The sequence below is a fragment of the Diadema antillarum genome, unplaced genomic scaffold, assembly GCF_040938485.1.
Source record: "Diadema antillarum isolate AM-2024a unplaced genomic scaffold, OU_Dant_1.0 scf00000167, whole genome shotgun sequence".
Taxonomy (NCBI): domain Eukaryota; kingdom Metazoa; phylum Echinodermata; class Echinoidea; order Diadematoida; family Diadematidae; genus Diadema; species Diadema antillarum.
In genome coordinates, this window is record NW_027271056.1 from 438,054 (window position 1) to 492,500 (window position 54,447).

At 39.3% G+C, this 54,447-nt stretch overlaps 1 protein-coding gene across 1 annotated transcript; it reads left to right on the top strand.

Annotated features, from left to right (window-relative positions):
• The first annotated feature begins 7,787 nt into the window (after positions 1-7,787).
• LOC139722515 (uncharacterized) lies at positions 7,788-41,207 on the top strand. Its single transcript, XM_071633803.1, has 29 exons — positions 7,788-8,312; positions 9,056-9,235; positions 9,709-9,788; positions 10,047-10,147; positions 10,819-10,934; positions 11,362-11,465; positions 11,993-12,118; positions 13,101-13,242; positions 13,882-14,010; positions 17,103-17,317; positions 19,945-20,035; positions 21,005-21,159; positions 21,637-21,777; positions 22,241-22,363; positions 22,897-23,083; positions 24,043-24,261; positions 24,798-25,050; positions 25,582-25,635; positions 30,940-31,048; positions 31,638-31,787; positions 32,743-32,863; positions 33,376-33,532; positions 35,331-35,351; positions 37,383-37,435; positions 37,842-37,996; positions 38,517-38,573; positions 39,075-39,179; positions 40,107-40,302; positions 40,965-41,207. Exons 1-29 carry the CDS (start codon positions 7,788-7,790, stop codon positions 41,205-41,207), a joined length of 4,308 nt encoding a protein of 1,435 aa, XP_071489904.1.
• The last annotated feature ends 13,240 nt before the right edge of the window (positions 41,208-54,447 follow it).

Genomic DNA, 54,447 nt, shown 5'->3' on the forward strand with positions numbered 1-54,447 from the left:
CAAGTATCAAGTATCAAGTATCAAGTGTGTGTACATCTGCCACATTGAGAACATAGTTTTTTTGTGTGTTTTTTTTTGGGGGGAGGGGGGTGGTTGGTTGTTGTCGTATGAATGGAGTGCAGTCGTGTTGATGTTTTGCAATACATTTCACTACAACTGGTAAGAGGCTTTCTGTAACAAATAATGTTGAACATCTCTTTTGATTAAGTGAGACAAAAATGATATTATTAGCAGATATTATATTGTTAAATAGCAGTGTGCATATAGAAGTTATCAACATAGACCGTATCCTTGCAGTGGTAAGATAATTTATTTATGTTGCCATTATTTCAAATTCAACCAGACCTGGCAGCAAACAGGATATGAATTAAAGTTGATGAAGACTTGTCTATATTGCAATCGAAGTATCTTTTTTGTATGAGACAAAAGAAAGTATAAGTATTGTGTAGTGTAAATATATGCTTGTGATGACATGCTGCATCACTTGTTTCAGATTGGATTGCTGCCTTATGAAGTCAGAGGACATGCATTTTATGGCCTAGTTAAGCGATGTTCATACATAATGCAGTGTAGGTACTAGGAGTAAGACATGTACGATTGAAATGTTATTTTAGGTTCAACCAGTTTCTGAAGAAGTCAGCATAGCAGGTTCTTTATAATGTATGCTAGATTTTCCTTTTGTGCAGATATGCTTCCTTACAATGAATCAAGTCATTCCTATGTTTGTCAATCCAAGTTGTGAGTATTCAGCTGCACAAAATATCTTTCAAAGGTGAATCGGTGCCATAGATATGATCTAAGTTTAAATCAGTCAATGTACTATCAAATCTTTTGGGATTATATAAAAAAAAAAAAGATCTATTTTGAACTATAACTGCTCTGCCCCTGAGTTATTCTGTCATCTCTTCACCCTCCCCTCTTTCCCCTTGGACAGCGAATGTACTTGTATGTGTGTGTGTTTGTGTGCGTGTGTGTGTGTGTACGTGTGTGTGTGTTTGTGCATGTGCTTGTGTGTGTGTGTGATTTCAGTATAAATCATTACATGGAGTTGTTTATACAAAGGAAAATCTTTGTGAGTTTGGTTTCGTTGCAAATAACCGGTGTTCTTTTTGTGAGCAATCGGTAGATACATATAAACATTTATTTTGGGATTGTGTGTATGTTAAGAATTTGTGGCAGGAAGTGATAGATAGGTTTGAGATGGCAGATCTTCGAAATATAGAGTGGAGAGACGTTCATTTTGGTGTTACGGGAAGGGATCCAAAAGTAAAATTTTATAATACAATAATTTTTATTTTGAAATATATCATTTTTAGATCTAGGTCGGAGGGAAAAATTCCTACTTTGGAGGAAATTTGTAAAAGAATAATAAGTTTTCGGGATGAAGAAAAAGAAATTGCTATAAAAAGAAATAAGTTGGGATTACATTTGCTGAAATGGAAAAATGTTTCTGAAACGAGAGTTTAAGTATTGCTTTGTTTTCTTTTTCTTTTTATTAGTACAGTGTAGTTATCAGTGGTGAAGGCAATATAATGTGTCATTGGCCGCGCGCGGGGAGGGATAAGTTTTTGGTGGTGTAAAAGTTATAGGATTTTGTCCGCAGCTAGGAGTTTGATGAGTTTTGTTTGGTGAATTTGAATGGGTATTTGGAGCGGTATTTGGGTGCGGGCGGACGATGCTTTTCTGCATACGGCCATTACACGCTTGTATGTTGTATGTATCAATCAACATTTGGAAGTCGTTTTCATTAGGAAGGAAGGTGGTATCGCTTCGGGTGTGTTTTGTGTGTGGGGTGTACGTGTGTATGTGCGTTTTTGGTGTTGGTGTGTATGTGTGTTGGTGTTTGGGTTGTATGTGTGTGGTGGTTGTGGATGTATGTGTTTGGGGTTGTGGTGGGGGTGTGGGATAGGTTTGAGTGCATCGGGGTAGGTGGGGATGGGGATTTGATTTTCAATGAAATGATTTCATTCTAGTTTTGTATAACATACTTTTGTTGCTTTTTTATGTATATGTTCATGTTACACCCAGAATGGGTTGATTTATGATTGATTTGAATGAAATCAATAAAATATCATTGAAAAACAAAAGTGTGTGTGTGTGTGTGCATGCGTGTGTGTCTTGTGTATGTTTGTCTCTCTGTTCATCTTGCAAAGAAAGGTACAATGTACTGGAGCAAAGTCATATAGGCGATGAACTGATTTATGATTTTAAGCCCTTTGCATTGACTTTTTTGGTTAGCTCAGCACAAACTTTATCCACTACACTGCACATGTCATACAGGCACAATCATGTGTGTACGTATACATAACACACATGCACACTATTATGTTTGTATTTGATGTTTATATACAGGGCTTTATATATTAGTGTTTGCCCAGACCAAACTCTAAAAAGGGCTATCTTTTGGTGGCCTAATGGAGCAACCAAGATTTAAAATGAATTGATGTGATTCCTTTTATTTTGGCTGCTACATATCTACTCAGGCCACCAAATTTCAGATTCACTGGATCAAAATTTTAGTGTAGTGGGGACAAAATTTAGTGTTGAGAGAACACACACACACACACACATACATAAATTAATATGTAATTTATGTAAACATAAAATAATGATATGTAACATTTATAGAGTGATTAATATTATATATATATATATATATATATATATATATATATACACACATAAATTTGCTCTACATTTGGTGACTGCTCAGAATCCAATAAAATAATCATTGGTTCACAACAGTAGTAATTAATGTGTGTATAATATATGTATATATATATTTTTTTTTAAATGTAAATATATATGTATATAAAAACATAATTCGCTCTGGCTAGATCTGCATCTTTGATTTTGTATTAGGTGGATGGTACACACATGCTATTTCATTTTTATTATCATCATTATCATTATCACTGAAGAGATTGCAATGATTTAATGGGAGTAAAAAATCTTGATATTAACTCTCCTATAAAGTCTTCACTATTCTCTTTTTACACTTACTGCTCATATGGGGACAGAGAGAAAACAGTACTTTTGCCATAAGAAGTAATGGGTTTGAATAATGATAGATGTGTTTTTGAATAATACATCATGTAAAAGGCTCATTTTCAATGAATGATGCAGACTAAAATTAAGTACTAAATCTATTCCTTGATATCAATCAAAATAAAAGTTAATAACAACTCAGGGCCGGCGGAGCATTTTCAAAAGTGTGGGGGGAAGGGCCACTTCCGGGTTTCATGAGCTAAACAAGCAAAAAAAAAAGGGTCCTCAGCTCATCTCTCCCCTACCATTTCCGGGTTTCTTCAGCTGACAAGAAAAAAAAAGGTCTTCAGCGAAAAACATTACCGCATTCACACTTCAAGATCTCTATCTATATCTATTTAGTGCCACTTAAGTACTTCCGCCAAGCCCCCCCCCCCCCCCCCCCCGCCAGCCATGCAACTGAAAGGATTTTGTGAAAACCTCTTGAAATTACTATAGGAAATAGAAAGTTTGTTTTTGTTTTGTTTTGTTTTTAATGTGGAGAGAACAGCTTACAGATTTAGTGATTAAACTTACCATATTATTTGAAGGTGTTGGTGCACATTATACTTGTCTTTGATGCATGACACAAATATCATTGATCGCAAGCTCCTCTTTTTTAAATATATATATGACATGACCCGGAGTATCAATCTGTCACAGTTAAAAAAAAAAAAGAGAAATATTCAGCCTCTGCAATTTGTCTTATGCAATGGCATGATTTAAGATATTCTTGAGTAAGAAGGACTAGTTTTGAAAACCAAGTCTTTTTGTCCAGTCATCAAAGATATCATATATTCCACCTTCCTCTTAAAAACATGAGCAAAAACAAAGGCAAAAGCAAAAGTAAAAGTAAGAAGAAGTTGATGTAATCCAGAAGCATGCATAAATAAACAACCTATTTATATGAGAGATAGGGTGGAAGCACAGGTGTTTAGTTATCACTAGACCGTTAATCGCCCGCTTGGAACGTACCTTTTGACGTAGTGACACGCGCATGTCAGACCAGTATTGTCACTTCAATGAAGCATATTTACTGCGCTAATTCATCGTGAGAGTAAGAAGAATCCGGAGGCGAAAGGTGAGGTTAACTGCATGTTGCAATACATTTTTCTTGAAATTTTCTTTTAATTTTGTCTTTTGAAATACCAGTGGAGTAATTACTGGAAGCACAGAGGGGAATCATCGTTCCTATTATGATGAATTCAGGCCGTTGTAAGTGACTTAGATACGCCTGGCAACGCGACTCTTCGTGATATTATGATCACGGCTATTGTCATTGAACTCTGCTTTTGCAGTGAATACGTGTTCATGATGTCACTGTCTTTATTCTTGGGAGCTCGGAATTAACGTTAGAGTCTAAATTTCCTAATCTTGGCTGTGACAAACAACACTGTCTCAAAACTCATACTTGTAGCTACTTGCTGCTGTTGTTGATGAGAAAGAAAGTAGACATCTAAGTTAGAATATCCTAACACTTTATTAACAGCATCAACAATTGTTGATTGTTAACATTTACTCAAAATAAAAATGTTAGACCTGGGGACCGTTTCATAAAAGTCACAATTACGGTAACTTTGCCATCCAATGGTAACTTCCATGGAATTCTTGATTTTGATTGGCTGTTGAGTATTGTTACCATGGTAGTTACCATTGGATATGGCAAAGTTACCATAATTGTAACTGCGACCAGCCCCAACACGCAGTGTTGGGGCTGCGCATTGTAGCAGACATGATCATGACAGGCGAAGTGTAGCGCCTAAAAATCAATATGAAATCGCAAAAATTCTGCAATATGAAGACTTACAGGTGAAGATGTAATGTTGAAGACTGACTGCGTTCAACTTTTGGTTCTGGCAATAGTCCCTTTCTGCTCGGTTTGATGAGTTAAATGCGACTCGGTCGAGAGGAACTCGGGAGAACTACATCTTATACGGTCAATGGATTTGAGATTTGTGCGCATGCGCTGGCCGTCAAGTCGTGTAGCTTTGTGGCAAGGCTTTATCATACTGTTGGCAAACCCTCTCGCTGTATATTGCGTTGCTTTGTGGGTGGGTGCGCGCGCGCAGGCCTTGTCAGAAGGCTAAACGCATTGCGACTCCGCCAGCACATGAATATTTACGTGCGCAGTGTACTGCATACTGATTTCGAAAATGGTGAATGGGATGGGGAGCTAGGACTACGGACCCGTATATGGCCGTGAAAAAAACGTTTTTTCAAGATCATTGGACCAGTGTGAACAAGAACAAGGTGAACGAAGGGTATTAATTAGATAAGAATCTTATGTATACTATAAAAGTACGTTTTTTCCTCGTGATATTCGAAACTTACGGAGGTGCGAAAATCTGTGACAGACTGTGTATGTTTTTCAAGCTTACCGATATAGCACTCTATTGACTCAGGACGCTCCCACAGTGTGTAACTGTGTATACGGAGCGTCCCGGGGTTACCATAATTGTAACTTTTATGCAACGGGCCCCAGTTGCTCTAACGTTAGACAATCGATTTAGCTAACACTAACACTTTGTAACAGTAACATTAACACTTGTTAGACCTGACCATCTGAGTTAGAATTTCACTAACACTAACAGTTACACTACAGTTTATAGAGTCTAATATTAGATATCGATAGAATTTAGAAAGCTAGATCTAAGACTAACTGTTAGAGTAAAACCCCCAATTTTCGGACACTTTATTACTAGGCTTTTTTGCAATATTTTTGTTCAACTCAATTTAATGACAATACAATGTATAACGTTAGATACTCTAATTGTTAACGTTACAAAATTATAAACTATATAGATTCTATAATAATGTATGTTAAATATATCAACCTACTTTTTCCCAATATTGATTTTGTTAATAAAATACGTCATAAAATTTCATAGAATCCCCAAATATTATCACCTTGCCTTGTCAATTCCCCAAAATTTGGACAGCCTCTCCAAAATTCGGACATGCACGCAATGTCAATACGCAAACAAGGCCGCTGAAAAATGAGCGGGCGCCATACCTTGATGGCGCAAGGTTGCATCGGGGACGTTGTCTGAACTTTGGTGACTGTGCACTTGCATTCAGCCCCTGTAATTTAATTCACTGCATCGGCACGTACGGAGATTTTTTTTTGTGTGTGTGTTTTTGAGGATACCATCACACTCTGAGCTTGCGATAAGTGAAAAATCTCGCAACAGAATGGCGCAATTTTTCAATTTTTAGCACTTTTTCGGCAACCCATATTCTTTACATGGGACATAATTGGCATGCGCTTTGGAAAAGTTGCGGCGATTCTGCATTTTTGACGGCAAAATTGGGGATTTTAGATGGATTTTTGGAGGTGACTCGGGCACTTTCCTGAGGTGAATGAGTGTGCGTGCCAGTATGTGAAACGATGTGATATGCGTGTGTTGTGACAGTAGAATTTGCTGGCTTGTGATAAGTGACAAGTGTCCGGATTTTGGAGACCGGCCGAAAATTGGGGGCTTTACTCTAGATTTATTTTTTCAAATCAATCCTGTGGTCAGGCTGTAATGTTAGGGCGGCTAAGTTAGGCCTAACGTTAGTGTGATGATTAACATTTAACTATTAACGTTTAACATTACTTCATTAAAAAAGAAAACAAGAAAAAAAGAGGTCTGCTAGTAGTACAAGCAACTAGGTCTGTCTTTTTCCCGTAACCTATTCACTAGATTCTATACACAGCCTTCTCGCTGTACACAAGTGTCGTGCACGGGGACGCAACTGGTCTGGCTACCTGTAACCAAGACTTGAGCTATGTACATGACAAGGACTAACAGAGCAATATTGCCATTGCACACCCCCTTCCTCCTCGTTTGGTTCCAGATTGAACGTTGAGGAGTATTTAGAAGAAGAAAAGAGGAATAATATCTGACTGAGTAGGCTGTAATTAGAGGGACCTAAATACATAGTGAATGTACTTTCAAGGGTTTAAAGGCGCATAGACCCGTTGGGTGAGGGGGGGGGGGCTGTTGGATGATAGTGCCGATCACTGTTAGCATTGATACGAAGATTGCCAAAGTTGAGCTGCTGTCATCAAGAGTAAAGTGTGTAGGTGTTGCTAGTTAACGCTGCCTTCCTTGTCTTCTCTGCGCATCACGCAATCTGTAGTGATGCCAGGGTGCGTGCTTATGTGCTTCTTAATATGACGTCACAAAAGAAGTTTGCTAAAACTGTCATCCCCCTCAGCCGAATCATTAGCCGAACTGCGATTGGACCACTGACTACAGTGGATCGGTCTTCTTCGGACTCATGGAAATGGGTCATAGCGTAAGCGCTAAAGAGGAGTCGATAGCATACAGATTGTAGGTCTCTGTAGGAAACCGCGTACGCATTCGACTAAACCACCAGGTCCATGTGCCTCTACATGGTACTTTTGCAGGTCTACATTGTAGATCTAGGGGTTGAGTGGGGATTGAATTGGGGGTCAGTATTTACATTTTGCTTCTTTTTTCTTTTCTTTTCTTTTTTTTTAATAACTGTGTCATAGTCAAATTTTCTAAAAAATAGACCTGTGGGCTACTGTGTATCTGGTTGGTAATTGTAATAGAGTAAATGGACACCATGCCCCCTAGAAGCCCTCGAAGCTGCCTCCCCCCCCCCCCCCCCCCCCCCCCCCCCCCCCCCCGTAGTGTTCTCAGTCCTTGGGCACTTTTTAATATATAAACATAATGATGGCTGTGTTTCATTTCTCCTCAAATTGCAGGATTTGAATCAATGGATGGACAAAGTGCAAAAATGTCATAATGTCAGTTCGAGCCAAGAGAGACTCGTCAGCAAGTCGATCATCAACAAAGGGTGCTACAAACACAGTGGCCAAAGGCGAGAAACCGTCCACACAGAAAGCTGGCTCCCTCACAGAATCTGAGAAGAATCAGTTCGACCCAGGAGGGGCAAAGGTCAATAGTAAGGAGGAAAAGACCACCAAGAAAGACTTGCCAAATGGAAAGAACAGCAGTGGGGCAGAATCACTCGAAGACCGAAATGCAAATGCCACTGGCTCTGCCTCTGCTGGAGCAGGATCAGAGGAAAGCTCCACACCAGTTAGGTTGCTGCTGCTCTCTAACAAAATCAAGAACCATGGGCCAGTTGTGAGTGCCATACTCCCCAACGTCAAGCTAGTGCAATATAAGTATGAAACAGGGAAACTGGAGACGGTTCAAAATGACATTTCAACAATACTTGGCGGAAAGAAAGCATCAAGTGTTGCTTGTATTCTTCACACCAAGCCAGGGACCATCCTCTTGTGTTCAAGTGGAGACTGCAGAGAGGTAAAGTGCATTGTGCAGACGTACAATTGTCTTGGAGAAGAAATGAAATCAGTTATGAATTCCATTGTACGGAATGATTTAATCCTTGCAGAGTTTCTAATTGTAGATTAATTACCAATGGGCACTATTGAGTGTGTTGAGCAGAAAAAGCACAAGTTTTAATACATTGATGCCTAGTTTCAGTAAAAGAGATATCTACTGTAGCTGTGACTGCAAGTGCTTGCACGCACAGGACATGGTGCTCAGCAAGCAAGCAGGCAAGTGAGCAAGCTATTTTCTGTTCATCTCCATATTGGCTTAATTCTTACATTTACAGGTTGCAGAATAATTATAATAATATAATTATATTATAATGGCAAATCCAATTCTTTGTAACACCTACACTGTACACTGTACTTTTGCAATGACTTCAAGTAATATTTTGAATTATAAAGAGCTTCTTTGGTTTCTGATCTGATATTGACATTTAATGCTTTTAGTCACAGAATTCTGAGGTCTGTGCAGGGCAGTAACTTCCATCGCATGCAGATATTTGTAGGTGATACACAAACGAAAAACCAACTCTGTCAAAACAGGCAAATGTAATTGTGTATGGTTTTGAAAAGTTAAGACTCATAGTGTGAATATATTTAGATTCATTTTGTTTCCATTCTGTTATGTTTCTTTGTTGATATTGAGAAATCATTGTTCATTCAGTGCATTTGCGTGTACTTGTTTTGTGTATGCATTAATAATGGATACAGGTGATGACAACGGGCAGTAGCTCAGACAACTGTAGAAATGTGAAGGATTTCTTCAAGTGGCTGGTAGCCCATCACCTGGACATGTCTTGTCCAGGTGCCAGGATTGACTTCCTTGCCTGTAGCGCCTTACGCCCAGCTGACATAGGACTTTTGACTCCCATATTTGAAGGTTTCATAGAGGTAGGCCATTTAGAATTATTTCCTGCAGATTGCCATGTTTACAAATGTTTTCTTGCTCGGTTTTTGGCTGAATAGAATGTGAGCTATACTGACATGTTGTATTTGTGAAACATTGTTTTTATAGAACATACATGATTTACATGACGCACATGTAGGACAGTTTGTTCTTTAAGAGTAAACCCTGTTTACATGAAGACAAAAGAAAAATATGCTTTTCAGTAAGGCCATGCTAAGAATTGACAAAACAGGAGCCACAGTAGAGTACAACACAATGCTTGATGAATAATGTTTAGATTTACAATGATGATATTTCTTTATATTCTTTGAATAGGACTGATGTGTTTATGTTCCAGGGATGCACACTTTTTCTGCAATTATTTAGGACAAAATTTATTCTGTGTGTTTGCCAATTTGTATATGACACAAAAAGAAATTGCCAGCAGAATTTTTCACATTTTTTCTTTCCTTTGCAGGTTCCTGTTGGCATCTCCAAAGAAATTCTTGGAACAGACATACCGATGAAAAACACAGGAAACACAGACAACTCATTCCGGTAATCTGATTTATTCAAAGAATCTATATTCCAGCCGATTATATGTTATGGATAATTGCAAAGACAATAGTAGTAGATTACATGTTGAAATTGTACCAAGTCTTTATGTGTTGTGAGGAGAACCTGCAATACAATATCTGTGGTCGCATATTTCTGTATACATTGATCTTTATATGGACAACACAATATCAATTGATTTGCAGGATTGTTATTTCAGTTTTGTTTTTTTTTGTTGTCATTTTGTTTTTTGTCTAACAGATGTGTAGGTGAGATGTACTTCAAGGTAGAGAAGTTGAAGAACTGGAGCCCACAGCCCCAGAAATTAGCAGGTTTTGAGAGGATAAGAACCGTGGGAAAAGGTAAGCCAGAGATGACTGGTATGTAATCAAAATCCATTTATGTTGCTTTGTCGTCTTTTCAGTTTGTATGTGACCCTGCATCACAGGACTCACAAAAGTTTTGACGTAAGATTTAATGTGCAGGTCAAGTTCTGAAGGAGGAGATTCCCGCTGTCAAATGATATGACTCACCAAGACTGGATATTTCCAACCCATCAAAACTAATGATGGACAAGAGTGGGTGGTTTACTTTGATAGAACTTTATAATAAGGAAAATCATCATTTTGAGGTTTCCAATTTCCACGCTTCAAAACTTCCAAATTTAGATTGATGAAGGTTATCGTCAGAATATGACTAAAAACTAAAATCACCAAGTTACCTCAAAACGCATTTATTCAGGCCTACTAGAAAATTACTTCTTGCAAATATTGGTGGGTTTTGGGTTGCTGGGCCACATACACTTAAGGAATTATTATGAAGAGATTGTAAGTGTTATTCAGTATCCACAAGGAAGTGTTCATTGTTTGCATAAACGGTGTACATGAATGAATCTTGGTTTTTGCGTGTGATATTATGGGAACTGTGATTATGTTGTGTTCATTTGCACGTGTGGTTTTGCACCTGCTGGTTGATGTACTGTAAATCTTAATGTTTGAGGATGTGACAAGTTTTTCCTCTGTCTGTCTCACAGGTGCCTATGGTGCTGCTGTGCTGTATCGCAAAAAGGATGACGACTCTCTCGTCATTTTAAAGGAAATTAACATGCACGAGTTAAATGCCAACGAGCGGCAGATGGCACTCAATGAGGTGTGTTGAAATATTTGGGTTTGTGTTTTCAGATAAGGCTACTTAATTGCTTTGTATTCTCTTTTTGTCTGTTTTTTGACCAAAAGAAAAAAATGAGATAAGATGTGCTTGAAACACCCAGTGTGGTCGAACCAAGTGGGACAAGTTTGTGAGGTGAAAGAAATGAAATACACATCAAACAACATAAAAAAAGTTATTACTGTGTCTGTCTTTCAAAATATGCTGTTTAAACACATAAATTGTGAAGATGGTTTATTTGATGCTTTATGCTAGCCATCTGTACTTTATTTCTTAGCTTTTCTTACATACCTCATCTTGTCATACTTTACCTCTACTCTCCATATATTCAAGTTGAGTTTTGAGTATCTACTGCCTAAATGTGTAGAATGTACTTGCTTTATCCCCTTAATTTCATATATGTTTTCAGATTCGAGTGCTCAGCATGCTTGACCATTCCAACATCATCAGTTACTATGACAGCTTTGAGGAGGATGGGACTCTCATGATTGAAATGGAGTATGCCGATGGCGGGTAAGTCACCAGCATCCTAGGGACACTGTCTTAGCAATGCTTCCAAATTCAAAAAATCTGAGCTGCATGGTCCTAATTGCTTGAAAAGTGTGTGTGCTCTTTGTGTAGAAATGTAGCTTTGAAAAAATATTTGCATTGCAAAATGAATTCTCAATGCTTATAAAGAATGAAAATGAATGAGCATCCAAATTTACCATACTGTGTGTACTTGATAGAGACAAAATGAATGGATGATTTATGAGCAGGGTGATATTTGCCCATAGATATGTTGGTTGATAGTGACAAAATTATTTTCAAAACTAATATACGCTTGTGATGAGTTTATTTTTTTCATCCATTTGACCATCAATATACAGCTTTACCACCAAAGTTTAAAACTTTTGTTAAATGTAACAACCTCATAGTCATACAGCACCTTGAAGGTAAGAGCCCCTCCCACCCTCCCCTGTCTGAGTTAGTTAATTCTTTACTGTTTTTTATTTCAATATGAATTTTGATTTCAATATCCTCCCACTCCACCTCTGCAGGACGCTAGCCCAGTACCTAAACAGCATCCAGGGGAAAGCAGCCATGGAGGAGAGAGAAATCCTGGCCATGTTTCATCAGATGGTCGCTGGCATCAAGCATGTTCATGACCACAAGATTCTGCACAGGTCTGAACCCACTCTGAAGTCTGGCTTTCTCCCAGTCTGTCTGTCTGTCTGTCTTTCTGTCTTTCTGTCTGTATTTCTTTTCTTTTTTTTTACAACTCTTGATGTCTACTTCCTTATGATTACTCCCCTCATTACAGTTTACAACTACCTAAAGTAGTTTAGACAAGCATCATGAGTGGATCCTAGTTTTGATTTGCAACGATCCGTCTTTCCTTCTCTTTATTGACAATGCCTTCTCTTTCACATGTGAGTGAGTTAATTATACATTTCAGTCATGGCCTATGTGATATAGGTAGTTGTAACAGTGAAAATAGTACCATACAATAATAGTGTAATGTGATATTACAAATACAGTCAAACCTGTCTGAGCAGCCACCAATAAAACAAGGCCAGCAGTCACAAAAATTTGTATATCATGGTCATTATCTTATTGCATGTATACAAAGCGGCAACTGACGCCTTTTCAGGGCCACCCAGAAAAATCAACAACAGAAACAGAAATTGCTTAATATCAAAATCACTTGCTTTTATGTACATAAAAGCTTAGTAAACATTAACAGTAACTGTTTATTACTATTCATTTTTACATAAATACATGCATTCGTGCACATAAACATTGATTCATGTGTACATGTGTACATTATGCTGCAAAATCAAAATGGTCACCAACCTGTCTATAAAGGCCCATTTTCTGCTTCCCTACAAGCAGGTTTTACTGTATTTGGTACTGTGTTATCAAATCTTTGTTCTATGTTTAGAAATGCTTCAGTCAAATGCTTTACAGTAGAGTGTTATCTAGTTCAAAGTATTAGAAAGCTGATAATGTGGAGAGATAGTGTATAGGATTCAGTAAATTTTTGACATTCACATTGGAAAGTTGTCCACTGCAAGCAGCATATCATTTTTTCTCTCTTGCATAGTGACAAGATAAGGCTACTAGAAAGTGGGTTTTGCAATGCTGCCTTTGTCTTCTGTCCCGCAGAGATCTCAAAACAGCCAACATCTTTCTAACAAAAGAGGGCGTAATCAAAATAGGAGACTTTGGCATCTCAAAGGTATTGACGTCCAACAATCCTGGGGCAAACACAGTTCTTGGCACACCCTACTACATCTCACCAGAAATAGTAAGTGCCTCAACATTTCCTTGCCTGGAGCCACTAGAAACAAAGCAATACCTATGATCATATATTCATTTAAAAAAAAAAATTGTCATGAACCTGGCACATACAATTAATATAGAAATTAATTCAACCCATAAATCGTATCATTATCTGATGATGGACTTGGATATTGAAATAGGTCATATCATGTTGTCAGCCAACTTGGTGTTAGAGGAAAGTTACAAGACTTACAAATGTAGTAAGAAAAGGAATGGATGTGACTTTGCAACACTTTTGTGCCCCAATTTGTCACAAAGTTCATGCCATAGAAAATTGTTTGCTGAAAGTGACAAGTACCGTAGACCCTATGATTGGAATCTGATGAAATTTTGACCAGTAAGTGTCGACACATGATGACAGTCCTCTCTCATGGGAAGATTGTGGCTGAAAATAAGCTTGACTTATGTTTGCACAAACTGTTTGACCTACCTATGTTTTATTCTTAGGATGATTCATAATAAACAACAAGAAAACATGTACCTTCACTATGAACAAAGTATGGAAGATGAACTTCTTTGTCATGTGCATCTGATTTGATTGTGAAACAAAAAATCTATTAAAAAATAAAGAAATATAGAAAGTTTTTTGTGCTCCATTTGACAGTGTGAAGGCAAACCATACAATGAGAAGTCTGACATTTGGGCACTTGGCTGCATATTGTATGAGATGGCCTGCAGACAGAGGACGTTTGAAGGAACGAACTTGCCAGCCCTCGTCAACAAGATCATGAAGGTAAGAGTGTCTTTCCTTGTCCTACAATCCTTGACCTGTCCAGTTTCTGTGCTGTTTCATCCAGTTCTGTCGTAAATTATTTGCTTGTACTGCTCCTCAAAACAGCGTACCCAGACACACAGAGCCAACCTACTGCTGTCCATCCACTTAAATCAACTTTATCAACACAAAGGTTTATAGGGTCTATGGTGTTTGGCATGATGTTATATTCTGTTGCCCTCAGGTGTCTAGTTCTTGTTTGTTTGTTTTTGTTTGGACAATTAACCAATGGCATCAGATTAAAGCCAGTGTTACTTGCCTACGGTGTAGTGCTAGAGAGTCTGTACAGTGTATATCAACACTTGTTCCTGGCATCTTAAGTCTGTTCAATTCAATTATTCTTTATTTCCATCAAACAATAAGCTATACATAATACAAAATATGCATTTGTCAATTTATATTGTGGGACAATTTACATGTACAACGTACATACAGGGGAAGGGTAAGAATCAAGGCAACATGTGTCAATTGGTGTAGGGGGAAATGTGTTACGGACACTTTTATGTATCGTAGATATATTACATTGTATCTGCACAAATATTCCTCTCACTGTACAACTGTACATACAGGATAGCTGTTTATGTGGTACCCTGTATTTCTACATTTGCAGTAGTGTCTTTGATACAATTGTGTGTTCATGGATCCAGCACAGCCCCAAAACGCTCATCAAAACTGATATTGCTCATTTTGGCCTGTGTAAGCTGGTGTGACAGTGTTCATTTCCAGTATGACTGAGGGGTCCTCGTAATTTGAGTTGGTGGTGAGCTTTTGCTCAGTAGCACCAAAGCTATGCATTGTGAAGAGGGGAATGGTAAATATGGTAGCTTAGAATAGCCCAGTTAAGCGGATTATCTGTTCTCTTTGATTGATTGCTTGTTCTGACTGCTCAAAGTTCACTAGCAATTTTCAGCGCAAACAACACAAAGTGCAGGAATCCTATTAAATACAAATGCATTAACTAATGTCCATAAGAGTCAGGATTAGCTTAAACTTTGTAAGCTTCCATTCTAAAGATATTTCTTTGCATAACTGAAGAACACCACATTATCTTATATATATATATATATATATATATATATATATATATATATATATATATATATATATGTCACGTATTCCTGCTATCTCTGAAAGTAGATTTTTTTTTTCATTGAAATTTAGAGTGAGTGTGGAGTCGGTTTTGTATTACTAGTCCTCACCCAGAAACTCTATGCTTACCTGATATTATAGCTTTAAATGCAGATTACTTTTTTTTTATAATCATGGTCTGCTGAGTCATGTGCTAACATTTGAACAGTATTTTTTAATCTATTATCAGCATTAACTGAGATTTGTTTGATTTCTCACGTTTGAATCTATGAGCATTGTTCAAATGTTGGACATTGAACTTTTCAAGTACATCCAGAGTAAACATGAAGTAGCAAGTAATCACATTAAGCAAAACACAAAGTTTATTTGCACAACCCCAACATTGTAACAGAAATTAAAGGTAGTATGCAATGCAATTGCATACTACCTTGTATTGATTCATAATACTCTGATCATCTTTAATGTGGCTGAATGAATATCTCAAGATATGCCTTATATTTCATAATGATAATTTTTCCACTATTTTTCATCAGAATACTTGGATATTCCCATGAAAAAACAAAACAAAATAAAATAACCAAGATTTTGCAAGTGACATTATCTGTCAATCATTGCTAAAGTACTTGTGTAATTAACAAAAGTCAGTGGAATGCACCTTTCCCTAGACCAAGCATATTTAGCATGTTTCCCTGCATTGTCTATTGTCAATCATTAGTAATATGAAAAGATGCAAGTTATTCTCAGTCTTGGGAAAGGTGCATTATAATGTCTTTTTGATAATCATATCATTACTTTAACATTGACTGACAGATGATGTCAGGGGCAGAATCTTGGTTTAGAAGATCTTTTTTAGAAAAATTATTATAAGATATGGCACATATTTAGAGATTCATTTGGCCACATCAGTGATATTGAGGGGATCATAAACAAGTCAACATACATTTCCATTATATTATAGTTCCTTTAAGCAAGAACCAACCTATTTGGAGTTTGATCTGTATTTTACCGATAATTTATTTTTGAGGGAGATTATAGTAGAACACCGGTTTTGCATTTGTATGCAAGCTGTGCTTGGACTACCGGTATTAATGTGACTACTGTTGACAAGGTCTGAGGTAGACATACACTTTATACATGTATGTGTTTCTTTCTTCAGTTGATAGGAATGGAATATCAGGAATGTAAGATTCCTCAAAAATATTTGATTAAATACAGGTCAGATTTTGAACAGGTAGGTTCTGGTTTGATCTTTCTGTTTTATTTCACTATATTTAAGACACTGTATGTTAAATCTCAATGAACAACAGCTGCATTTCCCATGTAAGTTAGACTGTGTTTTACTTCCTCACCAAAGGTGCCCCTCTGTCCACTAGCTAGCAGCGTTGACTGTCTTTAATAGCAACCTGACTACCACAATTAGACAAGTTTCACTTTATAGTTCACCTGCTCTGGTCTTTTCAATTCATTTTACTGTTTTGAAACATAGCAGAGATTCTCATGACAGAGAGTCTTGAATTGGAATAGAAGTAGGGATTACTCAAATTGAAATGGGTTTATGCAGCAGCTGTGAAAGTTACCTCCTGACCCATGTGGAGAAACAAATGTGACAGTGCAAATGAAAAGCATGTGTTTAACTTGTCAATAGTGAAATCAGATAAATACATAGTACCTGCCTTTGTAGTTCTTATATGCAAATAAACTGTAAGTTATTCCTGAATGGACAATCAGAATTGTTGTCATCTTTCAATTTTTTAATATCATCCGATGAGACCACTCTATTGATGAATCTACCTTCTTTTTTCTTTTTTTGAAAGCTCTAGATCTAATTTCTGTCAGCTCTATGAAGTACATTCTTCAGCCATAGTGAGGAGTCATAATCTGTGCTCTTTTTGTGTATGTAATATGTATGTTGAAATAGTCCATTGCTATGGCAACTGATTCGTTACATCATGTCCATATTTTAGGGCCAGTTCACCCCGGTCACCGGTAATTACAGCCAGGAGTTCAAGGCCCTGGTACAGGACATGCTTCAGAGAGAGCCGGAGTATCGACCCTCAGCCAATGTCCTCTTCTTCAACCAGGTCCCTCTCCTCTTGGAGAAGTTCTTGGATCCTACCACAGATGTGGAGGATGAGCTGGCTACTTCCACAGACAGCAACACCCACAAGAAGAGAACAAGGTAGGGATTCTATCCTCGTGTCACCTCAAGAGTGACAAATGAATATTGTTACTTCATGAAGTCTGTGAAAGTTAGATTGCATTTTCTAGAAGGCTCTGTTTTGAATACACGGACGTAGCTGCTGACGAAAGATGTATAACGTAATTTCATACTCTGTTAGTCACATGAGACAAAGTTTGAGATAGTTCCAGGCCTCGAAATAGGATTTTGGAGGGACAAGGCCATTTAGAAAAGGGCACTTTTTCCAAGAGGCCAAGGCACTTAGGTCACTCAGAGGGGCACCAAGGCCACATTTGAAAGGGCATGTAGGGTGTTTATACGTGATGTGAATGCCCCATAGAGCTGTATGCTATCGACCGTGCTGCTACACTCCAGCAGCGCACGCACGCATAAGATCTCTCCGCAGCAGACAACGTTAGGCAGTAGGCCATACGCAATATGATGTAGGTTCTGTAATAGAGTACGTTCTCAACACGTACGCCGCGCTCGTTTTGGACCACTTCCGGTGCCATTTTGCTTTCAGCATGCAGGCATGAATGCAGAGCGCGCGAGAGAGATGGCAATGCTAGCAGCCGTCCGACAGGCCTGGCATTTTTTAGCATGGCTTGCGACCACTTGCTCCGGCCCGCCGCTGCCTAGCTAGTAACTCTATGACCGCTGCGCTGCGGAGGCAGTCGGGACGGTAAAAGCCGGTCGGGCGTACATGTACGTAGACTTCTACAAGTTGTACACGTCATCTCGTATCTTGGAAAGATACTTTGAGTTTGAATCAGATATATTGGGATGCGAGTGAACTGAAGGTATGATATTTGAGATCGGGAAAGTTGTTCAAGCTTATTAAAGTGTAGACTTTGAGAAAGGGCATATTATACGTCATAAATCATAACTTTCATTCTAAAAGGGCACCACGGCCACAAGAAAAAGGGCACATTTTTTTTGGCCGTAACTTTGATCAAGGAAAAAAAGGCATTGCGGCCAGCGAGAGGGGCACCGACGGCCATGGCCGTCGATGGCCGTCGGTTAATTCGAGGCCTGTAGTTCATGTGGTCATTTTGTTGTCCCCGCCGAACGAGTTCGAGCAGGGGACTATGAAACGGGCTCCGTACGTGTGTGTGTCCGTGTGTCCGTCCGTCCGTCCGTGTGTCCGTATGTCCGTCCGTGTGTGCGTCCGTGTGTGATCAAAATCTTCAATTTGCTACTTCTCTGTCATTTATGAGCCAATTTTGATTCTGTTTGCTTTATATGATAGCACTACATGGGAGCATTGAAACTTCTACACAGAATTTCAGTCGTGACCTTTGACCTTGACCTTTGACCTATATTGTACATTTTGCTACAAAATGCTACTCCTTCGCCATTTCTAACCCGATTTCGATTCCGTTTGCTTTATGTGATGGCACTAGGTGAGGGCTTCAAAACTTCTACACAGAATTTTGACCTTTGACTTCTTTGACCTTTGACCTTGATTTTTGACCTGTATTGTACATTTTGCTACAAAATGCTACTCCTTCGCCATTTCTAACCCGATTTCGATTCCGTTTGCTTTATGTGATGGCACTAGGTGTGGGCTTCAAAACTTCTACACAGAATTTTGACCTTTGACTTCTTTGACCTTTGACCTTGATTTTTTTACCTATATTGTACATTTTGCTACAAAATGCTACTCCTTCGCCATTTCTAACCCGATTTCGATTCCGTTTGCTCTATGTGATGGCACTAGGTGAGGGCTTCAAAACTTCTACACAGAATTTTGACCTTTGTCTTCTTTGACCTTTGACCTTGATTTTTGACCTATATTGTACATTTTGCTACAAAATGCTACTCCTTCGCCATTTTTAACCCGATTTCGATTCCGTTTGCTTTATATGATGGCACTAGTTGAGGGCTTCAAAACTTCTACACAGAATTTTGACCTTTGACTTCTTTGACCTTTGACCTATATTGTGCATTTTGCTACAAAATGCTACTCCTTCGCCATTTCTAACCCGATTTTGATTCCGTTTGCTTTATGTGATAGCACTAGGTGAGGGCTTCAAAACTTCTACACAGAATTTTGACCTTTGTATTCTTTGACCTTTGACCTTGATTTTTGACCTATATTGTACATTGGCTACAAAATGCTACTCCTTCGCCATTTCTAACCCAATTTCGATTCCATTTATGATTTGCTTTATGTGATGGCACTAGGTGAGGGCTTCAAAACTTCTACACAGAATTTTGACCTTTGACTTCTTTGACCTTTGACCTTGATTTTTTACCTATATTGCACATTTTGTTACAAAATGCTACTTCCGGCGGGGACATATATTACGCACCGCGTAATTTCTACTTTTCCTTGTTTTTCCTGGTGTGCAAATGTTTAGTTCTGTGCTAGAGTGATGACTGAGATGGCTCTTTCAAAAATCCAAGGGTGCCATGCTAGATAATATGCTGGCTTTTCTTGTGGTCTTAACTGTCATCAGGTCCTCCTCATGCTTTTAGGTGCATACTTGTGCAACATTGAATGAATGAGTAAAACATTTCATGTTGACATCAATAATACATGTATCCTTGAATGTATTAGACCTTGATTAACTGCAGTTTTTTATGGGAAACTTGACATGGTGTTGTTGCCCTCTCTGACCCAGGTCTGTGCTGTACCAGATTGACACATCACTGCCAGGAATACCACCCATTCCTGTCAAGGTGGAGCTCCCATCAATTCTCAAGATACGTCAGGTCAGAGTCAAATCATGGCAGAATGCTGCCCTCGTTGTTTGAAAGACCTTCAGAGTACAGTGTCATAGCACAGTGATTTAATCCATCCACTAAGACCTCGGAATGGTTTGGAGTGTCGTACATAAGTGTGTGCTGCTAACCTGACTCAGAGCATTCACATCCTTCACTTCAGAATGAATTACTATGATTGAAGACCCGGCAGTGTGGGAATATCATGGAGTGGGAAGACTGGCCCGGCTCGGATATAGACCGATTCGAGTTCGTTGAGGGCAGCAGACAATTTGTAGCACTGGATGCAGCCATGAGCTCATTTGAGGTGTCTTAGCCGACCCCCCCTTCTCTCCCCCACCCCCCAGGCAACATGTTTATCGCGCACTTGTAACAAAGGTTCGCGCACTAAGCAAGTGTTCGTGCACTCAGTACGAGACGCCTATTGGCTAAAACAACCATGCATCAGTTTTTCATTCCGCACGCGGAAGGGGGTGGGGGGAGAGGGGGGGGGGGGTCAGCTAAGACACCGCGTTAATGGCGCTCCTCATGCCAAAAATACACATAGCGCATCACAGAATCGGTCTATATTCGAGAATGCCCGTAACAAATTGGGCAAACTGTGTACAGCTTTTTCACTGATCTCTGTGTAAGTACACACACACAGCTGAAGAATCTTGACTGGAGTCGACTGTTACCTATGAGTGTGCACTTCAATGCATATATTCACTGTTTGGTGCTATTTGTATTTTTCAAATGTATCCCAGAGGGCAGCGTATGTATCAGGGCCACCCATGAATCCCCATGCTATTGGGTCTTTAAAGCACAGCTTCAGATGGGACAGTTACACTGTAGCAGTTTTTGAGTGCAATTGAATTTGCCAGGGCAAGATAATTCATGAGGAGGGTTTCTCACACCTACTGAAATGGGACAAAGTCGTATGGTAGACTCATTAGCATTGCATCTCTCTTTGACCTCCAGGTTGCTGTGAGCAGTACCCACGTAGCCCTGGTGACCTATGAGAGGGTCGTGTATAGCTGGGGTGAAGGGACAAAAGGTCAACTGGGTCATGGAGACCTAGAACCAAGGAAGAATCCCACGTCCGTAGAGGCCCTCAAGGGGAAGTCGATAACAAGGTCAGTTTTAATGGTTTAATCTGTGACACATTGAGATCTATTAGTCTTTCATCTCCCCTCTTTCTCTCACTGTGACAGGTGTCATTTTTGGGGTTGTGTTTTTGTATTTATGCTTCCTCTTGCTCATGCACTTAAATATCTATGAGTGTTCCATTCAAATTGGTGGAATGTTTGAATAACCAAGATTATTGCCCAGTTATTTTGGTAAGGGAGGTTGACCCGTTTGGGTGTGTCACTCTCATGATGCTGATTTTCTTGTGTTGGTGAAATGTCAATATAGACGTTGAAGAATACCCAAACAATATTGTAGATGAGTGATCTACTTGGAAGTTGATGTGCTAGTTTGAAAATACCAGCTCTTGTCAGTTTGATTTTTGCACGAATCTATGCTCTACCAAGTGTTGGTCAAAAAACAACAACAAACTATTCTATCAAGTGCTGTCTGTCATCCTCTGTCTCTGTTCTGACTCATGTCAGGGTTGCATGTGGCCAAGGATTCAGTGTGTTTGGCAGCGACAACGGCATCGTCATGACGTGTGGAGATGGCTCCTCAGGATGCCTGGGCCACGGAGACTACCACAGTGCCTCCAGACCACGTCTCATTGAATCATTACTCAGGTCAGACCTCCTCATATCCCCTACACTATACCATTTTACATTCTGATATGAATATATGAAATATCACTGAAATTGCCTTTTGTGACATTCTGACACTTAATAATCACTTGCAAAAGTAATGATTCTCCAAGGGAAATTTTTATGGAGAAATGTGTGTAGTCTTCAATGAGATGACAATTGCAGATGACAATTGCAGGTGTCATAAATATTCATATGAAAATTTCTTTCACTGGGGAGGGAGATAAAATTTTGAACATAAGCAGCTCAAAATGTTATAGTTTTTCTCACAATTTTCAATGTGATGTTGATGTCATCAGTGTGCATTTACATAATCATACAAACATATTCAGTTACCATGCTCATCTGGATCCATTTAAGCAAGTAATTGTATCACCTAAGGGAGCATTACAAATAATGTGTACTTAAAGGCCACCTTTTGGTTTTCCTGATTTGTTTGATACAGTGTTGATGTGACTAGCATTGCCTGTGGCCCAGAGCATGTGGTGGTGGCTGGATCTGATGGAGAAATCTTTGCCTGGGGCAAAGGAAAGGACGGCAGGCTTGGTCTTGGTGACGAGGAAGACTAGTGAGTGTAACCCTGACCTCTCCTTGAAAAAAGACCGCTTGCTGTTTTGGAAGAATATGGATTATTGCGCATTTCCAGTCGTAATGGCTATTGATAAGCCCAAGGATATTGTAGCACTATGATAGCTTACTTTTCTTGGTAGTGAGGTTATTTTATGTTATGCATTTGCCTATTTTACGTAGTTATGATGTAAATTAGTGTTGATGAGCACTAGAATGGTCAGAGATATCATGAATTATCAGAATGAATGCAAGCCTGATGCAAGTATGAATGCAAAGTTACTACAGTTTGCAAAGCTCATCTTCTGCTTACTCTGCAGGTATCTTATAGGAAACCTCTTTGAACCATAATCATCAAAGAATGATCCATGTGATTAGAGAGTATTGTGCCTGCTTGAGAAGTTGCAGGGTATGTGTGCTCAGTAAGCCATGACTTCAAATCATAACAGACTTATTTCAACACAGGCAATCTGCATTGCCTTTCTGCATAGTGGTTAGTGTCTTAACAGGTTACTTTCCCCCTTCTATTCCAAGTTCTGAACCCATGGAGGTGACTCTTCGCGAGCCCGTCTTCATCCAAGAAGTCAAGTGTGGTGTTGACGGGACCATGCTTCTGACGGACATGGGTTGCCTGCTGGCGTGTGGCTGCAACATGTACAACAAGCTTGGACTCAACAACAGACAGGGCTTTCTGGCCTCCATGAAAAACATGTTTACAAAGGTGGGTCAACAGTCTTAGCATGATTTAGAGGATTATGCAATCACTCTCCATCAACAATAAGAGCAAGACATCCATGTGTTTCAAAAAACAAAGCACAGTAATAGCTGTAGACTGTTACAATAATACTGGTCTGTAAAGAGATCATGTGACTGGTTCTATGACCTTCTCTCCTGCAACAATTCCTTCCATGAAATATCTGCACTCTAAAACCAAACATAAAACCTACCAACAAGCACAACCCTAACCCTAATCCCAATCTTTATGTCAAACTATACCTAAATCCTATCACATCCCTAAACCTAAGTCCTTGGAGAAAATAAGATCAGAGCAACTGTCGCAGCAGCAAATGTCATGTCACCGACTAGACTTGCCATATAATTTGAAATGATAGTAGTAGCAGTAATAATAATGATAATGATAACGATGATAATGATGATAACAACAACAACAACAACAACAATAGTGATAATAGTAATAATGATAATGATAATAATAACAATAATAATGATAATAATGATGATGGTAATAATAATGACAATAATAATAATAATAATAATAATAATAATAATAATAATAATAATGATAATAAAAATGATAATAATAATAATAATGATAATAATAATAATAATAATAATGATAATGATAATAATAATAATAATAATAATAATAATAATAATAATAATAATAATAATAATAATAATAATAATAATAATAATAATAATAATAATAATAATAATAATAATAATAATGATGATAATAATAATAATAATAATGATAATGATAATAATAATAACAATAATGGTAGTAATAATGACAATTATAATAATAGTAATAATGATATTGATAACAACAATGATAACAATACATTTATATAGCACATTTTCCATAAATGTACATGATGGTGCAACATCTATGATGGTTGAAGACAAAGTAAACCTCATCTTTTCTGCTCCACCCAGACGGAGGTGGAAGGGAGGAAGGTCCCCACTGTGGTGAAGGCCCTTAGCAAGTTCCGAGTCCTGGACATGATGGTGGGACCCCACCACAGTGCTGTACTGATGGACGGAGGCCTGGTCTACATGTTTGGCAAGAACCATCATGGCCAACTGGGCTTTGGGAACACCAAGCCTAGAGAAGCCCCAGCCCAGGTCCAAACCATGGGAGACAAGATCGTGACAGTCAGTATTTCAGTCGACTCGTAGACTGTGATTCAATGGGAAATATTGTCATGATTACTGTCCCTTTTGTAAAAAAAAAAAAAATCCTTTTGTGAGGTCTTAAAGTTGCTTGTAAAACCTGGATACAGTTGGCTCACAGATTGTATGAAAGAAGTATAGGCTGATTTAAAATGTCTTTGATGAAAGAAATGGAGGGTTCTTATCAGTAGAAGTGTATGATACCTTGAAGAGACATTATACAATCCAGAGAGCTCATTTGTTATGAACACAATAATTCACGTATGAGCTTGATGTAAGGTTCTAGAGAAGGATAGATCTGATCATATACCTAAAATGTCCAACGCTTGTTCAAAAATTGGTCTAATATCTATTTCATAGCAAGAAAAAACATAAAACCTGCAGATTAAGAAGAACAGTTCATTAGAATTTTTACAAGTATAGTAAAACTTATGCGTTGCTTGAATGTGTTGTAAAAAAGGAAGTTAGTACATTTGTAGATATTGTGTGGTCATATTGTGATGTTTGTACTCCAACAGACCGTAGCTTGTGGGGAGGATTACACGGTAGCGGGAGCCACCGATAACCACCTCTACCTGTGGGGCAAGGGATGGCTGACCTCTGACCCCGGTAATGACAGCACCAAGAGCAGCCTGGAACTGAACCAGGGCAAAGGTCAGGAGGGCAGCAATGGCAAAGGGTCGCTGGGGTCGACGGGCAGCCTGAAAATCCCCATGGAGAAGATTATAGAGGCGACACAGAGTGACGGGGAGGAGAAACCAGATACAGCCTGTGAGCATCTGTGACACATGATCACCCCTTGGGGTTACTGGTGATATCTATTAGTTATGAATGTGTGTTCTGGGTCGAGGGCAATTACCCCAGACCCTTCCCCTGGCCTTAGCCGGGGGGTAATTGCCCTCTGGGGGTAATTGCCCGGATACAGTATGTTCCACATGCATGTATTCATGAATATTCACAATCGTGAAGCATAAATATTTATGAATACATGCATTTGGGTTACCTGTGATATCTATTAGATATATGTATGTTCTGCATGCCTGTATACATGAATATTCATTATTGTGAAGCATGAGAATTTAGAGGACCATGTGAGACAGAGATTGGGAACATTGGTTGGTAGAGAGATACCTCCAGGCTGTTACTCTGTCAGCTCAATGGAGCTTTTATTCATCCTTCTTTACATTTTCACTTGCTTTAATCATGCTAAATTAGTTAAGGCAGGTTTCATTTGTGTTTTTGCAACTGGGTCAGCAGTTATGAATTGTATTTCAGTGACTGTTTGTTTTCCCACATTCACAGCTCCGACTGATGGTTCTGCAAATCTCAGTGCCCCATCCACCCCCAGGGCTGAAGGTAAGACTATGACTGCTTTCTCATGATTTTGACAGAGGACTGTGACACATTTGACTGTTTTGGTTTGACCATAAAATGATTTGTTTTGATCATTTCATTGTTCTAGAATCAATGCATTCATTGAAATAACCTCTAGATCTCAGAAGATACTTTTCATTCCTGCAGTCAGAGGATATCTTGGGCAGTTGTTAGCTTTATTCTCTATGAATGGTACTGTAGAGGGACTCCGTCATTGGCTATTGCTTAGATTGTGGCATTGTTGAATTGTTTAGCTATCCTGATTTACATGTTCTTGAAAGCCACTGTCAAATTATATACAACTGATCCCTTATAAACAAATCACCACAGTTTTCAAGCAGTGCAAAATGTATGGTGTTTTTTTTTTTTTTTTCCTGTGATAAATTCAATGTAACAGTCTTTTCAAAGTATACAATGACCTGATCAGGGGAATGAAGGCATATTCATATCAATCACACTACAACCGCGGATATTTCGATTGCATTACTATATTATCTATTGATCAAACACTTTTGACACTGTTATATGGCAGTGGAATAATAGATCTATCAATAGGAAATGAGCTGTGCTTGGATTTATCAGGTTATGATTGCAATAGAGGTAAAGGTATTCATAATAACATATATTTTGTTTCCTATTCATTGGATGCTTATGGTTTGGTACCTCCTGTCATTAAATTTTTCAGTTGTGCATATTCTGAGCTAAACAAAATAACTTTCTCTAACTATTACCAATTCGTTAAGAAGCAACAGAAATTTACAACAATCCTCCCCCCTCCCCCCAAGAAAAGAGAACATAGTAGGATACCTGACACCCGTTTTTTATTTCTCACATGCCTTAACTCATGAAGCGGCCAAAAGTGCACCACCAGGCGGCAGGCGGAAGCGATTCGACAGCACTGACAGCGTGTTCCTGCCCAACGGAGACAAGGGTAGCTACAGCTCCTCCCCAGATAATAGGATCACAGGTTTGTGCAGGACGAATGCAACATTCGATTACAGCCTACATGTATGGAAACTACTAACCATAACTTGACACGTCTATCTAGTTTGATCACTGTGTGAATCTATTTCACTCAATATTAATTAATTGACAGGAAGTTTGTATTCCTTTCTAACAAGTCACGCTGTGTAGAAACCCCTTTTCCTCATGTTAGAGTGTGTATTTGAAGCTATCTATATTTATGTGTGTATAGTGTGTATCTATGTGTGTGTGTGTGTGTGTGTGTGTGTGGTGTGATGCTTGCCCACATTAAGCATGTTAACAACTATTACTGAGGTGTGTGTTATATCATAGAGAATGTTCTAGGATCAATCATGCGATACATATGATGTAGCTGTGCTACTGAAATGCACTGACGAAAGATAGTATATCGATATTTGCAGCAGGAAGAATGCATAGAGCGGAAATCATACTTGTATGGAAGCAAGTTCTTGAAAATATCACAGGCATGGTCCCGGTCACAACCTTACATGACAGATACGTTTAGGCCGCAGTTTTCAACACTTTACACCCTCCCCAGTTCTGTCATAAAAGAGAAAATAAGAAAAGTGTATAATGCCATATGGTAACAGAATTGGAATTACATGCTCATGTTGAAGTGCTTTTGTGTTTGCCATGAACAAGTGAAAGTTATCCTTGAATTTATTTTCATTTGCATTTTTTTGTTTTCCCGTTGGTGAGTGTGCCGTTCTGTGAGATTGCAATATTTTTCTGTTTGACGACCGTTACAGCCGCTTCACCACTTGATGTAAAAAACAGTACTAGATGAGTTGTTGTTCTAGGCTGTATTTAGGTCCGTATGATTTAGATATCTCACTTGGCTGAAAAAATGGTCATTATCAGGTCATAATAGATTAAAATTAAGATTTTAAAACAAATGTCATCAATGTTGCAGTATTACTGCTTGTTGTAATGAAATGTCAGAAAGTATGATAAATTGTTTGTTCTTTCTTTTCTTCTCATTATCATCATCTTCTTCCACTTCTTCATCTTTGACCACCTTACAAGATCACATTGATGACTTAGAGATTATGAGACTTGGCATTCTAAAAACTGATCAGACTTAATTAATTAATATCAGATATCGCACAAACTTAATGAGTGATGAAGGCAAAAAAAAAATTATGCCCGTCAGATATTAAATTAATGAATTTTAATCTTGAATAAGTCACAGGTTCTCTTGTTAGAATGTATTATAACCCACATAGACTAATTTTATAGTGGAGGTACATTTTATTTTTTAAGTTTATTCACCAATTATTGACATGTTACAAGTAGATTCTGCATTCTCACTTGTGACGTACACAAGCTCTTCAGAAATTGTATATTACTGTAGAAAGTGTAGAGATCTGACTAATGTTGAATGTTTCATGTCATCAGCTGAGAACAGGAGAGGAAAAAATGGTGTGAATCATTATTCTTGTGTCTGTTGAAATATTGCACATGCACAACAACTTGCCAAACATAGACAAATAGCCTGGAAGTGCTCGGCGCTTAAAGTGAACAATGATCAACACACTCATTAATGAGTCGAATTTGCTCATGAAGCAAACGTGAAGTTTGTTTTGCTTCAATGTCAAAGCAACCCCATCCATCCCAAATGTTCGCTTGAATGGCTTTTGACTTCACAATACAATATACCTCATGCATGCACGCTGTCCTTGCAGTAATTTGCGCTGACTCGGTCATTGCATGCATGCAAACAGCGGTGCCGCTGGTCTGGCCACTGGAGGAGCTAATGGCTGACCAGCCAGTCCAGGGTCTTGCTTTGAAGTCCGGTAAGCCTCCTTCCCACCAGTCAGACACTACCTTCCTGTTCCATGCCCCCTTCATGCGCCCCGCCCCCTCCACCACAAGCTCCATTGAGTTTGCCTATCATCATCAGCACTGCGTTATGTTTTCATCGGGTTCAGTCGGCATGCAATTATTTTACCATTGTGCCCCTTGCTTTTTCTTGTGTCCTTTGGCAACGGAGTATGTATTGGTGTGATATTGGTGTGCTTATTTGGTTCTAATGGCGGACGTTGTGCATGTTTTGCATATCAGTTGCAAACGATGTTAGCTAAGTGTCAATGGAAATCTTGCTTGTCTGTAAACCTTTAAATGTCCAGCTAGTTGTCTTAAGCCCCGACACAGTTTTCACACAGTGTCTTGGCATGTCATCTCCTCTTACGTCTTTTCCAGCAGAGGTATTTCAATCAGTCAAAATGTTATCCCATCTTCTATTCAAGGGATTGATTAGAAGTAATTCATAGACTCCAAAACTCTACACAAATCTTGATGGTTATTTTTGTTTCCCATGAACAATATCCGGCAAGTGACAACTTTGTGAAGTTGGGTGGTAGAAGGCTTCACGGTGCAACACGTATTCTTTCTGGAGTATGTGAGTGGCCCTGAAAAGGGCCTACCCAATCCCGACGTTTCGGCAAGCTACGTCGGGATTGGGTAGGCCCTTATCAGGGCCACTCACATACTCCAGAAAGAATACGTGTTGCACCGTGAAGCCTTCTACCACCCAATGTTCTACCACCATGGAAGCCTTCAAAGATTTCAACTTTGTGAAGTGCAGAATAGTTGTTTGAACTTTTTTAGTGATTATTTTCCTATAGCATTGATTCACAATCATTGGTCATTTACAATCACAATAACACCAGAAAATCACATAGTTTGTCCAAAGAACCTCATCTTCAAAATCAGGTCATCCCTTGCTACCAATATCACAAACATTATACTAATTTGAAGGCATACGATTCAAACAAAGTTATATTTCATATCAAATTCCTTGCTACACTCTGTTTACTTATGCTCATTCTTCATTTGCATCAAGAGTGCTGTTTTATCGAATATACACAGCAGCTTAGCTACAGATCTGCCGGCATAAAGATTTAAACAGCCAGATATTTTCGATCCTGTATCATTCCCCCCCCCCCATAAGTTTAAGATGATTTCGACTGTGTTACATTTGGTTGTAGTAATGTTGTAGTTTGTTGTTAGTATTTTGAAACATTGGGAGAGCTGTCTTCATGACAGTGATATTAACTATAGACCCTACTTCATCACCCATATGTTCCTTACAGTAGATCGAAATCCTCAGTCATGTACAATGTATTCTACTAATAGACAATTATCATGATAATCGAAGGGTTTAGCAGAAAATCTGCCAGACTTGGCAGAGTTACTGCTACAGCTTTTGCCAGCCATCAGTCAGCAGGCTAGTGACAATTTTGATCTGTGCTGTATGAAAATCATTGTTACATGAAATACACCATCTGTATATTCTAATTTGGCCAAATGGCAAACTCGATCGGAACATGTCTGCAGTGTGCACCAAACTAATCTAATATTTGACATTAACACTAAACTACAGTGTGACAAGTATCTCTGTACACGACACGTACTAATCATTTCACTTTCGAGAAGAAATTGATACCGTTCGTCGGTATGTGACATTGATGATGTTCTTTATTTTGGTGTTACCGTGGACTGGAGGAAACCATGTTTTCTGTATTGGATATAGGATGGTTGCATTTGATTTCTACAGAAAGTCCATTTACTGACTATCTAGTCTACCCTGAATGTGGTGAAGCAGTCTTACTTTCCCCACAAAACAGTCCTCCACCAAACTGATTGTAAGTTGTATAATATGTATTTGTTTGAATTGAGTAGCCCTTTCATGGCATGAACTATGTTTTCTTGCTGTGTGTAGTACTGTGTTGTTCATATTCTGTGTGCATCATTGTGGACCCTTTTACCAATGTAATATGTCATTATTTTTTGTTGTTGTTGTTGACTTTCTGTCTCAATGGATCATGCATGCTACATGTGAAGTTAATGATTTGTTGTTCTTGCTGTGTCTTTCATATGGATGTTTATCCCAGTTCATCGTATCTTTATATGCTGGAGTCATGTCTTACTCAGATCATTCAGACGTGTGCTTATCCTATGGCCTGAATGCACCATACAAATATGTTGTATGTGTAATGCGATCATTTAAGATTGCAAATGTGCAGTACACACAGAGTCTGTTGTTAAACTATTTTAAATCCAGTGAACTCATCTATGCAGCTAATCAATTTTTTCTGAATCCAGCATCTGAAATGATTACCTGTTGAGCAGGAATTCATTCCCCAGGAAATTGCTCTATATCAAAAAGCAAGATCATCACTTTGTGTATAGAGAAGTCAGTGAGTGAGAGTTGGAAATATTTTAATGCATGAAACAGAGTGATATAGATCTATGTATGACAATGACAATGTTTTGTTTCTCTTTCATGTGGAACCACAGGTGGCTCAGGTAGCGGTGTCCGACGTCACATGACCAGTGCCACCAGTCACCAGAGTATAGACAGTCAGGATAAGTCGGAGCTCTTCCTACAGCCCACGCCCATCCTGAAGTAAGTCTGACAGTGTACTGTAGCACCACATGGTTCCATATGATACTATCATTTCAAGTAGTTGTGTTAAATTCTAGAACATGTGTGTGAAGCTTGACATGAAAACCACAGAGCTGCATTTCAATTATTGAAAAAAAAAAGAAGTAAGAGGATTATTACCTCAAAGGTACTTTTTATAGCTAGATATCCTTGAAAGTTTTGGCTAATTTTGATGGTATGTAGAAAAAACAGAATGATCTTAGGAGCGGCACCTAAAAAAAACAAAACAAAAAAAACATAAAAAACATTCTTGGTGAATGTGTCAGACATATACATTCTGTAGTCACATTCTGACTGTGAAATCCATGGAAACAATTTAAGTTCAAGACAGAGGAAGACTTTTCATCAGTCCGTGCAAAATTTCGAGACTTGTTTCATCTACTCGCATACTACTCTGTCATCAAGCATCATATACGAACTAATTTTTGTAGCGATGTTAGACTGCATGCATAGGAGTTTGCTATGCCAGGTATGACACACAGTCAAGCTGTTGAAAAGTGATGTACGAAGATAACCATCAATTTGCCATTCACATATCTTGTGTCTTCAGACTTGGGTCGGAGTGTAATGACGAATCCTACGAACTGAGTCTGAGTCAGGTGTATTGCCAGGGAGAGAACATCTTTGTCCAGCTGGAGACGAGCTGTCCGTTGCCAAGGAAGAAGTCCAAGAGGAAGAGGAGGAATCTCCTGAGGAAGGCGTAAGTGGAGATGAGTGTTGATGTTGGTGGAAGAGCTTGAGTGTTAAAGGGATGGTACAGTATTGGTGGAGATGAAAATTGGGCTTTAACTTTTTTTGCGAGATACCAAGAAAACATTTATGAAATAGTACAGACCATACCATTTTAAGAGGAATTCAAAGTTTATTTGATAAAAATCGGGTTTGGAATAGCTGAAACATCAAAAAACAAAGTAAAACAAAACGATCGTAATAAAATGTTGGTCCCACACTTTATTAGGATCGCTCTGTTTTGGATATCTCGGCCATTTCAAAACCAATTTTCATCAAATAAACATTGAATCCCTCTTGGAATTACATGCTCTTTCATATTTCAAAAGAGGTTTCTCACTATCTCACAAAAAAATGTTAAAAACCTGAAGTTAAATTTCAACCAAAACTATACGATCCCTTTGAGCCTTTCAAGCATTATTGGGTATTCTAAAAGTGATTATATGAGAATTTTTGTGCTTTCTGTCGCACTTTCAGTACCAGGGAGGCTGGATTGAAGTGATGACATATGAATAGGTATTCAAGCAGTTCAAGTTTCATTGTTTGGGCAGTTGTTTTCTTAATCCTTTTTCACATTGAATACCTTGATGAAAACAGACGCCATGTAGAGAATAGCGTTTGATGGTTGGTTTAAGGGTCAAAGATGAGTTTAGATGTGAAGTAGAATTTGGAAACTTTGTGAGATCCCCAGCTTGGGGGGGGGGGGGGGGGTGGACATATTACAAAATGTCACCGTGCGTGTCTTAAAGAATTCTATCAAAATATGTAATTTAGTTTCATTTTTACACAACTGATGATCGATCATAACTTGGTCAAAGTTTGGTGTATGTCAGTAATATGGTATTTGGAGGCTTGTCAGTCAACAATGTGATTTTCAAATGTCATGACACAATATGTTATTTTGTCTGCCTCTGTCATCTACCCAGGAGCAGTAACAGCCTGACAGCGGAAACAGCCCTGGGCTCCTCACAGCCCTCCACCCTTAGCAACGACGCGGGAGACGAATACACCAGCTCCGAGACGTCTGAGCTTGACACCAATGGAGCTGTGAGTTGCCAGAAATTCCTATGAGGGAAAAGAGAATTCAATTTTGCATAGAAGTAGTTTGTTTTGTTATATGTTCTTTGTTTGTTATGGATTATTCCCTATTTGTATTATTTCCCATTTTCACTTCTTGTAAGCGCATTGAGCACTTTCATAGATAAAGTGCTATATAGGCAACCATTATTATCATTATCTCTGATGGGTTACTGAAAGATATGGTATATGAAATAGTGATAAGTGAATGGCTAGTAGGTTTAAGGCATTTCATTCAAACCAAGGGATGGATGTCATATATCAATCAGGTTACTGATCTATCACTCAAACAAAGCAGGGTTGAAATGACAGCTTAATAAGATCTGATTTTTGATGCTGTAAGCATTCTTTCTGAGATTACATTCTGTTCCTGTTTGTTGTCTTCCCCTCAAGTGTCACATTGGTTGACTTAAATCAATTTCATGCAGTCAGATATATTTCATTTTGGTATTAAAGCGATTGTTCGTCTTCTTAATTTTCAGATTCCCACGTGGTTGCAGAAGGAATTCAGAGAATCCCTGGCTGATGGGGGCGATGGAAACGATGCTGACGACAGCGATGTTGATGCCTCCAACGGCTCAAAGGTCGGCAGCAAGGGTGGCAAGCATGTGGTCCACTTGAAGAACAAGGACATCAAAGGTTAGACTCAAAGGAATGTTTAGTCATTGGTACCATCTGGAAATATGTGTTACCATCCCTTTTTATACCCCCGCCAAACGAAGTTTGAAGGGGGTATATAGGAATCAGCGGACGGTCGGGCGGTCGGGCGGTCGGTTGGGCGGTCGGTCCGTTGCAAATCTTGCGTCGCGAACTACTTCCTCAGTTTTCAACCGATTCCCATAAAACTTGGCACAGATGTGTGCCTTGGGTTGTAGATGTGCAAGACGTATTTTTTGACAGTACCCAAAAGTACGTTGCCATGGTAACGGCATATTATGGGCAAAAATGGGTACAAATCTTGCGTCGCAAACTCCTCCCACAGTTTTTGATCAATTTTTATGAAATTAGGTACAGATGTTCATCTGAATATGTTAATGTGCAAGACACATATTTCCGCAGTGGCAAAAAGTGCGTTGCCATGGTAACGGCATGTTATTGGTAAAATATAGGGCAAAATGCTTCATGGCAAAACTGCTTCATCAGTGTTCTTCCAATTCTCATGGAATTCATATTGAATGTTTGTCTTAGGATATAGGTCAGCATGACACATTTCTTGACAGTGACAAAAAGTATGTTGCCATGGTAACAGCTCACATATTATGAGCCAAAATGATGGAAAATTTTGTGTTGCAAACTACTTCCTCAGTTTTTGCCCAATTTCCATGAAACTTGGTACAGATGTGTGCCTTTGGTTGTAGATGTGCAAAACGCATTTTTTGACAGTACCCGAAAGTACGTTGCCATGGTAACGGCATATTAATGGCAGAAGATCAAGGAAAGATCTTGCGGATTTAATACTTCCTCAGTTTTTTGACCAAAGCTTATGAAATGTGGCACACACCTTGATCTTGGTGGGAAGATGTGGAAGACATATTTTTCGGACGTGTCGGAAGCTGCGTTGCCAAGGTAAAGGCATATAAATGGCAGAAGATCAAGGAAAGATCTTGCGGATTTAACTACTTCCTCTGTATTCGACTGAAGCTCATGAAATGTGGCACACACATTGGTCTTGGTGGGAAGATGTGCAAGACATATTTTTTGGACGTGTCGGAAGCTGCGTTGCCATGGTAACGGCATATTAATGGCGGAAGATCAAGGAAAGATCTTGTGGATTGAACTACTTCCTCAGTTTTTGACAAAAGCTTATGAAATGTGGCACACACAATAGTCTTGGTGGGAAGATGTGCAAGACATATTTTTCGGACGTGTCGGAAGCTGCGTTGCCATGGTAATGGCATTTAAATGGCAGAAGATCAAGGAAAGATCATTCCTTGGGTAAGACTGTCGTCACGGGGCGGGGATATTAATCACCTTCAGTGATATTTCTAGTTGTTACTGGGAAAGTGTAAGATGTAGAGATACCAGGAAGAATTATTCCCGGAGGTATTTGTTGTGTGATGAGGAGAGAGATTCACCCTCACTTCTGCATCTATGGCTTTGAAAAGCGATGGTAGGAAATCAGAAGATATTCCAAGATTGGAAAAAAGATAAAGACACAGTCTGCACAGTATATTGATATGCCTCCATGGTTCTCAGTATTCAAACGCAAATGTGTAGCAGCCACATCACATCAAAGGTGTTGTGTGTTGCATGTAGTATAATGTTTGTAGTGAAACGTCATCACTAGCTGTAGATCAGATAGTTGATTAACAATTTGACTGTCAAATCTAGCATCCTCTGGTAAAGAAAAGGACTGGTTTGCTACATATTGATGACATTCATTTCATATTTCTTGTTACAAACTATTGAAGCCCTTTTCCCTTATTCCTTTATTCAGCTTATTTCAAGCAACTGAAAGGTGAAGTTGAAGAGTGTGAGCTGCAGTGTGTCTATGCACGTTGCTGTTTTTTGTGCACTACACAAACTTTATTCACCCCTATCCCTTCCTTGAAATATCCTTAAGTTGTAATGAAACTGGTTCTCACAGGCTTGGTACAGCTTCACTGTTTGCAAAATAAATGGGTTGAATTACTGTTACTGTGAATGATAGCACCTGCAATTTCTTCTTTTTTTTTTAATTACTGTAAGTGCTGAAGAAAAATATTTGGTTTGCAGCAATGGACTGGTCAAACTGGACCCCATGGAAGACCAGCTTAACATATCTGAATATGGGCTATATATCCAGCCATCTTCTAAGATGTAATTGAACAAACACACAAACAAACAATGAGTGTAGGTGTAACGTATCATCCTTGTCACACTCCACAAAATTTCATAAGTGGGAATCTAAGCAGAATGAGATCAACTGAAGAGTTTGTTCGCAAAAACCGATAAGTCCATATTTGCCAAATGGAGATATTTGCGATTAAAGGTCAAGAAAAATAAAGAGAATAATAAGAAAATTTTTGCTTCTTTTGACCGTAACTTCAAAAATGTACCTTTATATGTAGTGACCAATATATCATTTAAAAGGTATTATTTTGTACTTTATGACAGAGACCGTACTTCAAAATCTTAAAAAATGGACTTATTGGTTTTTGCGAACAAACTCTTCAACTATTGATGCAATGTGTTATAACAATCCAGTCATTCTGAATGGCACCTTCATGTGTGGACGATTCTAAATATTCACCTAGCTGTGCTTTATGAGGATGCTAATTTACGAAATTATAACACTCTATTTGATTTCAGTTTCATTGAATGATATTTACTGCCCAATAAGCAAGGCTGTTATTTCATTTTTGTCCAAATTGCTCAGACTATTAGATGGGCCATGATATTTGTTATGAACCTACCACCTATGAATCTTAATTCTTCGAGTTGCATTTAAAGGTGCATGGTCCCGGTGTTTTGGTCAAATGCGTACGCGGGCGCACGACGCAAGTTTCCTATAGAGACCTACGCTATTGACTCCTCTTTAGCGCTTACGCTTTGGCCCACTTCCCCGAGTCCGAAGAAGTCCGATTCACTGTAGTTACTGTAAACGTGGAAATTTTTGCGGTACATTAATTTTCGCGGATTTCGCACTACATTAATTTTCGCGGATTTCGCGCTACGTTCTGCTGCGCGAATTCAAAAACGCGCGAATATATCTTCGCAATTTTCCATGCACATTTTGAACGGCCTGGTGTGCTTCGTCGATGATACTGCTACGTAGTACAGACATGTTTACGCATATAGCAGTATCATCGCACGCACCGCACGCACCGAGCCCACGGCCGATTGGTGTGCTACATCCCCGCGACTACAGTACTAGTCCTACAGTACATGTATCGAGTAAAATAATTGTATATGCACTATGTAGTTGAGCGCTTGTACTGGCACTCGCGCCGCTCGCTATGTCGCTTATCGTACGCTGGCATCGCTGGATGAAAACAGCGACTGTGTATTAACTTGCTGCGGAGCGCGAATTTAAGAACCCGCGAATATGTTTTCGAGCTGCTCAGCGCGAAAAATTAATCGTGCGAAAGTATTGACGTTTACAGTAGTGGTCCGATCACAGTTCGGCTCATGATTCGGCTGAGGGGGATGACAGCTTTAGCAAACCTCTTTTGTGATGTCATAATAACAAGCACATATGCTCGCACCCTGGCATTACTACAGACTGCGCGATGCGCAGAGAAGACAATGAAGGCAACGTTACTTAGCAACACCTACTCACTTTACTCTTGATGACAGCTCAACTTCGGTAATCTTCGTATCAATGCTGACGGTGATCGGCAGTATCATCAACAGCGCCCTCTACACTACTGGGACTATGCACCTTTAAGTGAACAAGGAAATTTGAGTGATGAGTGCAGTACCTCAAGTCAACACAGTCATATTTGCTACTTCATATCCTCATATGGCTTCTGATTGATATTCACCTTCTGTATTTTTTCCACATCAGCTGAGCAAGGGAAAAAACCTGACCAGCCAACACACAGGGACAGTGTTACAAAGGTATGTTGTTAGGACCAACCTGTGACATGAGTTCTGTGTTCTATGTCACCTTGTTACTTTTACAAGAAATTGCAAATTTTCTGCACTTTTTCATGACAGTTGACCTGATGGCTCATTCACTGTTACTACTTTACAGTGTAACAAATTGTACTGTTATGATATATTGCCAAAAATCAAAGTCATCACATAATTAGGAGGTTTTGTAATATCCAGCCTTATTATAGTAAGGTTCCACTGTATACACATAGTCTCTATATTACACCATGAATGGTAAGCTCTTTTCACGTCTTCTTCTGTAGAAATGCATCCTTCATAGTTGAAGATCAGTGCACTTATATATATCGACATGGTCACCTAAGCTCAATAATAAATTCAGTGGTATCTGTTCATAATTCTCAATGTCCAGCGTGGCTTTGATGGTCAAGCCATTCCTGTCCTGGTCAAGAAGGCATCCGGTGAGATGCAGGTCATCACTTCACCAGAGAGTGGCGTTGACTTCAACACAGGTGACCCCATGTCAAGTGACTCAGGGTCAGAGGTCAGGCAGCCCAAGGATAGAATGTAAGTCAAGACTGTCAGAACTTTTTTGGTACCATTTATAGAACATCTTCGTCACGTCTGCTTGTCATTTCATTGGTTGTTTAATACAACAATGAAAGTAAATAATAATATTGAATAGAACAACAGTAACTTTCAGCATCATCAAATAGGATGAAACAAGAATCTAACTTTTGGTTGATTTATTACCATTACAGTGCTTGCCATCCGTTTAATTTCTATGCTACACATGTACGGCTCAAGTAATAATTTGTCTCTTCACATAGAAATGTTGATTACTCTTTAAAAGCGATGTTTGTCCTCTCTTTGCTCAAAACAGTGTGAGCCTGCAGCATAGATGTGATATGATACCAATGAATTATAAAGTGACATTGTGTTATATACTCTCATATAAAACCATGGAACAAATATGTGTTGAGGAGGCTGCGCTGTTATCAAGGGAGATTGTGTAACACTGACAGAGCAGTGCTTGTTTCGACATTCATCGTCATTTCTGCCCAATATGTTCATTGTCATTTTGCAGGCCTGATGATGGCAACAGTCCTGGGAAGAAATTTGCATACGTAGCCACAGCAGCAATGTAAGTTTCAGCAGGAAAACACAAGCCCTGTTGGTGTGTGAACACACCTTCCTCTCATTGTTCTGCATTGCTGAGAAAAAGAAACTCTGCCTGATTTGATACAAATGAAAGGACTATGTAAATCATGCTGTGCATAACACAAGGCCCTCTCTTTTCCTTGTCATATCCAATGCTTTCCATCAAGCGTAGGTGTAAGAAGGCCTTGTAACTTACTAAATACACCTCTTTAATGGAGACTCTGCCCCTCACTAGCCACTCTATAGCTATTTATACACCACGCACATTCATTGGGTGTTCATGGAATATGATTTTAAAGTTATTAATACTGAGAAAAATTTGAATTGTTCATGTAATGCTAACAATATGAATTAGTATCACATGATGGTAATATCAGGGAGTGTTGTGATTATGCAATATGCAAGCACCTGGTGTTCTAAGTTATTTGCCTTTGGATGTGGCTCATCAGGTTATTCTGTGATTAACGATGTTTCTTCCATACAGGCATGCCAGCAAAGCCAGTCCATACAAACAACAGAAGCCCCCAGTTCCCGGAACCCAACGCCAGCTCAACAGGTTACGCATAGGTCGGGGCAGGGCCAGAACCAGGTTAATACCATTTAATATTTTCTTTCTCTCTCTCTTTTTCCTTTTTTTTTAATGCCTCTGCCACAAAGTGTCACCGGAGGCATTATTTTCTTTTAACAAGGCATTTGACAGTAGTGTTATTTATATTGGATTATAATTATGTGTTTTATTAAGCAAAAAAGAAAGCAAAACTGAACAGACCAAACTGAGTGAAAATGTCTCAGTATCGATGAAAACATCTGTAAGTTAAGCCAATTCAGCCTAGTTTGTGAGTTGGAGTTAGAGACAAAACCTTTTTTTTTTTTTTTTAATGTACCAGAAATGAAAGCACTCAATATGATTTGTGGACAGAATTGAATACGTAATGGAAGACAGGTGCTAACTTCATGCCTATGGGCAGTGAAGCTTTTAATCACAGCAAAATGGTCTTTACCAAAATGATTATGTCAATAAAGAATTGTACTAGTCACACGTAGAAACAGACCAAGTTCATTCATGCCGCCCTTTTTCATCATCTTTAACTGTTTTTAATGTAATCCCCATGTCTCTTCTCATTGGACTCTATCTGTGTGTTATGTTATCACAAGCATGGCAGCAACACCATTCTATGGCATTTATTCCAATACTGTAAAAGTGGAAATTTTTGCGGTGTTGAAATTTTCACGCATTTCGTGCAACCAGAAACTAGCGCGAAAATAAAGGCACACGAATATTTTTGCTTGCCATGTGTCCCAGTAGCTGATGGCTTGATTCTGCGGAATTAAAAACACACAAAACTCTTCTCACTCGGCGAGCGTGAAAAATTAGTCGCGCGAAAATATCCACTTTTACAGTATCAGTCAGTTTGATTTACCAGCACATGACAGCCCTACACAAAACTTCCGATCCAAACTCTGAAGAGTCTATTCAAACACCAAGCCTGAAACCTTCAATCCTCTCCCCCGACAGCTCGTGGACGATAGACGGGCTACTGAAGGACAAACCCAAGAAGCCCGGGGAAGGGGTCAAGGAGGTCAAGCTGCAGGAGGAGGTCCAGCGGCTGCAGGAAGAGAAACAGAAGACGGAGGAGCGCCTCCATCAGATGGAGGAGGAGAAGAAGAAACAGATGGAGGAAGTGGAGGAGGCGGCCAAGAAGGAAGCGGAGGTCAGGATTAGCTAAGGTTTTCTCATTTCCTAGGAAGAGGAGAAATCCTTCCACCTATTGAGGATGAGCGCTGAGTATACGTGGGCAAATGTCTATGGGAAATGCATGCTGTAGCAAAATCGACCCGTCTCCAATGCGTAAAATGCATCTCTGCGATGTCTATTCTTTTTGATATCTCAACATGACAAATACATTAATTTTCAAATTGTAACAAATCTGGCAGTCTCTGCTGCAATGTATTTTGCAAGCGTAGCATTTGAGATCACTACTTCAGAGATCATAGTATGTTAAGGCAGAGATATTAGGCTTGCCTTTTATAATCTGCAAGATGTAGATATTTGCTGCTTGTATTCAAGAAACTCTATATTTTCAAGACAGACTAATAGAGGAGAACTACTTAGTTTGCCAGGAACCAATCATGAAAAATAAAAATGAAAATAAATGCTGTTTCCCGAGATTGGACAATGGTATAAAAATAATTCTGCCAAAAATGTAGATGCCGGTCAATGGCTCTCATGTCATGGCATGAGCAATGGAAGTTTTCAAGCATTGTAATTTAAATATCAAATGCAAAGAGTGAAAGTTAGTTTGTATAGAGTATGGGGATAGGGCTACAAGGCAAGAAGGTAACCTCCCCACTGCTGCTATGTGTGTCTCCACAGAAACGGGAGCAGGAGCTGCGGACGGAGATCAACCAGCTGCGGACGGAGCTGGTCTCCCAGAGCCGCAAGATGGCCGACAACAACCAGCTGATGCTGAACCTTCAGGAGCAGCTGCTGGGGCTGCAGTCGGAGCAGCTGAGGATGAGTGCGCGGGAGAAGAGGGCTACCTCCAGCATGTCACCCCGCCCAAAATCCTCTCCGGCATCCCCACGGACCCAGAGCAAGATCTGCACCCTCAGTTGATGCCTTCCCCCACCCCCCCCCCCCCCCCCCCTCTTTCTTGATCACTATCTAGGCATAGTCTTTCACTAGCATGCATTTATGTAATTGTTAATTTATAGACCTCATGATGTTTCAGCTGATTTAATGTCGCATTAATGGAAACAGTCTCCAAGAAGATTTGAGAATAAGAAAGTTTGCTGGACATAGCCATTCAATGGTTTTTCTGCATTGTATTTCTCTTGTTTTAGTGTGCTTTGTTTTCTTTGTTATGTGTTGTAACATGCTATCTATTGTTAGATTCCCATGACTATTATTTAAAACTGACAAATTGGATGATACTTCCCATTAGGTGCAGGAACCATTATGTGCATTAAGAGAAGCATTATATGATGTTGTGTGTACAGATATATTGTTATTTTGTCAGTGCTTGAAATGCCTTAAAGCTGATGACATATAAATCAACTCATGATGTTATTTTTTCCCGTTTTTTAATTAATGGACCTTGAACTTTCTTTTTTTTATAACACTGCCCACCAGCAAAACTCACTTCTTTCCATTGTCTTTCCATAGTTACATTTTCAGTGCCTTATATTTAGTGGCATTTGAATGACCAATACCGTTTGCTTGAATAGCTTTATCTCTTGGAGTGGAGAGTCCAGTTTGCACCCATTGCTTTGTGGGTTTGCCTTCTCTGGTGACGACCTCTGGTGAAGAGTTGCACAGTGTAGTAGTTTGTGGACAAAGTGCTTGGTGGTGCTGCACGGGGATCAGTGGCAGTGGTATGGGCAGCCTCGTGTGAAACTTTCATGCCTGATAGTATATTGCCCCCTAAGCAGGAAGGGTTAGTATTTTCAGATGGCAGCATATGAAATGTACTACAAACATTGGATATTTCACAGTGTAAAAATTTTTCACATAATTATTTCACTCTGTGATACCAGGGTAAAAATGAAATTTGTTTCTTTTTGTTTAACATTCTCTGTTGTCTGTGTGATAGTACTGTCACCAGGCAAGTGCCCACTGACAGAAACATTAACATTTTACCCTACTTAATCACCTTACCCAGAGCCAATAGCATGGCCTAGGTTCTCTCTCCTGAGATTGAAAAATATACCAATTTGGATTTTTTTTTCCCCTTTGTTTTCTACAGTTGACAATGTTATGTGTGTGTTGATAGTGCCTACACCCAATTGTTATTTTCCTCCATGTTGAGAGTCCCATCATTATCGGCTGAAGTGCTGATGATAGAAGCAGGGTCCAATTTTTTGTATTTTATTCAACTCAAAACATTTTCACCTTGCAGATTTCAGAGTATTAGGATATGATAATGAAATGGGATAACGGGTGCCTGAATATCTTTTTAGAGATCTAATCTAATAAGCACAAATTCAGTGTTACAGCAGGTGTGTGTGTGTGTCTGTCTGTCTGTCTGTGTGTTCCTTGTTAAATATGTATCACGTCTGTGGATAACATGACAGTGTGTTGAAAAAATCCAAAGATTAATGTTTATAGTACTACATTTTTGTGTGTTTCCCATTCTGGAAAAAAAAAGGAAGAAAGCAAATGGTCTTCAGTATGTTCTGTTTTCTGTAATTTGTGACTGTATGACTGTTTGAGTGACTAAATACTATCTCCCCATTGTTTTTAGCCAGTGTATCTGTTGTAAGTGTATGTAGCCGACTTTTTTTGCCAGTATCTCGATATCTGTATGCAGTTTTTAAACTTCATTATTTAACTTATGACACATCATATGAAAAAGATATTTCTGGTAGTCATGCTGTCTATTCGCTCTATTCTTTTTCTGGGTTTTTGGATATGTAATACATGCACTCGTGACTGATTTTTTAATCTTTTTTTTTTTTCTTTGCATGACAAAGCATTTCTTTTAATGTGAATGCCCGAAAGTAACAGGGTTATCATTCCATTCATTCTATGATAACCTGTGTCTTTTAATTCCAAAAACAGATATCCATATACACTTACAGTTTCACCTCATACCTCCTCTGTTGGACCCCCCCCCCCCCCCCCCCCCCCCATGTGCTTAGTACCTCTTGTTAATGATCTGACATTCCTTTATATAGCACTTATCCTAGCTGGCTAGGACAGGATTCCAGTGTAAATTCACTTGGATGATTTGTGACATAGTTAGAAATATATTTTTCCAAAGTAGTCTCATAAATATAATGTATCAGTATAGATTATAGTTTTGTATATATTGCAGTGGTAATGTTAATATTTTCACTTTGTATACTTTTGTTATGCAGACTCTGAATATTTCGAAACATCATTTCAAAGTAAATAAAAGGCTAACCAAATCTGATTGTGCTTTCAATTTTATACTTCACTAAATCCTCTACATGTGGTGAAAGCCTGTATTCTCTCACTGATATGCTGATTTAATATACAATGTATCTTCTAACTAGTTGAATATATCATATGTCTTGAATATTGAGTCAATTACTTTGCAAATTTCGCAAGGAGCCAAGATTTGCGAAAGTAAAGTGCACACAAAAGTTTATTTGTCTACAAAATGACGTGAATGTCGGTGGCAATTCACCAAAGTGTCATGCCACGAAAAATTCTGTCAATTCCAGTTTGTGAAAGTTCTGTGCTGCGAATATTTGTGGCTTTACAGCATTTTTCAGTGAGAGCATGGTCATGGATGTTACTAAACTCATGTTGCCAGTCAACCCAGCCAAGTGATGGTTGAAGATAATGAAAAATCAATTGACTTGAAAGATACAAATTGAACACTTTGCCTCTAAATGAACCATAGGACACAACTGAGGGATACTTGTGGAAAGTTAACTCATGTCTTGTCTGTCCTTGAAATCGTATGATGAATCCACATGATGGTGATTACAAATCAATTGAAAGATTTGAAAAGATGAAAACTTAGTCTCAAAATGAAAACAGATAGAGGATGTTTGAGGGAAGTTCCCCATGACTGGTCTGTGCTTGAAATTGTGTGTCAGATCCAATCCTATAAATAGTGAACTTCATCTTCTTTTTTTTCTTTTTTTTTTTAATAGGCATCTGCCTCATGTCAGTTTGTTAATTCAAATAGAATGTGTTGTTCACAGAATCTATCTGAATACATGTGTATCTGCAAATGATGTCTGAAGACTTAGCAGTGAGCTGATTCTTATGTCAGAACTAACATGTATCTACTTCTATCTCTATTTTATTCTACCTCACTCTAATCAAAAAGTTTATCCAAAGTTTACTTTGATGGAAATCAATCCATGTTAGAAATGATATGCCTATCTGCCAGAAAGATAGCAGTTGTGAAATGAAGGGTAACAGGTATATGAAAATTTCTCTGAAATGGGACAGATATCAAGAAAGTTACAACTTTGAAAGTTAGTAAGCTGTTATGGCATTCCATAAAATCAGTTGAGTTGCCCTGATAATGTCACATGATTAGTGTACATGTATACCAAGAACTTCTCATTTGTTTTCTTAATCAGTGTCACAAAGTTCAAATCTGTCTCAGAGATGGGACTTGTTCTCAAAATATAAGGAGAAAGCAACGTCCCTTCATGTCTACAATAATGACACTCTTGAAGTGAATGTTAGGGTCATCAAAAGTTTTGGTCTTTTTGCGCACACAAAGAAAAAATGTTATGCAAGAACCAGCATCTTCTCATGACCCGTTATCTGGTGGTATGATTTGGACACCACTCTGGCTTCTCAAATCCGCATACATTTCCAACAGCATCATAACTGTTTACTCTTCTCTTTGTGTGATGTTGCTCAAATATTAGCAAATCTGGTGTGCTCTTTATTATTTTTAGCTCACCTGAGCCAAAGGCTCCAGTGAGCTATTGCGATCGCCCTTCGTCCGGCGTGCGTCGTCCGTCGTGCGTAAACTTTTTACATTTTCATCTTTCATTTCATTTCATTTCAATTTATTTTCATATTTCTCACATATATCACAATAAAGTATATAAATACGAAAATTATACAAAACATAATTCAGATGAGACTTCATCAGAATGTACAGAAGTTTGATTTGGTATAAACACGAGGTCTGTATGCATGCGAATTACACTGTGGTCATAATGCGAAAAAAATATGAATCTTCTTGAAAACCCCAAGACCAATTTTCATCAAACTTGGCAGGTAGCATCCCTAGGGGGTTAGGAACTCAATTTGTTAAAATGGGCACCATGACCCACCCAGGGGGCCCCCAGGGGGGGGGGGGCCCAAACCCCCCAAAATTAAGGAATCTGTAAAAATCTTCTTCTCTAGAACCAGAAGTGATAGAGCTAAGTTAATACTATGAGTTAGTACATTGATGACTGTAGTTTCAAGTTTGTTCATGGCAGAATCAGGGATGCCCCCCTTCGGACCCAGGGGAGGGGGGGGTGGGGAGGGGTTCTAATGGGGCCTAAATTGTACATTTTCATCTTCTTCTTGAGAACCCCATGACCCATTTTCACCAAACTTGGCAGGTAGCATCAGTAGGGGGTTAGGAACTCAATTTGTTAAAATGGGCACCATGCCCCACCCAGGGGGCCCCCAGGGGACCCCCAGGGGGCCCAAATCCCCCCAAATCAAGGAATCTTTAAAAATCTTCTTCTCTAGAACCAGAAGTGATAGAGCTAAGTTAATACTATGAGTTAGTACATTGATGACTGTAGTTTCAAGTTTGTTCATGGCAGAATCAGGGGTGCCCCCCTTGGGACCCAGGGGAGGGGGTGAGGAGGGGTCCTAATGGGGTAAACTGTACATTTTTATCTTCTTCTTTAGAACCCCGTGACCCATTTTCACCAAACTTGGCAGGTAGCATCCCTAAGAGGTTAGGATCTCAATTTGTTAAAATGGGCACCATGCCCCACCCAGGGGGCCCCCAGGGGGGCCCAAACCCCCCAAATGGAGGAATCTTCAAAAATTTTCTCTAGAATCAGAAGTTATAGAGCTAAGATAATACTATGAGTGAGTACATTAATGACTGTAGTTTCGAGTTTGTTCATAGGAGATCCAGGGGTGCCCCTCTTGGGGGCAGGGGTGGGTGGTTGGGAAGGTCCAAATGGGGGCCTGAATTGTACATTGTCATCTTCTTCCTGAAAACCTCATGATGGATTTTCGTCAAACTTGGCAGGTAGCATCCTTAGGGGGTCAGGATCTCAATTTATCAAAATGGGCACCATGCCCCACCCAGAGGGCCCCAGGGGGCCCCAATCCCCCAAATTAAGGAATCTTAAAAAAATTTGGGCCCTTATTGTACATTTTCATCTTCTACTTGAGAATGCCTGGTCAAATTTTGGTAGAGCTGTGAATAATGTAGATTAGTGACTGCGTGAAAGGTGAACTTGCGATACTCAGGTGAGCGCTAGACCCGCGGGTCTCTTGTTCTTTTATACTATTAAACTTGATCTAAACAATGTAATTATATGTGTACATTTTGATTCATCAATGTAGCAGTCTATGTAGAATCTGTGATAATTTTTACCAGACCTTGGAAATAGATTTAAATCATTCTTAACAGTGGATGTTACCAATCGAGTCTATTCAGTTGCAATTTACATACTATTCTTTTTACCCCCCTCCTGCGTGCATGTAATCCGTGTGTAACTGTGAAGTGATTTTACATGAACTTTCTTAGATGACAGTGATGACAATCGACATGTTTTATACAAAATGGTCCATTTTCCCCAAAATGTTTGAGAGATTCTGCCATAGATTATATTTTTTCTTCTATGTTATAGTGTTGATATGTCTATAAAGTTATTTGTATTTTCTATGTGTGCAAAGAAAAAAATCCAATCAGTGATTTTTGTCAAAGAGCATATCTGTGTTTTGTCTTTATTGAGTATTACTATATGCAATAAATGCACCTATGGAAATTGTTGATGCGTAGGCCTATGTAATACACAATTCATACATGCATTTGTATTTTTATATCATATACATAAATATGTCAATATGTGTATATGATATACATATTTGTGTGTGTGTGCGTGTGTGTGTGTGTGTTTTGCACACCAAGGAAAGATACAAAAAAATGAAGTCTAATCGTCGAGCTCCCTAATTATATAACCACATGCCATGAAATACTCCCATCTTATTTTTAAACCCAACTGATAACCCCTTCCTTCACCCTTAATGTCATGCACACCACGCATGCACACTTTTTGTGCTTTTTTGTTTTGTTTTGTGTGTTTGTTTGGTTTTTTTACACATGCATATGAACATGCACACCACGCAGACGCATACACACCCGTGTACCTGTGTTCGGAAATATATTGCCCTGTGCCTTTAAATTTATACCGCACACGTCCCGTCTACACTCCAACTGCAAACCACTACTACACCGTGTAGTTGGTGTGAATTTTGATCTACAGTATGTATATACATTTTGATTATGATAGCACATTAAAGAGCGATTCCTGGGGTTGACAAGAGAAAAATAAGTAGGGGCCCACAAAAATAACAACAGTCAACATTTTGTCACATCGTACGATTTCCTAGTTCTGCCAATGTCATCCTAATCGTCCTTTCCTTCGTTGGTATAATCTTTCCCCTACTTTTATTCTTTCAACGCTCTGATGATTGTCATAAAATCTCTCGTAGTTCCGTTCTCTTGCCTGGTCATTTGCTTCCTAGATAGTCCCTCATGGACGTCTGGCAAATTTACGTCTTCAGCTTCAGTCAAATTTAAAGTTTGTATCGTTTTCTGTCATAAAAAGTTGAATATCTCTGCACAATTTCAGAATGCATATGGGCAAGATTCGCTTTGCATTTTACAAAAGGAACAGCTATCACGTTCAACGTACATGAAGCTGTATCACAAAAAGTATGTTCGTATATCGCAACTTCACGTTATTGTTAATACTGAAATTTTCCTATTTTTTCTCTAAATGTAGTAGTTCTGGACCTCGCAAATATAATTATCTGCATTTTCACATTTCGTGGAAAGTCAATAACTGTAGCCTTCAATCGCGCATTATTTTGTAGAGTAGGCCTACAATATTAAAAAAGCTGTAAGTTTGCGACAAAATGGTTGTAAAATCTTCCCACATAGTGCATTTCTAAACATTACAGTGTACATTGTTAGTCATCTCCATGTTGTAACTAAAATTGTCGACTATACAAATACACATACATGTATTCTTATTCTTTCTCTCATATTCTGCTTTGAATATTATTTTCATTTATCTCCCTAGCCCGACTAGACGCCGTGGGAAGCAGGGCACTAAAGTGTACAGCGACAGGGCTGTAGTGGTTAATAACTCCCAAATTTCGCTTACATGCATGAATTTGTCTCTCTCGAAAGCGGGTTATCATACTTCCTACATCGTTCATCTTAAATCTGATGTACATGACATATGCCACTTTAATGTAAAACTTTTGATTGAAAATCATTCTGCCCCTTAGAAGGTAATGTTTGAAAAACCTCGGATTTATTTCTCCTTTCTCCAAATTCATGCAAGTTTGTATATAGGTCTACACTGTGTATCACCAGTGATGATGGCCCACTCACAAAGATTAAAAAAATATATATTAAAAAAAAGATTCTGCGGCACGTGAGAGTTGCGAAACATAATTGAATGATTTACACAATGGAGAATTTAATGTAGTTCATGGTGACCAATCGAAAAGCATTCCAATGTTTCTAATACACTCAGATGGTTCTTGACGCCACACATCTGATTTTGATTGTGAGCGCCTGCCAGGCTGCCACACGAGTTTGTGAGCTCCTGAGATTGTGTGATATACCTCATCTTTTTGGAAAGCTGTCTTCATGTTTTTGGTATCAGGAGTTGTGTTATCACTCATAGATCATCCTGGACGATTGCTGAGATGAATCTTGCTGCAATTTGATTCATATTCGCGATTTTCTTAATGTCTCCCAAATGGCTACTCATGTACATTGGGCTGTAGGCATTACCATCCTGTCTACACTACTTCATGGTCTGTTGCTTCTTCAGTCTGTTGTACTGGGACATGGCTTGCCTGACCATGGACTAGACAATACACTCCTAGGCATTGATGGTTGCACTGGTACCCTGCCATTCTTTTCAGCCATGAGAGGATTAAGTGGGTCAAACAATGCGGACGAAATTCTTGAGCTTCAACCGCATGGAAAGACTGGATTACCAGAGCATCTATGGAAAACTGTTAGAGAACTTGGTATTTGCTCATGCCTGCCAACACACAGAGGCAAGCGTGCTGGCAGCCGAAAGCAGAGGAAGATTCCAATTCTCTCCTCTCCTCGTGGAACTCCTGTCAATGGTCAGCATGGTGCAAACAGGGACAATCTCAAGTATATTACCAAATCGACCGCCACACACACACCGGACATGTCATTTTGTCTGTGGAATGCCCACTCTATGCGAAACAAGACTCTCGAAATTTACGACCTTGTCCTCGAAAATGACATCGACATGCTGGTGGTTACAGAGACTTGGCTCACGAAGGAAGATACAGCTGTCATTAACGAGTTTTCTCCTCCTGGCTTCTCCTTCATGAACTTTCCTCGAGAAAGCGACCGCCATGGTGGTATCGGCATCCTGTTTAAGTCACAGTTACATCTCAAAATCAAGGAGCTAGATCAGCAAACGACTACATTTGAATATGTATGTGTCAGCGATGATTCAAACAACTTGAACATTGTTGCTGTCTACAGGCCACCTCCTTCAGCAGCCAATGGTTACACAGTGACGGCTTTCCTAGAAGAAATTGATGATTTCCTCGGCAGCTTAGCGATGTTAACTGGAGATCTACTGGTCGTAGGTGACTTCAATGTCCACATTGATGTTCTACGAAATCGGGAAACTAGGCAGTTTCTGAGTTCTGTAAAAGCAGCAGGACTGCAACAGCATGTTACTGGACCTACCCACAATATGGGCCACACATTAGATCTGATCATGTCTCGAAAAGAAAGTTGTCTTGTGTCCAAATGTTCAGTGAGTGACAAAGCACTTTCTGATCATTTCAATGTGGGCTGCATCCTGAAGAGAGAGAAACCAGATCCACAGAAGAAAACGACAACTTCTCGTAACTTCCGCCAACTTGACAGGAAGTCATTTGGACAAGATCTTCTGACGACTCTCAGTGATTTGACTACAGATGACAGCAGTTCTGCCATAGACTCATATAATCAAACTATTAGACGCGTCCTCGATGTTCACTGTCCAGCATCAACACGCACAAGGAAGCAACGACCCTGCGTTCCCTGGTATGATTCGACGGTGCATGAAGCTCGACAGAAACGTCGGAAGCTTGAACGAAAGTGGCGGAAGACACGAGCACCATGCGATCGCGAGCTCTTCGTCAAACAGAAAAACCATGCCACTCAAGTTATCCAGGCAGCCAAGAGAAGTTTCTACACTGATGTATTTCTTTCGTCAAATCCTAAGAGTCTGTACACAACACTCCATTCTCTGCTCGGAACTGCAGATAAGCAACAGCTACATGCCTCAGACGATGATCTTCAGCTGAGCAATGAATTTGCAGACTATTTTGATGATAAGATATCCAGCATGAGACAATCCCTTGAATCCAGTACCTCTGGAAGTGTCTCATCGTCCACTGGTGCCATCATGTCTACCCTACAAGATAGTCCTGAGGATATGCCATCACTGACTGAGTTTGGCTATGTTAGTGACAGTGAAATAAGGAAGATCATTTTGAGAGCTCCCAGTAAATCTTGTGATCTTGACCCATTACCCACCTGACTTTTAAAGGAATATGTCGATGTTTTCGTACCAGTCATAAGTCAGATTGTAAACACATCCATGAATTCCGGTGTATTCCCAGATAAACTGAAGGAGGCTATTGTCTTTCCTCGGTTGAAAAAGCCGTCACTGGACCAGAAAGTCATGGAAAACTACCGGCCAGTATCAAACATCGCTTTCATGTCGAAAGTAACTGAGCATGTGGTATCTTCTAGATTGACATCTTATTTACGTGACTGCCATTTGCATGAGGACTTTCAGTCAGCTTACAAGGCCTTCCACAGCACTGAGACGGCATTACTTCGCGTGAAGCAAGATATTCTGCAAGAGATTGATCACAAGAAGGCAGTCATACTTGTGCTGCTAGATCTAAGTGCCGCATTCGACACCCTAGATCATTCGATCTTGTTGGCAAGACTTCAGTCTGATTATGGGATCAGAGACACAGCTCTACAATGGTTTACATCGTACCTTACCGGACGCTCTCTACGTGTCGTCACTAGGGGAAAGTTCTCTAAGCCTCATACTGTAAGATACGGAGTCCCTCAGGGCTCGGTGCTTGGGCCTCAACTCTTCACAATGTACATCAGACCTGTCGCTAATATCATCAGACGACATGGCCTACGATATCATCTGTACGCTGACGATACACAAATTTACTGTACTTTCGATCCACGCAATCCTGCCAGTCTGAACGAAGCCCGGATTAAACTAGAGGAATGCATACATGAGTTAAGGCACTGGATAGCGAGTAATATGTTGAAGTTAAATGAGGACAAAACTCAAAGCATTGTTTTCTCATCTAGTAGACTACGCCCTACGGGAGATACAAGCATTCGGCTTGGAAACACTACTGTCAATGTATCACACACTGTAAAAAATCTAGGTGTTCATTTTGACCAGATACTGTCGATGACAGATCATGTCAGTAGAGTGTGCCAGACAGCAAACCTCCATCTGAGAAACATATCTCATGTTCGAAAGTATCTTACAGAAGATGCATGTAACCATGCAGTGCGCTCTCTAGTTCTGAGCAGGCTTGATTATGGAAATTCTCTGCTGGCAAATATGAATGTCAGTGATGTGAAAAGACTCCAAAAAGTCCAAAATCGAGCGGCTCGCCTGGTGCTTGGTGTAAAGAGAAGATCCCCGAGTGCTCCTTTACTGAAGCAGTTACACTGGCTCCCCATCAAAGAGCGTATCGATTTCAAACTAGCCCTTCTTGTCTATAAATGCATGATGAATACCGCTCCTCAATACCTATCCAACCTACTAACCACCCCTACAGCCACCAGATATCAACTCCGGTCACAAAATGATAAGACAGTCCTACAAATCCCACAAGCAAAAACCAAAGCTTTCGAACGTACATTTTCATATGCTGGATCTGTTGTCTGGAACACTCTACCAAAACAACTCCGTCTATGTGATTCAGAGGAAATGTTTAGAAGGAAACTCAAGACTGAACTATTTCAATTGTAACTACTAAGTATGTTCCTATGCTTTGTGAATGTTGTTTGTTGATGTATGTACAGTGCTTTGATCAGGTCCTGTAAAAGCGCTCAATAAGAAATAGTTATTAAATTAAATTAATGGCATAATCCAAGGACACTGGCGCATCCTGTTTATGATTAAAGTGCATTTTCTCTTTCTCTCAATCTATGAGTTCCCTATAATTTGAAATATCACCTGCGTCAGTCAGGGTTCGATTAAAAATCCGTCTTTTGATCGTGTTTACGATTGTGTGACTAATTGAAACAACTTGAAAGAAATAGCTTGATAGCTTACTTACTAAAATAAATCAACGTAGCCGCCAGCGTAATTACGGATCTGGCAATCATTTGAGCGTTTCGATGCGAGTTACGGTGGAAGCGTTCCTTTCTCAGTTCCCTTTTTCTTTCCCTCCAGCTATTGTCCGCTCAACTCTAAGGTAAAAAGGAAAAAAAAAAAGACTAACGAAACAAAGGTGCTATTGACTCACCTTTGGAGAAAATTGAAAGGAAAGCTAATAAAAGTATATGTCCTTGCCCTTGTGTCAGATATTAGTTCATTCGACCTTTACATTACTTTACGTAACTGTGATGGGTATAAAGCAGCCGAGATGCATGGAGTTGCCATTTTTCGCACGTATCACTACAACCTAAAAATTGCACCTGTCGATCTCTGCTGTATACTTCGGGCTCAGGTGATGCAGCGTTTCTGTTGAAGCACAATCACGAAAGAAGTATACACCAAGTGAGCTACTACCAATACCCACCCATCGCTTGTTGAAAGAGAAAATTGTTAAAGAAAGATTAATTCTTTGACTAGGTGGACGATCGTCACATCTGACATGGCTACATCTCTACCAGTGCTCCGATATTTTGGCGAAGCAGTCCTTGGCCTGTATTTATTGTCTCACTTTTATCAACTGTCGGAAGGGAATGGTATGTAAATGCATCGACTGCAATGTATACCTGATCTTAATTCCGAAGGTTCGTTAGTACGCACCCTAATTTTCTTTTCTTTTTTTTTTTCTTATTAACGAACCTGCTTTCATTTCACTACACCAGGGTAAGGAGAAGCCTCTGTCAGACACCTGCCGGGCTCGGGGGAAGATGGCAATAGGGTGCGGAATTGGGGTAGCTTGTGCTGTATGTAATGTGATTCAATTCCATTTTGCAGGACAATTTTATTTTCATTTCAATATTGTTATCAACTAAGCAAATGAGATACTAAGTGTTTTTATGATTATCAAATTTTGATTTTATTTTTCTTGTATTGACTGAACAAAATAGAGCACTAACAGGAAATCATGAATAATTGTGTCCCTATCATGCGAAGATTTTGTCAGTTTGTACAGTTTACATTATTGTCATTATCGTTTGAATGGAAATGAATAAATGCCATTGAAGAGTGTGTGCATAATGTGTCTATTTGTGGAGAGTAAATGCCTAGTTCAGTGTTCCCTTCCAACAACCCACAGAAATTGAATACAGTCATAAATCATAGTAATAGTAATATTACATTCCCATTTATCGGGGACCTAGCAGTCAAAAGTGATGATCGATTATTTGACTACCGAGGAACTGGCCTGCCTTTTACCATTTTATCAATGGTGTTTTTCATGCAAAATGTGGGGTGATTTTGAAAAACGTTCGTTCATTTCGTGCGTTACTCTAACAGTTTGCCCGGAACGTTCATGGATCCGCGGGGAGAGCTGCTACTACTTCGCCTCCGTGAATGGAATGAGTCGCGGCGCTGCTGCTGGCCGGTGCGGGGGGTCGCGGCTCTTCGTACCCAACACTCCAGCTGAGTGGAATTTCTTCAAATCAAAAGTCCAGCAGAATCCCGTCATCAACCTTGGCGGACAATCTCGAAATATTTACGCCATATGGATAGGATGCGACGATAAGGCGGTAGACGACGTCTTCGAGTGCAACGACGGGACTCAGCTATCGATGGCGGCAGGTTGGTCTCTCACTCCCACTCTCAAGCTCCAGTTGCATGAAATGAAATAAAACTTCAATAAAAACACACAAAATAAAAATACCTACGCGAAATTCTTGCTGTAAACTACTTCAAAGGCCTGTTAC

Bases quoted from the DNA above. Each gene is read 5' to 3' on its own strand.
- LOC139722515 (XM_071633803.1), top strand. From the start codon at position 7,788: ATGTCAGTTCGAGCCAAGAGAGACTCGTCAGCAAGTCGATCATCAACA. The intron at 32,864-33,375 runs GTGAGTTGCCAG...CTTAATTTTCAG, and splicing joins AGCTTGACACCAATGGAGCT to ATTCCCACGTGGTTGCAGAA. The intron at 35,352-37,382 runs GTGAAGTTGAAG...TTTCCACATCAG, and splicing joins TTATTTCAAGCAACTGAAAG to CTGAGCAAGGGAAAAAACCT.